This window comes from Paralichthys olivaceus, chromosome 22 (genome assembly GCF_024713975.1).
Source record: "Paralichthys olivaceus isolate ysfri-2021 chromosome 22, ASM2471397v2, whole genome shotgun sequence".
NCBI classification, from domain to species: Eukaryota; Metazoa; Chordata; class Actinopteri; order Pleuronectiformes; family Paralichthyidae; genus Paralichthys; species Paralichthys olivaceus.
Genome location: NC_091114.1, coordinates 2,295,023 through 2,367,111, shown reverse-complemented (window position 1 = coordinate 2,367,111; position 72,089 = coordinate 2,295,023). Strand labels below are relative to the sequence as shown.

The 72,089-nt window shown below is 39.3% G+C and overlaps 3 protein-coding genes, 1 long non-coding RNA gene and 2 other non-coding genes across 9 annotated transcripts in view; 3 read left to right on the top strand and 3 right to left on the bottom strand.

The window, feature by feature from the left end:
• serpine1 (serpin peptidase inhibitor, clade E (nexin, plasminogen activator inhibitor type 1), member 1) overlaps nucleotides 1–3,774 on the bottom strand; it is a 5,282-nt gene extending 1,508 nt beyond the window's left edge. The window contains exons 1-6 of the mRNA XM_020100088.2: nucleotides 3,651–3,774; nucleotides 1,993–2,231; nucleotides 1,524–1,748; nucleotides 1,214–1,408; nucleotides 913–1,111; nucleotides 492–592 (exon numbers count right to left, since the gene is read on the bottom strand). Of these exons, the coding sequence (XP_019955647.2) occupies nucleotides 492–592; nucleotides 913–1,111; nucleotides 1,214–1,408; nucleotides 1,524–1,748; nucleotides 1,993–2,230 (958 nt within the window). The 5' untranslated portion in view covers nucleotide 2,231; nucleotides 3,651–3,774. The remainder of the gene's footprint in view (nucleotides 1–491; nucleotides 593–912; nucleotides 1,112–1,213; nucleotides 1,409–1,523; nucleotides 1,749–1,992; nucleotides 2,232–3,650) is intronic.
• A 9,501-nt stretch (nucleotides 3,775–13,275) lies between these two features.
• Nucleotides 13,276–17,912, top strand: LOC109637634 (uncharacterized). Of its 3 annotated transcripts, none has more exons than XR_011240008.1 (5): nucleotides 13,276–13,412; nucleotides 13,919–14,023; nucleotides 14,136–14,244; nucleotides 14,506–14,562; nucleotides 15,406–17,912. It is a non-coding gene; the product is annotated as an uncharacterized lncRNA (long non-coding RNA). The 3 variants fall into 3 exon arrangements; XR_011240007.1 differs by having other exon boundaries at nucleotides 13,300–13,412; nucleotides 13,888–14,023; XR_002203284.2 differs by lacking the exon at nucleotides 13,276–13,412 and having other exon boundaries at nucleotides 13,428–14,023.
• A 573-nt stretch (nucleotides 17,913–18,485) lies between these two features.
• trnat-agu (transfer RNA threonine (anticodon AGU)) lies at nucleotides 18,486–18,559 on the top strand. Its single transcript has one exon. It is a non-coding gene; the product is annotated as a tRNA-Thr (tRNA).
• Nucleotides 18,560–19,469: 910 nt separating this feature from the next.
• trnas-uga (transfer RNA serine (anticodon UGA)) lies at nucleotides 19,470–19,551 on the bottom strand. Its single transcript has one exon. It is a non-coding gene; the product is annotated as a tRNA-Ser (tRNA).
• An 11,806-nt stretch (nucleotides 19,552–31,357) lies between these two features.
• On the top strand, nucleotides 31,358–52,457 carry ache (acetylcholinesterase (Yt blood group)). 2 transcript variants are annotated; one of them, XM_069518674.1, is made up of 9 exons: nucleotides 31,358–31,608; nucleotides 41,713–42,238; nucleotides 43,137–43,360; nucleotides 43,752–44,012; nucleotides 46,741–46,963; nucleotides 47,226–47,471; nucleotides 49,581–49,773; nucleotides 51,191–51,369; nucleotides 52,171–52,457. In XM_069518674.1, exons 2-9 carry the CDS (start codon nucleotides 41,806–41,808, stop codon nucleotides 52,290–52,292), a joined length of 1,881 nt encoding a protein of 626 aa, XP_069374775.1. In that variant the 5' UTR covers nucleotides 31,358–31,608; nucleotides 41,713–41,805; the 3' UTR covers nucleotides 52,293–52,457. The 2 variants fall into 2 exon arrangements, with proteins under 2 accessions (XP_069374775.1, XP_069374776.1); XM_069518675.1 differs by lacking the exon at nucleotides 31,358–31,608 and adding an exon at nucleotides 34,593–34,617.
• Nucleotides 52,458–58,868: 6,411 nt separating this feature from the next.
• Nucleotides 58,869–70,012, bottom strand: snapc2 (small nuclear RNA activating complex, polypeptide 2). The gene is made up of 6 exons (XM_069518676.1): nucleotides 69,576–70,012; nucleotides 66,027–66,191; nucleotides 65,586–65,724; nucleotides 63,463–64,131; nucleotides 61,486–61,574; nucleotides 58,869–59,725 (listed from the first exon to the last, which is right to left on the bottom strand). Exons 1-6 carry the CDS (start codon nucleotides 69,789–69,791, stop codon nucleotides 59,444–59,446), a joined length of 1,560 nt encoding a protein of 519 aa, XP_069374777.1. The 5' UTR covers nucleotides 69,792–70,012; the 3' UTR covers nucleotides 58,869–59,443.
• Between the last annotated feature and the right edge of the window lie 2,077 nt (nucleotides 70,013–72,089).

The window sequence follows — 72,089 nt, the reverse complement described above, 5'->3', positions numbered from 1 at the left end:
GAAAGCATAAACATGCAGAACTACAGAGATAAGAATAGGAAGCCCCAGATACAACTAATCTGGACGAATACCTTGAGCTTTTACCCCCAGAGAGGTGTAAAGAATAAGCAAGAGGTCACCAAAAGATGGAAGGTTACAGTTTGTTGAGGTATTTCTTGTCTTGTTTTTAAGTTCTTATGTATCCACTTGAAAAGTTTTACTTTTGAGTAACAACATATTAATAGTAAAACTTTTGAATTGAATATGCTTTACTCAGTATAGGACTTCTAACCACAAGAATAGTCATTCTCCCTGAATAACACAACAAAGTGTTGAATACATGCAAATTAGGCTTAATTTAATCTTTCCAACTCAGAATATGGTCTCCATTATAAAGTGTGGTCTTGCTTGCATCTAATCCACTGGGTGTGATTAGGCAACTAGTTCATAGGGAATAAGTGTATCTTAACATGAAATGTTACAATATGAACCAAAAAACAAAGATAACTTACTAGTGATGCGTGTGAAGTCAGCACTAGCCAGGTTGAACATGTCTCCCAGACCCATGTTAAGCAGAGTAGTCTTCAAATTCACATCTGTGTTCAGAGTAAACCTGCAAAAACACACAAGTCGTCAGTGTTCATCTTGGTTTTAAAGGTTTTAAACTGCATAAGAATAAAATGCCCTCATACGCCACACATATACACTTTATACAGAGAATTAAATGTGTTTTGGGGGATTGAATTACAATAGAACTTGAACACATGACTGTACAGGTGTCCTCAATGCACCCTAGATGGTTTGAGGACAGACTGTGGTGCGGTCGGCCTAACCACTTCCAGAGGTGGTCAGGGAGAAACACATTTAAAACAAGTGTGAATGCAATTGTGTTGTCATTCCATGTACAACTGCTACATGGTTGGAGAAACTCACCTGGGCATGGCCAGCTGCCTCCTGACTTTCCTCATTTCTCCCCTCCACTGCTGAATCCTCTGGCTGCTCAGATCTGCGCTGAGCATGTTCAGTTGAACTTCAGGTTCAAAGGGTGACACCAGCAGCATGCTCAGAGAGTCACCCTCATATGGCACTTCAATGACATCATAGTCCACCCCATCAGGAGTTACGAATTCGCCTGTTGGTTAAAGGGAGAAGGAGAATTCTCTAAGTACACAGATGTGTCATCTTTGGAACAATGTGTCCAACCAAGAGGAATGTGTGCAATGTGACAGGCTACCGTAATTGTAGTAGTTTGTGAGCCTCATCATGTGCACGGGGACAGTACTGCCATTTGCGCAGTGGAACATCCTCTCCTGTGTCAGTGTGGGGTCAAAGGGAACTTTCCAGAGGCCCTGGAAGTGGAGAGCATTCAGGAGGACAAGGCGGGTCTCTTCACTCAGAGATCCAGATTCCAAGAACTTAGAGATGGCACCTAGAAAATGAATGCACAGACACAAAATAAATCACAGGAGATGGAGGAAAAGACAGTCACCCCCTAAAGACGAAGTGGTTGCAGATGTTAGCTGTTGGCTGGGTGGTGTGGGTACCTGCTGTGTGGTCTGACACCCATGAGTTGATGATGTTGACCGCCTGGTCCGGCTTAGTAAAGTCCACCTGATGAGGGTGGGTCTGGAAGGCCTTGGTCAGGCCCCGTCTGTATCCCTTCTCCAGACTCATCTTCCTCTCCACCATCACACCGCTGGCTATCTCCACCCCTTCCTCACTAGAAAGATCCCGATGCAAGAGACGCTGCTGCCGGGACATCCCTCGCTCTGCAGGACAGGGGAGACAAGTATTTGTTTTACGCTTACACCAATAATACACCAAAATTATAGATCTATTTGTCCATTTGTTCAGTAGTCCCTCACACATCAGCATATATTGGAGGGAGGAATTCTTAAGTATTCATAAACTTCTGACTTCTTTTCATCTATCTATTAATTCTTTATTAGCAGTTTAGAGTAGGTACAGTACAGTATATTAATTCATTTAAGTTTTATTCTCTAAAACAATTACCTTGCAAAGAAAAACCCATAGCAGTCGTCAGGGCCTTGCGGGTGTTACCGGCAGCACCAAGCTGTGCCATGGACAGGACGGAGGCTGCACCGTAAGGGGAAAAGGCCAGATTCTGGTCCGCAAAGCCCTGGCTAAGCTGGAAGAAGACCTTCAGGCCAAAGTCAGTCTGTTTATCCTGTAGAGAGCCCAGCCCTACTCTGCTCAGGGTCAGCAACAGGAATATGTAAGCACAAAACATCCTGGGAAAGAAAGAAAGAAAAAGGGTAAAGGGTTCGGTTTACAGCAGGTACACTTGATTTTATCACCTAAACGTGAAAGTAAACATCGGCATCTCAAACAACTTGCACACGTCACTAGGCCAGTAACACTCACTCTGACTCCTCTCCACACATATTTGTAAAATGCATCAATCATGTGAGTGTAAATAGTAGCCTTTGACCTAGAGGTAGAGCAGACAATCAGGACAAAATGCTGCCCTATGTATTTATATGAGATGAACAAACTGCCCATTTCAAACAGAAGAGAGTCTGTGGGTGAACACTGGATCCCACAATTTTTACTGCTCCTGTTTCTTATTAGAGAGGGAGAGTCCGTTTGCTGGGTTATGCAACACTGCACTGCAAAGTAGTTGAATCAACTCTCAGATGTTTCCAATAAAAAGGAAGTGTGTGAATGTTTTAGCTTCCAGGAAACTGTCTGGGTTTACTGGTCATAGATGTAGTGATACGGGAAATGATTCCACTGTCTAAGATACTTTTTCATTTTTAAGCGTGGAATTAATCCTTTGAAAAAAATGGCATGAAAATATTCAGTGACGTTATACTGTATTACAGTGTGTGTGGTGTGTGGGACAGCAGACAGAAGAATAATATAAATAACAGCAGTTACATTGGTTTTCCACTGCAAACATCAATAGTATCCAGTAAATGAGAGGGAAGGGCACTAGCATCATGGGACTGGACTAACACTGTGAACCCAGCCTCTATTTGCACAACTACATGCTCTGACCTTTGACCAAACATAGATTCACAGCCAGCGAGTTTGATTTCCCACTAGTGCATTAGTCTAAGATTTTTACAGTTGAAGTATTATGACATAACTTATCTAATCTTTAATTTAATAAGAGGTATAACAGCTAATGCAACACTCCCACATTTAAACTGTGTGTTTTGGTCTTGCCTCCTTCACATCACTGCAACTATAAAAACACTCTTGCCAGGATAAACAAATGCATATGCCACAATTAATTAATTTTGAACACTTACATGTCTTCTGTTGTAAATCATATCAGATTGCATGTTTTGTAAATAAAATCTGAATGATTTTAGTAACTAGGTACCATAATATCTCGAAACTGACTTAATGTACTATAATATACTGTCCACCACTGTTGTCATTCAATCTAGTGTAAAATGAATTCAAATATATAAAAAGGTGTATAATAAACACTACACTCCAGATCTTCTGCTTATGCTGCTTAAAGTTTGCAATTTCAGTCATTTTCATATCATGTAAGCTGTTTTGTCATTATTGCTCCGAATGGAAGTCTGGCATGATTATTTCCTGTGGTTTTGCATGATTCTGTTAATACATCCAATAATGAAAACACTCTGGCAGCTTTTAATTCTCTAGATGTTTAGTCCAGTGATAATTCTTACCTTGCAGTTGAAGTGTGTAAGAGGTAGTGTAGCACGTCTCTGTTGTTTCAGCTTGAGTCTCTCTCTGTGCTGCTGCTGCTGCTGCTGCTCAAGTCTGAAAAACTGAATGAAGTATAGGTCTTTATATAATAGAGAGGGGTAGGAAACCCCGCCCGCACTCACACACAGTATTACACACAGTGATGTCATCCGGCACTGTCTGGAAGAACTTTTTCACACACACACAAAAAACACACTCCCTCTCACTCTCCTCTAAGTCAGTCTGTCTCTTTTGCCCAAAGCATGACAAAGCATACTTAGCTATTTTCCTGTCTCATCCAGACACACACATCACTCTGGCATGTGCGTGTGGACAGCAGAGACGAGGGAACTCTCATGTTTCTTCTTCACTGATCCCTCTGGGTCTGTGATAGATGTAGCATGTTGTCATCAGCTGGCGGTCATCCCGGTCCTGCACTGTCACACTGTGTGTTTCCCCCTGAGTGAACATCCACAGGGCTGTGGGGTAAAAGGGTCTAACATTTTTGCTATGCATCATTTGGTCAGGAATGAAAGTGTTTTGTGATCTTCATCTATAGGGAATACGATTTTGAGAATCTGCCATCACATTTTCTAAGGGAATTTTCAGATGAGGAGTATTTGGGACTGTGATGACCTCTTTGACTTTCCTTTCAATCTCCAAATCAGGCCAAAATCTAATTTGATCTATGTTATAATATGAGATATTTACAGCACCAACTGGAAAAAATGTGACTCTTTTAACGTTAACGTCCATTTTTACACAAATATAATGTTGAAATTTACTGAGCACTATATGTGGTCTCTGCTGGAGCTAATTGCAAGTTTACACTGGCTTACTTCCAAGAGGATAAGCTTGTTTAAATTAAATTGTATTCTCCTGATCATTCGCAAGCCTGTATCTTATTTTAACTATTGGGGCTTTATTATTGGCCATTTTTTTAGACAGTCACCCTAAACTCTCCCTTTGGTCATTGACACATCAAAATACCAAATATGGTTATAGCCTCTAACATTCCTTATCCCAGTACTCACCAATGTTCTGGGAGAAAGTGCAGAGAATGGGATTCAAAACGTTTTTTCCAAGTCTGGAATCTGGAATGAGGCCTCTGACAGTTAAGAAATAAGAACTTCCTGCATTAAAAAGATCTAATATATCCAGACAGCAAATACTAAGCAACTAGGAGAGGAAATAAAGGGGTTCGTGTCTATCCAGAGTGCCACAAACAAAAACAAGAAAAACCCAATACTAGATTTATATAGAAGAATTACAAAAAATTTAACAAAATCACTAATAATAATTACAAAACAGTTGCCTAATATGTAAATAATTCCAATCTCATTAGTTCACACTTTATAAGAAGAATTTACTCATTTTAAATAATACAAAAATAGAAAATCATTATGTGGTGTTCAAAGTTTATATTGTGGATAAATGCCTGTGAAATACTTTGGTTTATAACAAAACTACTGCAGGTCAGAGGACACAAGCTGAATACACGATCTTAGTAAATAACATGAACCATTGTTTTATTGCTTCATGCTGTACAACCCAGGTTACAATTGAGATGTCAGGATAGGTCTGCTCTGATGTCTGTAACAGTTCTGTAAAGCACTTGAGTGGTCATCAAGCCTAGAAAAGCATTATATAAATACAGACCATTTACCATTTACCATTTCATTGTCTTCAGTATTTCAATGGTGTTTATGTCAGTTGGGTCTCTGAGAAACATTTATTGGCTCATTTACAATGTCATATATTGTACTTTCTGTTACTCCAATGGTATTAGTTCTGTTTTACTGGCTATGTTTTAGTGCTGTTGCACTTAAATTGCCTTGTTAAATCACACATACAGTTACTGTCACGCTTAAGAAGCTTCAGATGTGAGAGCATGAAGTAACATATTGAAACGCCAACAGGTTTTTCCTGGGAATTACTCAACTCCTTGTTACGACTGACAACAAGTGTTTGTTGTTACATTTCCAAAAATATCCTTATGTGTGTACCCCACAATCCCTGAAGATTTGGTGTGTTCCATATACAGCTGTGAATGGAAATTTGGTTTGTACCACCCACTGATTTCCCTGTGTGGGTTACAGAAACACATGGGACTCATCTGTTGCCGAGACAGCACAAAACAACACACACAGAGGCTTGACCACTTTTGGCTGCTGCTTTATCAAAAACTTTTAGCAGGTACACTTTCTGTTACATTATTACAGAATATCTATGGTCTTTGGTGGCCTGGTTCGGTTTGGCTAGTTCTTCCTTCCTGCTGAGAACCACGTGACAATGGCAGTGAACAGAAACTGGTGTTATGGCGAGTTAACATGGAATCACAACAGCCCGACAGATGAGAAATAATTTATAATGAAAACCTCATGTTTGCATGAAAAAAGGAACACACTCTTTAATTTCACATGTCCATACACAGTCCAGGCCAGCAATATCTTACCCATGTCTTATATTGCTCAAGTTTAACTGTCTATAGGCTTTCTACATTTCTACTGTGCAACTACTTCAAATTTACCAATGCTTTATCGATCTGTTATAAACCATCACTGAGAATTTTTGTTGACAAGGTTGTGGAACATTTCTCTGGCTCACCTTGCATCTTGGCCAGGTGCTTTTGAATGAGAGTAACAGACACTGATGGCCTCACCACAGTCCAGATGACAAACTATACACAACCTCCTCTGCAAGTGTTTACTCCCTGTCCACATCAGTTCATGAGGACAAAGCAACAAGGAGCCTCACTCCTTCAGTCCTTCAGACATCGGTGTTTGAAGTCTTTGTTGTATTTAGATTGATAGTAGAGGATGGAGCTCTTAAAAGCGGTAAGTAGAATTACTCTTGGGCTGACTTCCCTCTTTGGTTTGTTGCAGTGAGGCAGCCTGTAAAGCTATTCACTGGCCTCAGCCCACTTTAGTTCAGTCTAGGTCTGTTGTATTTTTGTTTTCATCATATTCTAAAGTTGGTTATAACTTTTCTTACTTTAACATTCACTCAGTTCACTTCTAAACACATACTGTTTAGTGATATTGTAAAAAATGGTTATTTGAATTAATTAATCATGTAAAGTGTTTGCCCCCTCATTTAACAAAAATATTATTGGAGGTTTCTTCCTATTTAAAAGTATTTTTTTCTCTCCACTGTGTGTTTGATCATTGTGGGTTGTTTCTCTCAGTTTCTTTTAATTTCTTTTTTTTAGCAAAATCGTTTTTGATTTCATTTTTGTAACTTTCATTTTCTTTATGGGTAAATTATTTATTGGAACTGAAATTAATACAACTGTTGGGAAAATCTTTCCACTCTCCAGGCTGATGAAATGTACTCAACAGAATGAATAATGCTACACGGCATACAAATCAGACTGGGTCATAATATTATTCAGCAGCTTATCAATAGCGAGTGTGTCACTTTGTCGAATTCTTCCTGTGTGAGATAATACATTTACTGGTCAGAGCAGCAACAGCAGACCCCCCACTTCCTATTTTTCTGTAGCAAGACTTTCCATGGTGATGATGCGGCTCAGTTGATGATAGCTGTACTGCAGTAAATATAATGTTGACATCAATCCTTATCTTTAAGCAGCACATCATTTCCTCACCAGTTTTTGAACACTTTGAGATGAGAAATAACCATCATCTACTGTACAGGGCTCAGAAGCTACCAGATTTTTTCTTTTTATTAAAAATATAAGTGTTGAATGTAGTCTTAAAGGTTATGTAGTTCATGATTATACCATTTTAATCAATCTGTTGAATTGTATGTCGAATGTAGTTTGAACACATTACTGATGCAAATGGTAATGAACTTCCAGTTCACGCCAAACATTTTTCATTAAGAAGCTTGGAGGGATTACTGCAAATTTGCAAAATACAAGCAAAATTAGCAGTAACATAACTAGTCTACTCTATCCAGCCACATTTATAGCCAAGCTCGTGTGGCTGCTAACTTGACTCTAAACAGTTTCTCAGTAGAAGAGATGTATTGGAATCCTTAACTCCTCTAATGATGGACTGTAGATCACTTTTTGTACTGGATACTACAGCAAAACTGGATTATGTGATAACCAACCCTTATCAAGATATCAGAGGAAAACTGCACAATGTGGATATGGTGAATTCGGTTGAATCTGACAAATTTTTCCAACACAGTTCAGAATAAATAAGATAACCTCTCTGCGTCTCTGCTGGGGAGACGGGAAGGGTGAACGTTTCTGCCCCTTGATTCATTTCCTGTTTGCGATCCTAAAAGGCATCTGCTGTTGTCTGATAAAACATGATATGACATGTCCCTGTTTTGAACAAATGTTATATGTCTCATAGTGAAGTGTTTTTCCTGTGTTCTCCCTGTGTCCCCTCCTCCCAAGTTTGTTCTGTGATGTGTGTGAGTGTGGTGTTGGGGTGGCGGCGATGAGCTGCAGGGGGAGAATTTGTTGAGTGGAAAATGGCTTCTGAAGCTCCTCTACTCACCTTAGCATGGTGTCCCATCTTTAGTAATTGGCGTTAGATACTCGAGGGCTGAGAAAGTCAGCAACAATCTGACAGATCTGACAGATATGCAAGACTGAAGCATAAAATAATAATAGTAACAAATAAAATTTTATTTGCATAGCCCAAATTGACAAAACACTTTTTGCCTCAGAGGGCTTTACAATCTGTACAGGGAGTGACACCCTCTGTCCTTAGACCCTCGGATCGAGTGAGGAGTTTTGCAGGTTTGGAAGTTTCGCAGGTTTGTAAATGATGTGACTCCTGTGACCCCTCAGATCAATTCGATGCATTCATTTTTCAATGTGCTTAAATGGCTGTGGCTCAGGAGCTAAAGCGACTAACTAGAAGGACGGTGGTTTGATCCCCGGCTACTCCAGTTCGCATGCCAAAGTGTCCTTGAGCAGGATGCTAAACCTCAAATTGCCCTGTCAAATACAGTGTATATTAGCTCTGTACGAATGAGTGTTAATGAATGAATTTGGTTTGTAGTGTTAATTGACTTGAAACTAAATTTCATTTACCATTTACTTTAGGCTGATTATTACGGTTGGTGCACATGTAGTCAAATGCATCCATGAACTTATAATTAATTAGAAAGGATAGTTCATAAAACTGAATAGTCATGCAATGCAGCTTTAGGTGTCAGTATGGTATAAATACCAGAGTTGGTCAACTATGGAAGGATGAGGATGCTGAACAGATGAAGTTTCAGGCTGGAGTCAGATTTGTTTTGAATCTAAAACCTGGAAGAGTGACGGGTAACATCAACCACCGAGTGGTGGCAACAACTTTGCAACTTTTCAAAAATATTCCTTCCCCCAGCGGGAGGTTTCAGCAGCTAGAGCAGAGTTTTCTACAGCATGCTTTTGCAGAGCAGCTTTCTCTGCCACCTGCTCATTCATTGCTGCATTCTCAGCAGCCACCGTCTTTAGTGCAACCTTTTCTGTTGCCTGCTCTTTCAGTGCAGTGTGCTCAGCAACCAGCTGCTCTATCATTGAAGAGATTTCTTTAGCCAAAGCAGCATTTTCTTTAGCCAGAGCATCATACTCAACACCCAGATGCTTTTTCAGACCAATGTTAACTGCAGCCAGTGCAGCATTCCAGCCTGCTTTCTGAGTGCAGAATTTTCAGTCACCTTCTCCCTCTTCCTCTTTGAGTCCAACAAGGCTTGGCGGAGGGCCTGCAGCATTTTGGTGGTACTGCACCCGTTTCCTTGGGCAGCATCATCAAACTGCACTTTGCCAAGTGACTGAAAGACACAAATATACATATAACAGGTAAAAACCTTGTCCCATCCTAACTTCAGATATATTCAAAGACACAGAGTTGAATTATTTTTTGTCATTTACACATGTCTGCTTTTAAAATCTGTAAAACTACTGTAAAGTAAGATGAAGAAATAAAACAAAACTTACTTCGTCTCTCTTCTCATCAGGCAAACAAATCCGATAAGGGGCAGGCAGGTATCCGAAGTCCAAGAAGGCAAAATAGGGTCAGAACAAGAAGGCAAAAGTGTAAATACTGGAGTGCTTGGCAAAATACAACACAAGCCAATCTGGCAGGGAAGTGAAAATGACTCATAACTCACTGTACAGTGTGTATATAGTGTCGTCTTATTATAACGTACAACAGCAACAACAATGGCCCATGGAAAATCCCACAGTAAATTTTGAATGATTATTTTATACTTAGTTATTAATTCTCTAATATTAAGAAATGTTGAATGATAATCCTTAAATGTAGAAATAAACTTAACGGAAGTTTGCTCTGTGATGTGCTGATCTGCTCAGTTGCATTTATAAAACAGGTCAAGCTATTCCTGCCCTCGCTCCTCTCTGTGCAATTCATGACATATTGATTGGTTAGTGACCATCAGTTATACATTATTTTCATGATGCATTATGGGAAACAATGAGAGCACTATATAGAGTATAAAAACATCACTAAATATACTATACTACATAATGTAATATATAATGATGAGTGAGTGATTTGGGATACAGCTGTGCCCAGGACTTCTTTGCCGGTGTCGCCTGCATTACCACCACCTACTGTGCCTGCTCTATCCCCACTACAATCATCTCCATCCCTCCCTCTGCTCATCTGCCTGCCTGCCCCCTGCCTCAACTACCACCATTCCCCATGCTAACCAGTCACCTTTTCGAATCCTGTATCTGCCTCTGGATTCAGTTAAACGAAAACCTTGACATAAAGTCTTCGTTATTTATAAAACACCCATAATCCATAACATCCATAACAACTCAAGCAATGTTCAGCAAACTGTAAAAAACATCATTATTTCCAGAAGGATAGAGAATATTATTCTTATTAATTTATTTGTTTTTATCATTGTAAGATTTCTATAGTTGTGTTCAGACCAACTGTAAGGTTGCTGCACTGTTTTGGTGCCACTGCTTTAGATTATTTAGATATACCTAATGAAATAGACACATTTCAAGCATACAATAGAAACAACTCTGTTACTGACTGTTACATAATCTTTTCATGCCATCGGGCAAATCCATGCTGGAAAAGTTCAGTGTGTTTGAAGTAGGAGTTAAAAGGGACATTGAATGGAAAACTGTTTAGCCTGTGGTTACCTGCATGTGGTTAGGGTGAGTAAGTGGGTGAGGTCTGGTGAGCCAGACTGAATGTACAGACACCATTCATGAATAGACTTGAATTAATCAAAAGCATTGACTTACACGGTTACATAACCTGACCAGTTCTGCTGACCCACCATGAACCAAAACACACAAACAGTCTGGAGTGCGGGAAATACATATCTGCAGATAAGCCCTGCAGTGATTTCACAGATAACGCACGCTAGACTTTTGGCATCAGGGAACCGGTCTGGACTTGGCCAAACCCTAGCCTGGATCCACCCAGTGTGTTTTACGTGGAAGTCCTGGTGAGTTTATTAAACAGAAAAATTTCAGTCGCATATATTACACAGATATTATTGTTTCTTTATCTCTGTTTGAAAGCACAATGATGTCCAGGGACTATTTAAGCTGCTCTGATTATTTAGATGATGAACAATAAAAATGCATTGAAGGAAGTTTTACTTCTGAGTTTCTAAGTTTAGTCCTATCAAGTATTCGAGGAACATGACAGCAACAGTTTAAGAAGTTAAGAACAAACCCTTAAGATCAACCTGCAGAGCCCATGACATTCCCATCAGCCTAAGCTATACTTTTGTCGGCTGATCATTTGTAAAAGCTAACATACCTGGCTAATACAACCATCAAGCATGATGTATTGTTAGCAAGAAAGCATTTTTATTTTGCATTCATCTCAAAATTTGTCCAGTTGCCTTGCTGTAGACTCTTAAGCTTTGATCATACCTCAGTACTGACACAGACAGTTGCAGCAGACATGCAAACACATTTATTCATAGAGATATATCCCAATTGGGGGTCTGCATTTTCAAGACACAGTTTACCCATGTGTATCAAACAACACAATGGGGCTAGTATAAAGTACGAGTAATATAGTTCATAGAATAAAAAAGCATAGAAACCACTTTTAAAATAACCTACACAATTTTTGTTAGGTTTTTGTTAAAACCATTACATATACTTAAGTGGGATATTCATGAAGTATGTATGTCAGTGGAATCTGCAGTGTATAATGTGTGTGTGTGTGTGTGTGTTTGCATGTGTAAATGATCAGAGTGTATGATTACAAATTAAAACAAATTACAAAGACATGAACTTAATGCAAACTAAAACAATTTTCCCCGCATTTATGTATAGTAAAGTTTTTCCATATCATTTGCACTTAGCAGGTCTGACTTATCCCTACACCACCCCTTCTTACTATACCTGCAGCTGAAAGTGACTCACTGTCTCTTTTGAGGGCCTGAGTCAGTGTTTGTTGTTACAGTTGTCCACCCTCATCTCTAAGAACCTTGATAAGAATTATTGATGCTCATCTGTTTCTTGTTAGAGACACAAATCTGTGTTTGAACACGACAAAACAAATAGATTCAAGATGGCAGTGTGGAATCTGGTACCCTTTGACCCAGTGGGTTGAAACCATAGCAACCACACACACTTAGTGAGAACATTTTGAGGCCTGTGTCACATAGGGAGATTAAATGGTTAGCCAGATCATTTGGGGCTTTAAAAGACAGTTTTAACCAGACAGTATTATATGAAACAAACATGTTTCAAGAAAGTAAAAGTCTCTTCCAGTCAGGTCTGTGCAGTTGTACTCGAAAAATGATAGCAACAGAAACAGTGAATGAATATGAAACTCTCCTGTTGTGTAATATCATCATATCTATCTCTTTTGGTGGGACTTGGACATGAAATGCTTTAATTATTAAGAAAATAAGGTTGACCAATGCTCTGTAAAAGTGTATGTGTGTATGTGTGTGTGTGTGTGTGTGTGATGGTGGGGTGGAGGAAGAGACGAAAAGGGAAAACTTCTTCTACTAGACTGACTGGGTCAAACAACATTATAGAATCTGAACTACAGAACTTTAATTTCGAAGAGTTGTGAACCTCGTTCTGAAGATTGTGTCGGACCTCTAAATAGCTGAAAGTTCAGTGAATCGTTCATGCTTATATACAAGCCACACGGTAACACAGTACAGTAAAACAGCAAATTCAGCTCATTTTGTGAAAAACATTGACTATCTTAATGCAGAAAAAACAATTAGGATGAACTCAAGGTTTTCCAATTTCACTTTGCACAATAGACAATATATAAAAAGCTTAAAAATGATAAAATTGTCATATCCAGTGCTGCATGCAGTCAACTTGCAGTCACAAACTATGGAAAACTCAAAAGCTAATAGAGCCAGATGGTGATAGTACTGATACACTCGTACATTTAACTGAACCCACACTGAACTTTACTTACTTGACTATATTCAAAGAATAGGCCTGAACTTTAACACTCATTGACATAATGCATCCCTAGCCCCTCTCTAAAAGGTAATACCTATGCTCACTTAAATTACATTTGTGTACTTTACTTATTTCTCACTATCCTGTTCATTGAACTCATGTCATGTCAGTTCTATACTCGTTTTGCCCACAGACTGTATAGAAAGAGGTTTTGCCTGAAAGGAGTATAAAACTAAGCTCATGTGAGTAAAGTGAACTTGTGTTCCTGAAGTAAACTGGAGTGAACGCAGCGCGTGGCTTTGCACATGCGCAGTAGAGCAGGACTTTCCAGCCACTGCGGGGACTGAAACTTTTGGAAGAAGAAGCAAGCTTTTTGAGTCTCTAGGTAAGTTATCCAATGTCACTGAGTATTTACATTTGTCAGCTTTGATTTCATTATTCACAACTGAACTTTAGCAGGGCATTTTTCTGTGCATTGTGATCGCTAAATCTCCTGGCGGGCTAATGCGAATGTTAGCTAACGTTAGCCAGGTTAGCTAGCTAAAACGGCCATGCTGAGAGCCTGTGACGTTAGCTACATGCACGAATTTAGTGGCAACATCATATTAGCATCTAGCATTACACATTCAAATCACACGTGCGTGTGTGTACGCGCGTTTAGAGCAGAATTAGAAATAGTAACTGCAATCTCAGAGAGCAATGTCATTCTGAAACACACTCAGAAAGATGGTTTGCTATGGACTTCGTCAAGAAGAGCCTCTTACATGGTAAAAGAATTTAAAATTGTGGAACCTGTTGAGTTTGTTACAGATGAACACAAGCAGTCGGTTGTCTACATATCTGTCCTTAAAATGCTCCAGACTTTGTTAAACAAACAAGCATGTGAATCAGCTGATTATCCAGACCTTCTCATTGAAACGAAAAGAAACCGTGGAAGACCAGCCTTCTGTGAAACTGATGTTGGAACGCTGGCCAGCTCTTTTCAGAAAACAACAGGTAAGCAAACAAGTATATTAAATAAATACATAATAAACATCCACCAAGATATTGTGGCAATTTCTTAACCTGGTACGAAATATTCTGTTTGTGTTCTGTTTTGTCTTTGAAGGTTTTTTCAGAATTCACAAGAGTAGCAAGCAAAGATCTTGAGCAAGACTTTTTTGAGTCCTTGGACCGCCATACCCCACGATTCCTTGAGATCTTCAAACCTAAAAAGGGTAATGTTGGCAGGACACTTGCAGAGATTGTTGCACATGTTGATACAAGGGCAAGCATTTCTTCTTATTACTACTGCGTAAAAGCAGGAAAATGTGCACACACACACACACGCACACACACACACACACTCACACACCTCCTCCTTTTCCAACCCCATCTGACTTTTGTCTTTATGATAGGCAAAGCTAACCAGCTAAACAGCCTCATGATTATTGTACAGACGGTATGTAAGTTTCGCTCTTTTTCTCCCCCACTGGTAGACCAATGATGTCATAGCCAAGTGGACTGCTGTCCTGCGATGCCTGAAGGCTGAAATGGTAAATGGTCTGTATTTATTAAGCAGTTTTCTAGTCTTGATGAACACTCAAAGTGCTTTTCAAGCTGTCTAACACACCGTGGTTTTACATTCTAACAGGATCCAGCTTATGTTACAACTGAACCTGAACATTAAAAAAAGACTAAAGTTCCTTACAGTTCCTGTCTTTATATGTGAGGCCACAACACACAATGATTAATTCCTCACAGTACTATGACAAACCGGCCCCTTCAACCTCAATCAGCTTTCCACTGCTGCATTTCCCATCATGCCCTGTAAAATAGAGGAGGTTCTGTCCTCCGGGGCTCTCAGTACTAGTCAAGCCATGACCCTGAGCACATTCTTCCATTAGCTTCACAGTTGGACTCCAAGAAACCTGCAAACTTCTCGTAAAGTGAGTTGAATGTTGAAAGCAACATTAACAGAGAGAGAGAAAGGGGATTATATCTAATAAATGGTGCTGAGTTCCTGTTTAGCCATCATTCTGGTTATAGAGTATGTGTTAACATAGCCCAGCCCATACCACCCTTACTCAACTGCACAGGCAGTTGTGGAAAAAGTGAGTTGACTGATGTTCGAAGGGTCCTTGTATTATAAGTATTAGTCATTTTTCCCATGCAGTACTTTTGTTGAGGAGCACCCCTCTGTGACACATGCTTCTGACTTTTCACCACTTCCTCCCCCTCTGAGCAGCACATTGAAAAGGAAAAGAAAACATGTGAAAAAAGTATGTGCAGCAGCGAAACCCATTTTCATATCTGCAGCATTCACCTGGTCTACCAAAGAAAAATTTCTCAATACTTGAAAATTAAACTTGACAAGACCGAACTACTTTTCATTCCAGGGAAAGTCGCTCCCACCCATGACCAGACCACACTGATCACTCCTGGGTGTGCCACTCGACAGCCAACTCTCCCTTCCCGCCAACATTATTGCAAAAACCCACTCGTGTAGATACATGCTGCACAACATCCGGAGAATACGTCCCCTTCTCACTCAGAAGGCGGCACAGGTTCTGGTCCAGGCTCTGGTCATCTCACGCCTAGACTACTGCAGCTCCCTCCATGCTGGTCTACACACTACTGCTATCCGACCGCAGCAGCTCATCCAGAGTGCAGCAGCTTGGTCTTCAACTTACCCAAATTCCCTCACACTACTCCGTTCCCTTCACAGTTTACCAGTGGCTGGCCGCATCCGTTTCAAAACACTAGTACTTGCGTACCGTGCTGTGAACGGATCGGGTTCAGTCTACATCCAGGAAATGGTCAAGCCATACTCCCCAGCCTGTCCACTCCGCTCTGCATCTGCCAATCGGCTTACTGCTCCCTCACTGCGAGCAAACCACCAAACAAAATCACAACTTTTTGCTGTCCTGGCTCCTAAATGGTGGAACGAGCTCCCCATTGACACCAGGACAGCAGAAAGTCTTAATATCTTACACCGCAGACTAAAGACACATCTCTTCCGACTACACCTCGGTGAAAATGAGGTCTAAATAACCCCCCCAAAATAAGAAAAAAAGAAGGGATATATATATATATTTCGTTGCACTTTGGCACTTACATTCTAGCACTATATGTGTTTTTCCTTCACTCTCTGTATTACTTCATTTTATGTAGCTGCACGATGCATAATTAAGTCACAACAAGCCTGGACTGAAATTAGTGAAGCAATTTTAATGAATGTTTGACAGATTTATAGGTTTGTATCAATCTGAGTCACATTGTTCTTACATAAGGCTGTTTTAAATATCCGTTTTTTTGTTACATCACATGTAAAGAGGAGTGTTGGCGTCAATCTGCTTCGGTGAGAGGCTGTGGACAGGTTTTGTACCAGTCCTGTCAAGTTCTGCTTATATGATGACAGCCCTATGTTCAGCATGCCCAAAATTCAGTAGCCTTGATCAAAATATTTTGGCTACATGTGTATGGTGCTGGTCATGACTGTTTCATTCCGGTGTAGACATTGACAGTATTTATAGAAAATGAATGTAGTGTTCATTCCAAACAGAGAGTGTTCCATTAATAGAGACCGTATGTGGTTGGAATGCAGGAAGCTGTGGCCTGGTGTTTAGGCTGACTCGTAACAGGAAGTAACTCAGGCCATCAGATTGAAAGTTACACACTGGGGAAAATATGTCATTGTGTGTATGCGTGATGTGTGTGTTCTTCTTTGACACATGTTCTACGATAAACATATTCTGACAACTCTTATTGTGGTCACTGAAGGTCCTAATAAATACAACTTCAGTCTGCATGTGTGATGACAGACAGCCACTCTCAGATACAGATTCAAAGGTTCGAAGGTTTTATTTGTCATCTGCACAACAGATACAGCGTACATGTTGGCAATGAAAATCTTAAATCCCAGGCACCTCAAGCAACTCAGATGTGCATTTGTATAATAGCACAGAGAAAATTTGTTTGATTCTTCCAATATTCATTTCTTCGTGGAGGCCTTAGTGCGGACAACATCCACAACTAATGTCTCTAGAATATACAACTGTATTTTATAGTCTTCTTCAGAGTGTGGGGACTAGACTTTTGAATCAACACCTCTGTGACACAAAGCATCATGTGTGACAAAATTAGCTCCTCATCAACAGACTGAACTGGCTTTGACGTGAGAGATTGACGAACTCTTTGCATACTGCAATCCTCACGTGTCCTTCTGTGATGTTCTTTCCTAATATAAATCACAAGAAACATAAAAACATGACATTATCGCAGAGTAACTGGATGTTAATTATAAATATGTGTTCAAGGTCTGCAGGACTTCAACTGTGTATTTGACTGTGGTGTTAAACACAGATTATGCAAATACAGCAGTTCATCCGGATTAATATTCTTGTTGCTACTTAATTTTTTTTTACTGAGGACAATGAGACAATGAGGACGAGCAGACAGTATCTGCGACTGCTCAGGATTTTTGGGGGGTGATCATTTTAAGTAGTATCGACCGATACCAATTACAGGGTCTATAGCCCTGTTCACGCCTGATTAACATGATTAACACATGTCTTGGGTGATCCAAGTGACCAATTATGATATAATTTCTATTCCATGCTCTATATGCAAATAAACACTGAATAAAATTTAAATGTCAGGGCTTACAGACACTTGAAAGACACCACAGGAGTAGTATGGGTATTTTTTTACATTTGAAGAATGAGTCACAATTAACTTTGATTGTATGGATTAGTTGTAGACAGTGTTTCACAAACTTTACACATTTTGTCTTCACCCAGCATATATGCCTGAATTGTTGGAGGGCAGTTCTCTAGTGGGGTGATATGGTACTGTGAGGTCTTTAAGGTATGTTGGTTCTTGCAGGTGAGGAGGAGAATTTTAAATTCTATTTTTTTTTTTTAATTTTATTTATCGGCCGATTCAGAGCACCCTAAATTTATTTTAAGAAAACATACTACAAGCAATGGAATGTGTAGCAATCAGTAGGTCAGTCATATAGGAGTGAGTTTGTGTGGAAGGCCAGAGGGCAGAGCACACCAGGCCCATGTGGTAGACCAGGAAGAACTCAATAGCAATAGCATTCTCTGTCTGCCCTCCTTAATCTCCCCCTGGAATCCACTGGTCAGATCTCTGATGATCCTTCTTGTCATCAGCACTTGCTCTTTCATACTGTCTTTTGAGAATCTTGATTTCCCTTCTCAGCTGAAAGATCTCTCTCTCCCTCGTGTTTGGATGTTTTCCACATGCCCAACCGGTGTCTCCCCTCTCTGTGCCAATCTGTTCTCTGGCCATGCTGAAGATGATTGTTGTCAGTTTTTTTCTCTTGGTTGTTCCTGTAAGCAAAAAAAGTGTCTTTCACCAATTAATATAATACTTCAATGCACATCTACATTCTTCACCGTAGTTTCAGTTCGGTAAGAAATCTATACTCTATAATCTCGATCGAGTGCCACACGGCGCCGTGGCTTAGTTGGTTAAAGCGCCTGTCTAGTAAACAGGAGATCCTGGGTTCGAATCCCAGCGGTGCCTTTTGTACTGTCACCGAGTTCTTCTTCTACTCTCTGACTACGTCACACTATGTAGCTTTTACAATTCAACACTGACACTACTTCTTCTTTTTATTCTTCTTCTTCTATTCTGTCTGACAATATCATATGGATAATGAGAAATGACATACGGTAAGTATAAATAAATGTATAACTAACTGTCGAAATTAATAAATAAATGTCTTAATTTTATTTCCACATCTATTTATTTCTGTATTTCTGTGTCATATGCAAATGAGTAAGGGCGGTCCTAACTTCAGTCTCATGCAGGATTGGTCACAGGAGTGTGATGATCCAGTTCTGCTACTTCTGCCTTCAGTAGTTGCTGTTTGCAGTGTTGTGTCAGTTCACACTTGAAAACAACGAGTTAATTGTTCATCTTTTATTGAGATGATTTAGTAACAAACACACGATCATGTGTTGAGTTATTAATCCATGGGGTCTGATCATGTCTGCGTGAGAGTTAGTTACAGTGAGAGCAGCTCAGAGAGGAGGAGGAAACAGAAACTCCGGCTCGATACAAACCAACTGCAGCTTCAGCTCTGATCATGAAGCAGCTGATCACTGAGCAGCTTTGACCAGAGAAACTCTGTGTGTCACTGTTTCCACAGGTTAGGACCGCCCTTACTCATTTGCATATGATAGAAATAAATAAATGTGGAAATAAATGAATGTGGAAATAAAATTAAGACATTTATTTACCTATTTCCACATTTATTTAACCTTAAGTCATTGCTGGTCCTCTATACTGACCTTTTCTCGCTTTAACTAATAAAGTCATTAGTTATCAGACCTGATCAGTACATGAAGTAACTCAGTGTTTGATTCCAGAATTTACGAGACTCATTTAAACAAAATGAAAAATGTTGATCTCAGAACAACAGGAGTCAAAACGCTGCGAGCAGGGTTCGAACCTGCGCGGGAAGATCCCATTGGATTTCAAGTCCAACGCCTTAACCACTCGGCCATCGCAGCTTGATGCCTATTCAGCTGTGTTTCCGCCGTTTTTAAAAGTGGGGCTGTACATTTTAAAGTGGATGTCTTATAAACATCTTGCAGTGCATCAACATCCCTATGCATCAGTGTTGAATTGTCCCACAGCAACACGAATGAAGCACGGTGATTCACTTCGGCTGCTGCAATATGGTTAGATAGCAAAACAAACGGTGATAACCCCAGCAGGCCACAAGAGGGCAGCAGTCCCCCATTTGACCAGTGGCGGTGCACCAGTGATGGATGCACACGAATTACAGCCACGGGCACGTTCTCCATCCCATGTCTTTAATTCACATCTTCACTTGTGCAAACAATGTGAGAAGAGAAGGAGGGCCCGCACGCCAGGGGAGAGAAGCCACGGAAACATGCAGAGAAATGGGTCGTCGTATTTTAGAGCTATGTGGCAACTTAAGTTGGTTTGGAATTTTGTATTTTGCCATATGTGTACAGTCCAAAGAATAGGCTACTTAACAGCATCAGCACAATATTCTTTATCTAATGGTTGGAACAGTTTTCTTTGATACACAAGCTGCTGGAACCCTATTGCTTTTGTTCTGATTAAAGGTCCAGCCCTGAGATTTTGGCCCAGTAGTGAGCGGGTGTTGTGAAATCCGTCTTTCGCAGTGATAACTCAGGCGGTTTTAATCCACTTAGCATCCGGAGGCCTCTGGCGCCAGTCCACGACGTCCAAGTCCTGACGCCCTCATCTATGATGAGGCTGACGATTGCACAGTCATCAGAGACAGAAGGGTGCGTTGTGACAGTAGTCCGCCACAACCGTTCCCTGCAGGGCCCCCTGCTGCAGACAGCTTTGTCTTGCACACAGTCCCTGGGTCCTCACATACTAAGGTTGGTTGAACAGGTAGTCCAAGATCCTGCCTGTGGGGTGCTCCTCCACTCCAGTACGTCCCTCAGTCTGCACCTGGAGAAAGTTTTCTAGAAAGAGAATTCAATAATGTTGAAAAATATCTCTCTCCTTTTATCTGAGATTGGATCGGAGAATAGACTTGCAGAATCAGTTACCCGTTTTATCTCACTTCTAAAGACACATCATAATGATCATTACTATTATTATTATCATTAACATTATTGTTCTGATTGACGTGATGATAGATTGCAGGAATGAGTTGCAACTCTTACCTCACATGTGCACCTCAGCTGTTGTGGTAAGCAGGTGTGTGTGTTTTCACATTGTGTCTGCTGAGGTGCTGCTCCCACCTCTCTCTTACCGCTACAATATTCACTGTCTGTAAGTTGAAATGAATTCTGCAGGACTGTGTGTGTTCACCATAAGGAGCTGAACTTACCTGCCGGCAGACAAGATGGCACACCTCTGTGCAACAGCTAAATCAGTAGGTGCATGCACAACAGACATCCCTTGACAGGAAATTATTCAATCCAAGCAGCAGAAGTTGTTCTTCTGTGGTTTTCTCCCATGTGAAGTTTTTATTCTTTAAGAGTGCAAACTTTTAATTAATTAAAATTCTTTACAACAAACTTAACTTTAGACTGTCAACATACAAAGTCAACAAAGTGTTAAAAAAGAAGGATAGTCATGTATACTCATTTATATCAATGCCACTGTATATCTTGTTGGATCACCTGAAATACATGTTTAAAAAGTGGTGGGATGTATATTATTGTGCCCGTCTTCCTGTGGCTGAGGGGGTAGAGCGGTTGGCGGTTAGATCCCAGTCTTCCCCACCTGCATGCTAAAGATGCTGAACCTGAAAGAAAAAGTGTTGCCCAGAGATGCACTGTATGGGTGAATGGCAATAACTTGTACTGTAAAGTGCTTTGAGTGGTCATCAAAACTAGAAAAGCACTGTATAAATACAGACTATTTAGAATTTCTGACTATTGGTTGTGGACTCTGTGTATCAGTACAGTTTAGAAAGATTAAATGGTTTGTGAGTACTAGCTTAACAAGCTACCATGCTGCCTAATGATACAGGCATGCTAATGCTACTGATGTGCTGCAAATAATGGTGTATATTAAATATTTGCCACCTTATATCTTATCCCATGACAGGCGTCATTCTCTTTTTCCTTCCTTGCATCGCCTTTGCATGGAGGCAAGAGCTGCGCAGAATTTGCCCTCGGGGAGAATCCTCTTTGTCCATGTTAGGTCTGTGTTCCTTAGGGGTGGCACTGGAAAGGAACAGGTCTGCCTCCGAGAGATTAGCTTGGCGGGCTAGTGTCCTGTGAAGGATGCTTGCTGTGAAGCGAATACAGTGAGGGCTCGCCCAAGACATGCAGAGCAGACCTGTTGTGCGTCCTTACTTGAAATCTTTTTTCCACAGGTGCACAGGCGAGGGGCATCACCTTGCTCCGAGTTGGAAGGAAGCTTGGTTAAGTTAAGTTAATGTGCTAGCTTGCAAAATAAAACCGTACCTATGGTGAGAGCAGTAAGAAGCTTGCCTCTGAAGCAGTGAAGATGTGTTTGAAAGATGAGTGATGCTGCCACAGGCGTATTTAAGGTGCAGGACCCTGATGCAGACGTCACGACTGCCTTCCACTCAGAGCTGGCGTATTGGTACAAGCGCTTCTGTGACTTTGCAATCGTGAACAATTGAAACAAATGTAAAGACAGAAAATTCCTGATACAGAAGGGATTAAACGAGTGCAGTCTACCCTCTGCCAGCAATTGAAGCTGACACTTAACTATGTATGATGTGTGTGTGGTAAGATCAGGTCAAGTTGTGTTTTTTTGATCAGCTTGAATAATTTATGCCAGATAATGTTCCAGAACTGCTGATTGAGTCTCATTCTTTAAAATTCTTTTGCGCAGGTCATTTTACAGAGTAAACATTTATTTCAATAGGGTGATGATTTGTTGTATTACCTTGTCAAGCAGTGGCCTTCAGCCAAAAGTTCAAGCTAATTCAAACTTTTGGCACAGCTCTATATGTAGCATAGATGAATCTCAACACACCACATTGAACAACAATAGAGGATAATGCATGGCTCTTTTAAATTTGAAAAGTTCATAGTTACAACTGTGAGGCATACATTTAGGTAAAATCCACCCAAGAGATATGATATATAGTGTATTTTTATGTAGCGCTTTTCTAGTCTTGATGACCACTCAAAGTGCTTTATATTTCAAGTTTCTTGCCATTCACCTTCACACAGATAGGTTCATATAGTGCATCTATTTGCAGCACTTTCTCTATGACACAATACATATGCAAAAAATAATAATAATTATTATTATTTCGTGATAATTATCATAAGACCTTTTGCAATGAGTATACACCCCATATTGTGTCTACAGAAACATTACCTTATCAACCATAGAGTGATGGAAAGGGGAAAAAGTAATTACGCAACAGAAATGGTGGTGGGGGGGGGGTCATTCCCTGCTGCTAAAGCAATTAGATAATAGGTCTGGATCAGCAGTGTACAGCCAGCTCTGCACCATTAGAGATTAGCTTGAGAAAGCTGTTTTACTGCCTGCTGGATGACTTGTGTATGTATTTCATCTATGCACCAGTCTAACCCTATAGATCCTAAAGAAATACCTCTAAATTTAAGCAGACACATTTACACAAATTTGTGCTGTGTGAAAGGGTGAATGTGAGGTGAAGTCTAGTTGCTAAGACTAAATATGCACTATATGAATGTAATAACATTACCATAGATCCATCTCTATTGTTCATTTACATACAAAAATAGAAATTAACTGCCAGTTTTGAGATACATTCTGTAAACATGCTTATTTTATTGTTATATTTCATTTATTTTGTCACTAAATGCACCTTTCACTGGTAGCTGCTGTAATTTTGCCATGCTTCATTGTGTGATGACATTAAAGGCATTCTATTCTATTCTATATTTTATACCCCTCATCCATGTTACCCAGGTGACTAAGCCATGGTTGATCCCACCTAGACATGTGTGCCAGCAGCATTAGCTCACAAGTTACTCTTCCTTTTCCACAATCATCTCTTCCTGCAGCCTCCCATGTAATCCTTGTAGGCAGTGGTGGATCTAGCTTGTATGGCACCCTGGGGAAACTAATAACAACTACAACAGCAACCATGAATACCAAAAATGATCTATAATCTTAATAACCACAATTGTCAGAAATGAAGTATGAAGAATAGAAACAATTCTAGGGTTGGGCCTTGGGCATCATTATTGGGCACCATAATTAGCAAACTAATTTACTCTAGCATAATTCACTAATTCAGTCTCATGAAAAATGTTAACTATCATTTAAGACTCTGATTAATAATTTGTTTAAGAAAAACAATATCTGCTCCAACAAATGAAACTATATACCTGTCTGAGTGTGTGTACGTATATATAGTTATGAGCCAATTTTTGTTCAATACCATCATTGTGAGGACATTTTGACGTTATAAGGACATTTTGGCTGGTCCTCATATATTAAATTGGCTTTTTCAGGGTTAAGACTTGGTTTTAGGATTAGGGTTAGAATTAGGGTTAGGTTAGGGTTAGTCATTTAGTTTTGATGGTTCGGGTTAGGGTAAGGGGCTAGGGTAGGAATTATGTCAATGAGTGCCACTAAAACTATAGAGAGAAATGCATTTGAGTGTATGTAAGTGTGTGTGTGTGTGCACAAAGATGTCAAGAAAATGTGTGGTGATAATAGCCAACGACGATGTGGATGTGATGTAGGGGGACTAGTGCTGGCGATTCATAGTAAATAAAGAGTTTTGCGGCAGATAATGTGTTATTTAGAGGCTGTATTGTGGATGCCCCAATCACTTACTCTGTATGGATATATGCCAATCACGTGTGGATCTAAAAGCGTCCGAAAGACTCCAGGTTACTCCAAACCTTTATGGGTGAGTAGATCTACATACCATATGCTGGGAATAAGGTCCAGTTTGAAAAAAAACAAACTTCTCCTTTAATCTGTCCATAATTGCCTATGATTAACGATGTCTGCACCGTGGTATATGCTAAACCATCATATAGGATGAATGTGTCTTATCCTGAGTGTGTCAATATCTATAGATGTAGTATAATTATTTCCATGTACTTCATGTGAGTTAGAGCGGAACTGGGACTGTTGGATAGATAAGCTACTGATTGGAGGACTGTCCCACAGTTAGCTCACATGTAGCAACAGGGTGATGCTCATGTACATGTTTCTTTGTTGCAGAAAAATAAAGCCTGAACCCCTGTGATAACTCATGCACGCCTGGAAGTGTACTTTGTCTCCGCCTGTGCAACAAACTTACTCCTGATACAGTTTTCCCTGAACGTGTAACTGCATTCCAACTTTTTTACAGTGTGAGTCTGGTGAGGCGCTGTCTTTAGATTTTTGCTCAATCATTCCTGGCTTCTTAAATGTTCTTTTCAGTTTCTGTGATTGTATGTACACAGAACTGCAGTCTCATGCCCTTTTATGGGCATCGGCTGGGCATTTACCTACGCTAATTAGGAAAAACTGAGATGCGAACAATTCTGCAGTTTAAGAACGCATCATAAATCTGATGTAGAGTTTTTAAGAAAACGTCTTATGAACAAATTTAAGAAGATATTGGTGAATGAGGACCATTGTCCCTATGCAGGTACAAAAAAGGACCCCAGTATACAAATACTCAAATAGAAAAGGGACAAATTACAATATACCTCAGCCAAGTTAAAAGCGATCATTGTTTGAGATATGAGATATGTAGGGCTCTCCCTTGTTGCAAGCAGTAGGCTATTCTGCCATTCCATTTGGCACTACCCACTTGGTTAGGTTGCCTTTTTTCCCAGAAAGCTCTGAGCACAAACTCCTCCCAGTTGCAGATGTCACTCTGCTAGTTCCTACATCGCTAACTTCACAACAGTTGAGGAAATATGTTGAAAAATGGCTATAGATATATAGATAAGCTGTATAGATATGAGATGAGACGATTGTTCTACAGCAGTGTAGATGACGGTGAACAGTGTCTGCACTTTTAGGATAGACTGTATTGATTACGTAATGTGCAACCATGCAGTGCTGCTGCAGTGAGTCCTTAATTCTCTTAAAGCTGTTTGCCATTATGCTGAGACAGACACTGTAATGGAGAGAGAGACAGGGTGGGGGAGAAAGGGGGAGATGGACAGAATAAGATTAATTCAACAGGGGAGGAGCAACTGGCTGTGTGTGAGTGTGTGCGGTTCAGATATTACTCATGCTGTGGGGACCTAAATTTGTTGATGCATTCACATTACTTCCTTATTACTCTTCCTTATGGGGACAAAAAACATCCCCATAACGTATATAATTCGATTTTAGGAAGAAGACATTTTCTAAGGTTAGAGTCAGGTTTGTTTGGAAGTCATGGAGGCACGACAACAGTACGTTAATCACAAAAGACTGAAATTGCTGATCACTTTTGTTGAGTAGGTAAAGCCAAAAAATGATCAGAATTGCGCACTTTGCAATGGGTTGTGAAGCATTTAAATGCCATCTGATGTGTATTTGTTGATGACGACTTGACACTGTGCGGCAGCCACACATTCAGGGAAGAGTATGAGAAGTCATTGGCAGTTTGGTAGGAACAGTAATATATAAAACAAGAGCTACAAAACATACAATAAAACAAACGAGAACAAATTAAGGAAAGGCCAACAGACAACCTCGGGAAAGCCTTGAAAATGAAAGCCTTTTTAACCAACTTCCTCAGATACAAAGGGGACAATAAAGAATGTCTGATCAGGGCTTCTTTGTAAGTAATTTTGTGCATAAGAAACAAGACATTGTTTTAAATAGTGAGGAAAAAATGCATTTGAAAATATATTGAATAATATGTCGTATGTCTGAAGGGAGTGTGTGCGAAAAACCGTGGCAATCGGGGGTTGTCCCTACCTAGTGCTGCAGTGTTATACTGAAGTACCCCCCAAATAAATAAATAAAATAATAACATCAATAGAGTTTATCCGTATAAAAACCTGCTGAATTCATATTAATAAGTTAAGTTAAAACACAGCATTGAATCATAATCTGCGGAAAGAACTTCTCTCCTTTCTGCAGGATTGTGTTTGTGTGTGTGTGTGTGTTTCTGTTTCTGTAGCTATTGACACAAACTGACCATCACATTTATTTCGGTATTAATCGATGATGTTGGATCAAGAATTCAGATGGTTCAAGTCACTTTGATCCTGATGTCCTGGCTGTGCACAACACGTTACATCTTGTGATATGTGTAGCAGTTGAACCGGGTGCATGCAAAACAAAATTTCAATTTGTTTAAATACGTGTTTCACAACAAAGTGGACATATAAGCTTTAAAAAGACATTTATAAGTGACAATTTTTTTTTTTCCAGAGGCCCCCAAAATTTAGTTTTTTGAAAATGTTGAGGTTCAAGGGGGGTCTCAAGTGTCAGTCACCATATTTCACACCTAGTGCACAAAGAAAGATCAACTGAGTATACATCTGCAGAGTCTGTTAAATATAATACTGAGGGGATGAAGAATAATGAGAAAATAATAAAGAAATAAAGAAAAAATAATGCATGAAGCGATAGAGAATAACAACACTTAAAATTACTTTTTTCAAGACATGATCAATCTGTGGTTTAAATGTAAATTCAAAATCCAATTAAATATTTTATGTACTTTTTGAAGCAATCTTCCATCATTACAAGTCAAAACTAAGTAGTTGGATTTGCGGTTGAGATTCTACCTCACAACAAGAAGCATTGAATCACATCTTGTTCTATTGAACAGTAGTTTGCTGAGACTCTAAAAGACCCGCTGACATGGAATTTGCTTTCAGTGGAATCAACCCTTTAGAATTTAGTGACATTGTGGCTCTAATAACTGAATAGTCACAATGTTGTGTGTTGTGTCAAACAAATGAGTGAAAAAGAAGTCCCTGCACATAGTCATCTATTGGAGACCATCAGTGTACTGACTCTAATTTGGGGAGGCTTTATTGGCAGCGACACAAATGACAGGTGCCGTCTGATTTTATGCCTCATGAGGGGGAGACAAAATATTTGTCCTTCCCTACTCTTGTAACAGATCCCCTACAAATGTTTGACAGCTGTGTGTGTGTGTGTGTGTGTGTGTGTGTTTTAATGTACCCTGAGGAGAGGAGGGAGGTGGGACAGGTCAGAGTCAAGGCACTTAGGATGATTAAAATCTCTCTCTACTGCAATACCTCCTCCTTCTCCTTATGTCCCTTTTACTTTCCTCTTTACATTCCCTCTACTCTCCCCTCCCCCTCTACTTGTCATAGACTGCTGCAGTACACCAACCTTGTTAACCAAAGGCACGAGGAGAATAAGAATTCTCCTGTATTGCTCACATGAAAGAAACATATCAAGACTTCTTGTCTTGTAATTTAATGCTAAAGACAATAAGAATTCTTATTTCTTCACTGTGAATCTTGCTTTTTTGTCAAAAATGGATCAATGTACCTGAAGAATACAATTAGTTGTCGAGTTATTAGATACACCCACCTGAAATAAATGCAGTCTACTACAGTCCTGCAATACAGTTGCCTTCTTGTAGATTTATTTAACATTATGTAATGTTTAGTTTTCACAAAAATAGTTCCAGATAGCTATGGATCATTTTTGTGGTGTTCTTGTATTGTAATCGCTTGAGAAACAAAAATCTCTGCACTCTCAAACTTTGCTTTGTCAACTTTGTCGACTGCATTACAGTAAAATACCTTAGATTGTATTGCATTCTGGGTAATTGCTGTCATTTTACAGGAGATTTTAGGCTTGGTGTGGTACAATATGCCATGTCAATGATGCAGGATGGCTGAAAAAAGTGACATCATACAGACCACCACTCTGTAGCAAAGTTACCTAGCTTAAGTTTCTATCTCCTCCCAGACAGATCCATTATGCCTCCATGCCGGAAATAGCCAGTGGTTCGAGGCATATTGTTTTTGGGTTGTCCGTCCGTTCGTCCATCCCATTCTGAACGCAATATCTCAAGAATACCTTTAGGGAATTTCTACAAATTCAGTACAAATATTCACTTTGACTTAATGATGAACTGATTAGATTTGGTGGTAAAAGTACAAGGTTACTGTGATCTCAAAAAGCCTTGTGACTGTACTATCTATATATGGAACAAATCACATTTGCCACAAACATTCACTTGAACTTGGATTTTATTTTGCAGCTTGATGGAATGTCTTCAAATTTGGTACAAGCATTCACTTGGACTCAAAGATGAACTCATTTGATTTTTTGTGCTGGGGGGTCAAAGGTCAAGGTCACAGTGACCTCATGTCCCTGTGAATGTGATGTATTAGGACTGCACGTAGGAAATGTAATAACATCATCTAATTCAATTTACTTGGACTCACTAATTAACTGTGTAGATTTTGGTGGTCAAAGTCATGGTGGCCACTCTTGTATGTGATATCTCAGGACTGCTTGACTGCTTGATCAGCTGCTACTTGGACTAAAACATAAAGTGATAACATTTCAGTGGTCAAAGGTCACAGTAAGGTGGACACGTGATGGACAGAATTCACTGTTGATGTAGTTTACACCGTAGGAGTTCTCTGTAATCAGAAAAAGTTTGTAAATAAACGCACAACGAGAGGTGCAGCAAACGAGAAATGAGAAATTTCCTGACTATTCCATCCCATTGTCTCCTACAGTGGTGACCTTTACTTAGTCCATTTACTCTCACCCTCTGAGATCTACATCTTAAAAAATGTACAATCCAACTTACAATGTACATCAAGGTTAAAATAAGTAAGCTATTTCCAGGCTCAAACATGGGGCTGGGTGGTTTTTAAATGAGATGAAAAGTCTACAAACAAAAGCCTAGCATGTGTGTCAGGACCTTCTGGGTGATTGTGCAAAAAGTTGAGTAATGCAATCGGTACGTCCTGTACAACCATCCCAGCCCTATATGCAAACTGTATCGGGTCCAGATCCTCACCCACCCTTTCCAGCAGTTCCCTCTTGACCAGCCTTTCAAATGACTTAATAACCAATGATGTCAGTGTCATTTAGTTCCTTAGGTTTTTCTGTTTATAGCCACTGGAACAACAATGGACTCCTTCGATAACTTTTGTACCCTAATCAACTCCAGAGACATCCTAAATATATGGTAAATGGTAAGTGGTCTGTATCTATATAGCGTTTTTCTAGTCGTCATGACAACTCAAAGCACTTTACAGTCTAGCTTTACATTCACACAGTGCATCTATGTGCAGCATTTTTCTCTATGAGAACAGGCAATTTGGGGTTAAGTGCCTTGCCCAAGGACACTTCAGCATTCGGAATGGGGAAGACTGGGATGGAACCGCCAACCTTCTGGTTAGAGGATGCCCGGCTCTATCATGAATCAGTAACACACTGCTGGCACAGCCGTCAGGGGAAATTTGGGGTTCAATATCCTGCCCAAGAACAATTCGACATGCGGAATGGGGGACCATTCTGAGCCACAGCCGCAGATAAAAAAAACGAGATCAGTTAAAATTGGCCAACTTTAACCAAAAAACTCACAAAGAGGCTTTGCGAATACTGACTCCTTGAGCATACTTCCAGTCATGAGAAATCACAATACATGACTTCAGGTTGTAGTTGGGGATAGGTCTCTTAAAACAATTTTTTTTTACCTGACCAAAAGGTATTGCCTAAAATACCAAATATGTGACACTCAAAACCTGGTGGACACATTCTTATGAAATTCAGTAAACACGTTTTGGGGTATTTACCTAAATCTGAAGAGTGTTTAGCTTTGTATAATTTAGTATTTATCATGCAAATGTTACAAAAATCAAATATGGTGGACTTGTCCATGTGGTTCTTTTGCAGAGCACATTGAGCTGGACTGGTCAAATTTCAAGCCAATCAACCTCACAATGTTAGGGGTGTGACCTTCCCAAAATTAAATTTTTTATTCATAATTACAACACAACCATCTCACTGAAAGGTCAAATATTTCTTGGGAGCCTAAAGCGGAAAGATAGACATAGAGATAAACAAATGTCCTTATTACAATACACCTGCATAATTCTGCTCCCAAAAAACATGGGGGCCTCCATAGAGAGGGTCCCCTTGATGTAAATGTAAAGTATTTGAATATAAAGGGCCTTTTCTGGGGTAAAGAAAACTACAATTCATACAATTTAGATGAAATGAACTTGTGAAAACATCATGAGGATTATTCTACATTTAATATCTGACAATAGTTCCCTTTCACCTCAATCTTACACACTGGACCTTTAACGTTATAGTTTTAATTTTCAGCTATAAAAACAGTCAAGTTCAGGACGTTGTTGTAAAAATAAGTGGGTTGTATATTTTTATGGAGGAACATGTATGTACATATATGCATGAATCGTTTGGCATATAGGTAAGAGACAATCTTCTAAAACTTAAATCAAAACAGGAAGAAACAAGAAATATAAATTTGATATCTCTTTATTTGCGGACAGTATTTTCAATTCAAAGAAACATAAATAAACAAGCTATTTTTTTTAAAAAACATCTTGATTCTTGTTCTGATTTCTAAAAGTCAGATAAATGCTGCTGGGACAAGAACAGCTGCTCAAACACTGTTTTAATGTTGGTGACAATGTTGAACATTGACAGTAAAGGCTTGTGGTTCTTTTACAGTGTGCCTCTGACATAACGTGTGTGTGTGTTTCCCCCTCACACATCATGGTGTGTTATCAACAGAAAAGAGAAGTGCATTGATTTCACTGAGATGTGAAAACACTTGAGGATATGTGGTTGAAGTAAAAAAGTGACTTGACAGCTGCCTGCTGTAACCCCGCCCCTGCAGCCGCAGTCAGACCAGTCCAACTGGAACGGACCGATTCTGTTTGACAGCACACTCCAACGGGGGTGTTCTCGCGAGACCCCTGCCTGTACTATGTTTACATGCAGTACTTATCAGCAGCAGTCTCCCCCTACCGTCACTGCCTTACGGTCTGGCTGAATGAATGTTGAAGACGGGCGCCGCAGCTCGGAGGAGGCATTTCCGACATTTCGTCTCTGACAGTCGGCCGTCTGACACCTCTGCTTCGGGAAACATTTCAGTCCAGCCACGGACTCCGGTCCCGCGTCGTTGTCTGCGGACCCAACAGACCGAGGTAAGGAAGACACAAAGTCTGCAGGGTCGTCGATGTCGCTTTGCTTTGCAGGGGCAGTCAGGTAAGAAACACTGGTGCCGATCCTGCATTGGCAGCCGGTGACATTTCGCAGCTGCCATGGGATTCATTTGTTATTGCGGAATAAAAGCATGCATTTCAACAGCCAGTGTGCATTTGCCCCCATCCATACTGCATCGCGCGATAGCTTCAAATCTATGTATCGCACAGTAATAAAACATCACACATCTCCACGATGATGGTGATGGTGATGGTGGGATGCCCATGGATCTTTAGCCATGGTTACGAGCTGGTTCTCCGGTCAGCCTGTTGTGGGCTGCGTGCTTTTCTCCAACATGGCAGAGCGTCAGGCCAAACTCCCTTTTATATTCAGGCAATTTCAGGTTCACTTGCTTGTTAGCAAATCTCCCGTGCTCATGGAAACGATCGGGTGGAATTTTTTAATTCGACAAAAGTAGTGTGTATTTTCGGCAGGGATGTAACCGCGTAATAACAGGTTTTATTGAAATTGTATTGGTATAACTGACGCTGCTCTCTGGAAGCAATAAGCATGCTGCAAATAAAGGTGTAAACGTAGTGAAGTGGTAAGAGGTGCTTTCCCTGCCTCTATGTCTCTCTCAGACAAACATACACAAGCAGCAATCGATATCCATAACCCTGTGAAAACCCCCAAGTTTGTCATGGTTAAATACTGAAATCACAGATGTTGGGAATAGTACTTCATAATACATGTGTAGCAATATTGTGTGTTTTGCATCAAGAGCTAAATGGTTAATTGCAATGACTGACTCAGCATTATTAAATGTGCAAATAGATTATAATTGTTATCAAAGGCATATGCATATGTTTACTTGCATGTGTCATGTCAACAATGATCTCATTACAAAAGCAGTATTATCTTGCATGCTGTTAAATCTCTCAGGTAAACAGCCCTGTGTGTGGTTGCAGATAAGATATCTTCTCCATGGTCTCTTGTGTTGCATATTGCATAACAGTCATGCTTTCAAGGATGCTGCATGTTGGCTGAAGTCAAAGGATAGAAAAGCTGAAGCGCAGTTAGTGAGTGATGTATTTGTGTCTTCTGTGATTTAAACAAAGTGATTCTTGCCATTTCCTGCCCTCCCGATCTCACCGTAGACTGAATTTGATACTTCTGTAAGTTACAAGGAAATGCATTTTGGCAGTTGGCAGGGCATGCATTCCTTATCTACATTCTCAATTGAAGGACTGCCAAAGTGTTGTCAGGGTTGCAGGTTTGCTGAGGATGTAAATGTTTGTGAATGGTTCATAAATGTATACTTTAATTAAAAAAAAAAAAAATCAGTATTTTAGTGAAGTCAAACAGCAAGAATCTGTTAAGGGCTGTTTTCAGTTGTGAGTTCATTAAATTTGGTTAGTGAGTATTTCAGGCAGCAATGTGGGACTGAAGATATATTTTTACGAACTGTCCTGGCTTGAGTGCTTAGAGTGTATGGGTTTGATGTGCACAGAGGATCAGTCTGGCTGCACTCAAGCACACCTACAGTAAATTTTGGTAACTGCACTCAACAAAAATATAAATGCAACCGTTTTGTTTTCGTTCCCATTTTTCATAAATTGAAGTAAAAGATTTATTTCTCTCAAATGTATTAAAATCTGTGTAAGTGAATACCTCACCTTAACAAAGATAGTCTGTCCAACCGACAGGTGTGACATTAAAAGATGCTGATTATAAGGCATGATTATTGCACAGATGTGTCACAATAAAAGTCCACTCTAAAATATACAGTTTATGGTAAACTGATTGTATTTATATAGAGCTTTTCTAGTCTTAATGCACTTTACAGTACAGTTTTGCCATTCACCCATTAACACACACATTCATACAGTGCATCTATTAGCAGCACTTTTTGTTCTATGAGTTCTACAGTTTATCTTGAAGAAAGAACTTTATTAGGCAACAAACTGCTGTTTGACATAGGGTATTTTTTGGGAGGGCAGTCAGTATCTGGAATGACCACCATTTCTCACATGCAGTGAGACACATCTCCCTCGCATAGAGTTGATCGGTTTATTAATTGCGGCCTGTGGAGTATTCGATCACTCCTCTTCAATGGCTCCATTGATCCAAAGCTCCCAAACATCATAGGTGACATGTGTGGTGAGTATGCAGGCCATGCAAGAACTTGGATGTGGGGCCAACATGGGGCCATGCATTATCTCTCAGAAATCTCTGTCTGTTTGTATGTGGCTCGCATTTATGGAGAACTGTTCATCTTATTGGTCTCACAGTTTGGCATGTGTATAAAGGGCACAAGGAAGTGTAGTGTCAAATTTGGTGCGATGTGGGCATGTGATATGTTCGATATTAATAGACTTTTAATAAATAGCCGACCAGTGCTCTTCCGCAGTGGTGGCTGGGACTCATTAATGTAAGTGACATGGATCATGTCAGCAGCACATTCCCGACTATGGCAGTGGCAACCTATCCTCCTTTTTGGGGTTCAGTGTGAGGCACTGCAGTAGTAATGGAAAAAATTTATTGTATTTGGATGCAAATTAGTTCAAAAGAGCTTCATCTCCACCACCTACAACAGTCCAATGATCAGGAGGGTGTTGTCGAACACAAAGATGAAAACAGGACCATTGCAGAGGGTGAGGGCTTATACAGGACTGCTGCGGACAGCGTTGGTGAAGGCAAAGATGAAGGTGCAACCTCTCTGAAGGGCAAGCAGGATGCTTACAGGAAAGCTGGATCTCTCTGTGGGGCAAATAGGAGGCTGGTGGCAAATGCTCGATCTCCCCTGAAGCAGAATTGGAGTCTGGTTGTGCAGGCTGAGCAAGAGGCTGAAAGCGAAGACAGAGCCTATTGGAAGGTAGCCAGGAGACCAGACAAGAGGAAGACAAGGTCTCTCAGCCAGAGGGTCATGGTACCGGCACATAAACTCAGGAGGCAGGACTGGAGACCAGCATTGATTAGGACCCCTCAGGAGGCAGAGCAGGAGACCATAGGTGAGAACCCACCAGAGGATGAACTGGAGACTAATGGCATGGGTGAGGACTCTGCAGGTATTCCTTTTGAGGGAGACGGGAGAGGCTGGTATGTCTCAGACAGTAGATATGTTTTTCAGAGTTCACCATATTCGGGGCATACTTACATAATCACAGACTACAGAGAGACAGCTTTCATTGCTTCTCCGCAACTATTAGCTACTAGCTTAACCTCGGCACTATTGTTAACAAAAAATCAAGAGTGTACGTGTTATCAACCCGAATCAACGTCACTCCACCTGGTTCACTGCTTCAGTCACACCACATTGCTCTGATCGCACCATGTGCATGCAAGTATATATATGTATTTTTGCGCATGAATAAAAAGACCCACCCCAGGAGACAGAATCCGAGCAAACACGAGTGGTTCAAAACAATAAAGCAACCTGCGTCTGGCACTGCCTCTTAAGTTCAATGAATCCCTTCTATCCCTGATAGAAAGGTTGATTCGGAATTTTCCAGAAAACAACTTATTTTTAATATCACTTTTAAATATATATATATATCAATTTATTCTGTGCACTATTTTTTGACTTTTTTATTTATTTGTCGATTTTCTGTAGAGTGATTTATCCTGAGAAACACAACTTGCTCCCCCCCCCTTGTGAAACAAATCCTCCTGTGAACTTCATACATCCAAATTCCTCAGTCTAATTTAAGAAGTGACACACTTTCCCCCTCCCAGTCACATCCCCTCTAGTCAGTGTCTTACTCTGCTCTCATCCTCTTCCCACCTTCTCCCTTCTCTCCGTTTTGACCTAATCCTCCTTTTTTTGGGGTCACAGCTTCAGAATTGATTACATTTAGGGCAAGTACTGATACATTTGAAGAAAAAATAATTCTCAAGATTAGGGAAATATATTGATTTGCACTCTTGTAAAGATTAAGTGTGTAGGATTAAGCTGCATCTAGTGGTGAAGTTTACAGTGTAACTAACTGAACTTCGCCCCCCTTCCAAAGTGTATCGGAGAACTACGGTGGCCTTCTTGTGTCAACCACCACATCTAGCAGTCTTCTCTCAAATTTTGCAAGCTAACATTAGCAAAGTAACAAGATATTTGTCTAGTCAGACAACAGTTAGACGGTGCCAGCAGGATACATATGTTTTCTGCATTTACAGACTGAGCTGCGGAGAGGGTAGAGGATGAGGGAGAGGAGGAGGACAGAGGCAGGGTCAGAGGGTGAGGTGAGGGAGAGCTCCCAAAGCAGCAGCTGCAGGGAGGAAGAGGAGAGATTGAAGCACCGCAATCTGAACTGTAACAACACAGGTTTGTATTTTTGAAACAAATATTTATTATAATCCTATGTGGTGTGCATATTATCAACAAGAACGACTTGATGCACGCAAAATGGTGTTTATGGCTGAGTATTGATTTTGTAATGTATGTGTGTGTTGCACGTGAGTCATTGCCTGTAAAACATCAGTGACACAGCTGAATAATTATATGAATACTCTGTAGGGATTATTGTTTTAGATACGTTGAATAAAAAACATTACAGCCTACAAGCCCTATTCACTCCCATCATCATATAACCAACATTATATCATGCAAATAATAAGCTTTATCTGTGTTTTTCCTTTGTTTGTCATCAGAGACTTAGTCAAGAGGGACTGCCCAACTAAGCAGCCAGGGTTACTTTAGATGCCTTGATGATGCATCAGTGGGGGACAGTGTGGGGGACCATGGTGTGCCATGGCAACTGTAGGGACATACTTACAGACCGAGAGAAGAAATGCTGTGGCCAGCATCCTGAAAACAGGACTGAACTTCTCCCAGTGCTATCTTGAGTTTATGTATTCACAGGTAGTAATTAGAGGATGTCATGGTATCAGGCCATATTAGAGAGCCTAGGGGTGACTAGAGGGAGTACTGTTATGCAGAATTTTGTTACATGCAACGTGGCACTCAAGCCAAATAAACCATTTGCTGGGTTTGGAGGGTCTGGGACAAGTTCTGCGATCCAAAAGGACAGTGCACAGGTTTCATACCTGGTCTCTGTTTCCTTTCAGGCCCTCTGGAATCTTCATTAAGTACAAAAAATATTCACATACGTCATCAAGGCATCAAATGTTTGTGGGTAAAATGAAGGCAATTATAATGTATTTGTATTTTTTTAATGTAATTATTTTTCTATTACCATTTTACACATTTGCTTTGGTATTATACATTTTTTCATTGTTTTCATTTGTTCAGTTGAGTTTACACTGGGATGAAAATTGCAATAATAAAAAGAAATTAAACAGATTTACTGTAGTCATTTTGAATATATATATACACATATACACGTTCATTTATACAAGTTGGTGTGCCTGAGAGGCACCATGATTCAGCTGTGCTTTTCTAGGATGCATGGTGACCTCCCATCTGGATCATTCCACATCAACAACTGCATGGTATAGTAGTCCTGTTAGATTACTAATTAATATAATATTTATTTATTTTTTGCAATTTTGTAAAAAGAATTATAGTATAAATTTGATTTACAAAGTTTGCCACATTTGCCGCAAGAAAGGTAAAAAACACATTCACATAGACGTCTTGTAACGTCTGTCTCCACCGATTCTAATGTGGATGGTGCAGATATGGGGGGGTTGCCAATCTGAGCCCTCTGGGTTCATCTGGACAAAGGCTCCTCCTTTGAGGTTTCCCAACTCCCCTTGTGATTCTGCGATTCAGAATTCTTGCTCGCAGCTCTTAGATGTTCTTAGATACGTTTTTATTTCAGTTTTCAGGCCATACATGCTGTTTCTTCTGGCATTCGTTTTGTAAAACCTTCTGAAGCTGAAATCACATTTTAACCGTTCTATACCCTTTAAACAGTGTTTGAGCATGTAAAATATTATTTGCATATTATTTGAGTATTTCAAATGTTAACATTTCTTTGCTTCCTCAGTTTTGATGTTGTTCTGTTTTGGTGGAAGTTGTTATCAGGAGCCGCAAGCAGCACGCCTGCTTCATAAACCGGGGGACTGAAAGCGTATTGCTTGCATGCGTACACCAGAATATGATTGTGGAATGCCTTGTGGCATTGCTCCAGAGGATCACCTGCTGTGTTCTCACTTTGACTCCTCCGGACTTTCTGCTGGTTTTATACTAGGGGGCCAAGCAGAGAAAAAAAAATACTTTTTAAAGAATAGAGAGAATGCTAAATGATATGCTACATTAAGAAATACTACTTACAGGCTGTCATGTCAAGATCATTGAAAACATCCTCCTCCATGTCCTCCTCTACAATGCTCATGTAGTGTAAGCTGTGGAAACAAACATAATATTATAATACCATAGCTTCTCCAACTTTGTGTTAACTTCTTGTGAAATAACATATTTTTATGTACAAAAAGATCATATATTATTGGGGCAAGACTCATCATCTCTGTAAAGTATAGCCAGAGACTGCTTTATAAATCACATCACTCTATAGAGAGACAACAGTATACAAAAAGAAAGAAAGAAACTCTTTGTTGGTAAGAGAACATATTAGAAAACCAACAGCACAATTGTTCAATACAATGACATCCATTGAAATTCCACTGCTCAATAAAGCTGGATTTGAAAAAGGTTTTGGAATTGCTGAGCAGGGCCTGTCTCCTAGCTGGAAAAGAACTATAAGAAAATAAATGCTTCGTGCCAGTTATCTACTGTAATACAGATTCTTCTATATCCTGAAGTTGTGGGATGGTGCCTTGCAGAGACAAACATGCCCAGATAAAACTAGGATTGCTCAACCACAACTATTTATGCCCAACATAATAGGATATGTAGGCTATTCCTGCCCAAGGTCAGGAATAGCCTACCATCCCTAGTAGTAAGCTAAATCACCTGTCCAGCAGAAAACATCTAAGACAATACGAATGCTTATTTTCAGTTTCTTGCTTCATTTTCCTTTTATAGATCAATCATTCAAATTCTATTTGCAGTAAATGTGCTGGACAGAAGGTGTAAACTGAAAACAGGTTTTTTAAAAGCTTGAAAGTGAAAATTTGGCTAAATAAACACTTTATGTTAATCTTGTTCAGTAGCTATAAGCTCAGTAGGTAGAGTGCTATGACCTGTTAGATGCTAGTGTGAAACAAAATTAAAACTAACTGCACATGTTCAGATATCTCCCACCTGTCAGGTTAAAGGTTAGTGTTTATGTTTTGCAATATATTGTTGTCATAGTGACAGAATTAGCTTTGAGGTCCTGTAAGGGATAGGGGGCAGCTGTGTGTGTGTGTTTGTGTGTGTGAGTGTCTGCGTGCTATTTCTGCAGAGCTCAGTTGTATGTAGAGGATCTATTTTTGTGATGTCACCCTTTCTCTCCCTCACATATAGACTTCTTTCACTCAGGCGAACAATGACTTTCAATGACAATGACAACCAGTTCATAATTCGGCCTTCTCTATTTAAATGTCTCACATGATTGGCATTACCACATATCCGCAGCCATTTCCTGCCTATTTTAATGGGCAACATGCTTGGAAAAACAAAATAGTGACATTGAGTAAAATTGGACTAGATGTCTGATGAAAATCCAGTTGCATTTTAAGAACTTTTATCGAGGCATTTTGTTTTTTAAACAATATTATCCCTTGTTCTGCTTATTTGTTGTACAAGTCTTACCACTGTATGGAAATACTATAAGTCAATGGAGACGTTTACAGCTTCTCCAATGTGAGAGTTGCTGCTTTGCTCTGGTTCATTTGATTGTACGCTGGAAGTTTCGGTTTTGACTGTCTAAAATGATGCCAGATCATGAACAGACGAATCAATCAAAGACCAATCAATTGAAAAGCCATTGGTACTTGTATTAACTTGTTCTTAAAAGTAAAAACTTGATAATTGTTCATTTTAACAATGTAGAACATATTGAATATTAAAAACTAGCATCTCAAGTACATTTCTAGTTTTCCAAATCATTTAATCCTCTACTCCTCTATACACTTCTATGCAAAGTATATCTGTTTGCGTGCAACAGAGGGAGGCAACTCAATTGGCATTATTTTAAATCAACAAGTAGCAATGAGCACATTTCAGCCTTGAGAAAACTGAACAATGTCACTTCATTAAGTTCAATTCTGTTATAAACTGCTTAAAACCAAACTAATCATACAATTATTTCATAATGTCAATGAATATAGCTTTTCATTCGTCTATCCTTCATAAGAGAAGGTTACTGATGGTATGTGTACTGGAAGGAGCCATGCCATTAGTGGGTTTAATCAGGACTACCCTAAGAGATCTTCAGTTAATATTTAAATAATATAATTCAGTCCACATACATTAACTTGGCTCATGTCAAGTTTTGTAGTAATTCACAAATAAAGGAGCTTCACCTTCAGATTTCTTTTGGCATTATCATTTACTTTTACAATATATAGTTTGGTATTTAACAGAGATTTTTAAATCACAAAGAAATAACTATTTGTAATTATTTCCCAGTGTGAACACTGCCAAAATCAACACATGAGTATACCAAATGAAATAAGTCCTGACAGGCAACAATTTATGGGGCATGGCATGTCATCGCAGGAGAAGACAATGTTGCATTAAAGGCTGTGTTTGTATTAGATGAATGCTCTCAGAGCTCAATCATGAAATTAGACCTTATATTACACCCACAAGCTCAAGCCATGGCTTAAGCTAGGGTAACTGTGTTTGCTATAACCAATGTCTGGAAATTTTCCACTATCTGACATTCTATATCAAGGCATACTGGATCAACTGGCGTGATCGGGTGTGGACGATTAGAGCCGATTAGTAGGGTTGGGTGGACGAGCTGAAATGGGACATACCACTCTAAAGGGGGGAACGTTGAATCGTCCAAGTGGCGCTGGCCTTTTCAACACATTTCTTTTTCTTCTCTCCATTCCTCTGGCAAGACACTGAACCCCAATTTGCCCTTGACAGCGTGTGCGTGATGTGGGATACTGAAAGTGCTGGACATAGATGCAATGTATGAAAAACTACTATAAAGTGCATTCAATCAACATAAGAGAAGGGTTTTATGAATACAGACCATTTACCATAAGCAGGAGCAGTAAAATGTATGTGTTAGATAATTTTTCGACATGAAATCTTCATCCTTGCTGTAGAGCAGAATGACTATGTCAGACTGCTGTTGTCTTGGTGTAGTGCTGAATATTTAATACGTTTATCATGGGATCTCACAGCCCGTCTGTGCTCTTTGTCTTCATTCTCTGTAGGCTTTCGACTGATGAGCTATGTAGATATCCTGACAAACAATCTTTAAAAAGCTGATAATTCAGTACACCATTTAAATTGAACCAATTTTCCATGTGTTGCCAATTGCCTGATGGGCTTCACTTCAAGCTGAAATAGTATTCGCATGAGACATCCATTTATTATTTATCAGCCATTTGTTCTTTTCAAGTGACATTCAACCTGGTCTAAAACACATTTGTCCTATTATATATATATACATATATATGTCACTAAAATAGATTCCAATTATATTAAGTCATCAATGATTTTTTACATTTAATTTTGAGTTCTTACTTGAAATCTCATATTCAAAAAATTAAAATAATTATAAAATAATAAATTCTGTCACAAAATCAAAAGTTCTTCATCAGCAAATGTAGTTAGCACAATTGACATCACAGGCCTCAGCACTTGTAGGACATTTCTAGGACACTGTTTAAAGACATGTGAACCCCTACCAGGGTCTCCAGTGTTTTAGAGGTTCCCTGGCCCATATACTCCTGAGGATGCTTATTTTGAACATTTTAAGAATGATTCACACATCTTGGATGGAACCTTTTTGAATAACCTCAAAGTTTCAAGATTTGCTTTGGAATATGAATGTTTTTCAATGGGTTTTAGGATATATGTAACAAGTATTACACATATTACAACAAAAAAATTATTTTGGTTGGATTTGTCTGTCTGAACACATTGAATCTACACTGATGACACTTCCAGACTTCCTCTGTGCCCTCATACTGTTACTCATCTGATTTATCCCTACCTCTTTCAGTCTGTTCTCTATCACTCTCTTATCTATAATCACATTATCTCTTCTCTCCCCCCCTCTCTATCTTTCTGTCTGTAGATCTAAGGGGAAGCAGAGCAGACCCTGCCCTCCTTGACTGGAGAGGAAAACATTACTACTGCTCCAGCCACAGAAACCGTGTTTTCCTCCATCATGCAGGCCTTTGCTCTTCTCCTCATAGCCCCAATCTTCCTCCTGTCTCTCCTCATCCCAGCCTGCTCCACCCAAAGCGAGGCTGACCTCATCGTCCAGACACGTATCGGTCGAGTCCGTGGAATCCGCATGCCGGTGCCGGACCGAAGCTTTGTCACTGCTTTCCTGGGCATTCCCTTTGCAGAGCCACCAGTAGGAAAGCGCCGTTTCCGTCGTGCCGAGCCAAAACGTCCATGGACAGGGGTGCACGAGGCCAATGCTTACCCCAATGCGTGCTACCAGTTTGTGGATACATCATTCCCTGGCTTCCAGGGCACTGAAATGTGGAACCCCAACAGAGAGATGAGCGAGGACTGTCTGTATCTTAATATCTGGGTGCCTTCCTCACCCAGACCACACAATCTTACAGTAATGGTCTGGATCTACGGAGGAGGTATGTGATCATAACTTTCAGATTCAGGGTCTTTTTACTCAGACTCATTCTTCCAGTGTGGCTATTTGAAATTCAAATAAGCCATTGGCCCATTACCTGTTTAAATTGTTCAATCTCTTCGGATTTTAACCCAGAATCATATCACCATATATATTATATAATATAAAATGAAGAACACGGCGGTCTTCTCTCACCACTGTCCCAGCACTGCAGTGGTCATATGAAGGTATTATTTGTGCAAGAAAACTGATGAACCTGTGACAATTGGAATTGTAGGTAAAATTAATTTGTAGTTTTTGAATAGTCAAATATGAAAGTACCACTTAAGTCCCTTTTGTGTTGAAAATGGTTTACATTTATTGTGTAGGTTTTTGCTACTCATTATTCATAGTACACTATAACATCTTTTTTATTCCTAAAGGAACATTTAATCTACAATGTACAAATCCTTATTTTAAAATAGTCCCAATATATTTATGATGGACAGAACAGGCAAGTTTTTCTGTTCTTCTTGATGGTTGGGCAACATTTACTATGTATTTTTCAACTCTGTTTCTGACAACCTTCTGGGTCGAATTTAACCAATAGCACCACAGAAGTAACTTTCTGATCATCTGCTTCATTATATTCATTTGCCCTTGATGAGTATGTAATTTCATCAGACCAAAATCAATGATATGCTTCGCACACATCTAGATTTCAAAAGCAAGTCAAATTTCACTGCTCAGAACAGGAGAGTTAATCTTATAACAGGACGTTCCTGATGCTCTGAAGCTCTTAAAAACAGTTTTATTCGATTATTAAAACCCTAGTGACCTTTTTTTAAGACCAAAGGTTCTGTGCATTGTTGAGCATATGGTAAAATGAACCACTTTACTCTGATATTTAACATTTCCAGGGTTCTACAGTGGCTCTTCTTCACTGGACGTGTATGATGGTCGTTACCTAGCTCACAGTGAGACAGTCATTGTGGTCTCCATGAACTACCGAATTGGAGCCTTTGGCTTCCTAGCCCTGCATGGTTCATCTGAGGCTCCTGGCAATGTGGGTCTGCTGGACCAAAGAATGGCACTGCAGTGGGTACAAGACAACATCCATTTTTTTGGTGGAAACCCAAAACAGGTGAGTTTTAGACTCTTATATAATGCCTTGGAGCCAGCAACAGCTGTAGCCAGAGGCTTTATGCTTTCCGGTTTTCCGTCCATATGACCATCTGTCAGTCCCATTCTTTCAAATCTACTAGCTCTCAAACATAGTGAAGGAATTTCTTCAACTTTTGCAACTTTGCAACTTTTTCAAGCCGACTTATGAAGTGATTCATGAACTGATTACATTTGGGATGGTCACAGTTCACTTTGATCTCAAAACACATTTGTAGCCTTGTCTTATCGTGTCAGAGTTGTACAAATGGAAGGCCACTCTCAACTGTATCTATCCTAGCTCTTTTTGTTTCTAATGAAGCAGGTAACTGATCCTGTTCTCTCTATTTGCACTCTTCTTTCCTGTTGAACAGGTTACTATATTTGGAGAAAGTGCTGGTGGTGCTTCAGTAGGATTCCACCTCCTGTCTCCAGACAGCCGGTCTACCTTCACCCGCGCCATCCTTCAGAGCGGGGTCCCCAACTGCCCCTGGGCCTCAGTCACTCCTGCTGAAGCCCGCAGACGGGCCACACTGCTGGCGAAATTGGTTGGCTGTAACGGAGGCAATGACACGGAGTTGGTGGACTGCATGCGGGGTAAATCTCCACAGGAACTCATCGACCAGGAGTGGCAGGTAATGGTGATGTCAGTAACATGTCAGCTACATTTGCTTAGACTATTTTAGGAAATTCATTTATAATAAATAAATAAATAATGGGAACACGTTGTTGGGTCTTTTCAAGAGAATGGTCGACAGTTAAAACAGAATAAAACCAAGTTTAAGGTCTTTTTACACAGGGAGTGTCTGTTTTTTTTAATTTAAATAATTTCAAACAATATATTTTTAATGCCCCCGCTGTGGCAAGAGCCAGTGACAATAGGCATTACATTTTCAAATTGTCTGTCAGTTCGTACGTCCCATTGTAGCAAATGCGATATTTTAAGAATGCCCTGAGACAATTTCTTCAAATTTGGTACAAACATTTATTTGGACTCAAGGAAGAACTTATTTCTTTGGTCAAAGGTCAAGGTCACTGTGACCCCACGAAGCAAATTATTTGCCTTGCGAACACGATAGCTTGAGAACACCATGAAGGACTCCTTTCACATTTCAGGAAGGAATTTAATTACATCTGGAACAGTCATTCACTTGGATTGATGGATGACCTATAAAGTCAAAGGTAAAGGTCAGTGTGACCTCACAAAGCACATTCTTTGCCTTGTGAACGTAATATCTCTGAAATGCCTGAAGTGAATTCTTTCACATTTGACACAAACATTCACTTAGACTTGGATTTGGGTAAATAAATGTCAAAGGTCAAGGTGACCTCCCACCCCACATTTCTTGAATGTGATGTCTTAAGATCAGCTTGAAAGGATATATTAAAATTTGGTTGACAACATTCACTTGAACTCAAACATGAACTTATTAGATTTCATTGCCTGACGGTCAAACATCAAGATGACTAAATGTTTTTGTTAATAAGATCAGGACTGCCTGATATAAGTGTACAGTAGGGGGCCCCTGCTGGATTCACTGTGAGCGAGTGAGGGGGGTTGATGAAGCCTGAACACGCGACAGAAAAAAGTAGATATAAATATATATAGATGAAATAGTGGTGTCATACACATAGAAGACAGTGACGAAGATGCCTAGAGAGTTTATAGTGATCTGATGCCTTGTCGATATGCCGCAAATGAAATCTTAATAATTACTTCCTGCCTCTGCCTGCTGCACCACCCCTCATGAAAGTGTCTGTGCAGAGAACCCCCTGCTGCATTGTGTGTAAAGTCAATCAGCAAGAAAAGTCAGAACCCAATGTAACGTTTGATGGTGTCAAACTCTGTACTAAGATAACAAGACACGACAAACAAAGCAATAAGAGGGTATTTTGTGACTGTGTACTCTACTTTGATGAGCTGAAAATCTTCATATTCACTATTGATCTGGAGAAAGTCACACAGCACACGACAACAAAAGAAAAGAAGGTTAGATATAGCTCTGTAGTTGGCGAAACCATCCAGGTCAAGAGAGTTTCTTTCAAGAAGTGGAAGAGAATTATGACTAGCTTAAAAGATTGTGGTACATAGTCTTATAATAATGATCAAATTACTGTTTTCTGAAAAGTACTGTTTATTGAGGGCAGAATTTCTTCTAAAAGACAAGCTGCTAATTTAGAAGAGGAGATAATTGATGTTAGCTGATGCTGTCTAGATGTATGTCAGGATTTTCAGCTGCCTCTGAGATTTCTGTGCTTGATTCGTTAATATCAATGAAGGGCAGTTGAGGATTTCAAGTAAGAAAGTATTTGTTTTATATCATTGTTCAGAGTAGATCAATAGTTGGATTTCTGTATGTGACATACTTGTTTGAGAATTTGACCTACAACTCATGTGCCTCCTTAAAGGTGCATGCCTAATAGACAATAGCACCAAACTATTTTTGTTTTCCTTGCAGATTTATAAATAAGCAGCCATAGATCTGAGCACATGGGTGTTGTAAATGCCTATTACAGCTAGTTCATATTATGGCTGAAGTTGCCACTTTATAGGAAACTTTGCTCCCTATGAACAAAACCAAATAGCAGATACTGTACTTTTTGGGACCACAAGAAGCAGGTTGACATTAATTGAAATCAATAATAATCATAGTCAGTAGTCATGTTGACACACACACATGCATGTCTCTCTGTAGTTCATTGACATAATGCATTCCCAACTACTTACCCTAACGTTAACCATCAGAACTAAATGCCTAACCTCAATTCTAACTCTAAGCCTTAAACCAAGTCTTAACCTTCAAACAGCCTATTGAATTTATGAGGACCAGCCAAAATGTGCTCACAATGATGTAATAAGCCGAAATTGTCCCTCATACCAGCGGGTATCTCATAGTGCAGGATCGGGTCATTCTTGCCTCCTCTGGGTAGGCCCATATCCTCAAACGATCATGCTTTTCCTCACTAACTTTGCTGCTGTCAGCGTTAGCTACAAGCAGGTGTAGCTTAAGATGGTTATACTACTTAGTTTAGTCAAGCATCTGAATTGCACTGCCGTGGAATTACAGTTACACATGACAACTGTGACTCGTCAACTTCTTGTCAACAACAGCGCCTCCAGTTGCAAATCTGCTGTAGATGCTTTGCTTCATTGTCCTAAAACCACAAATGAACGACTTGTCTACAACGATGCACAGGGTCGACAAGTGGTCTTGATTGTCAACTAGTGGAATAATCAAGTGAAGCCCCTAGAAACTACCTTTTAGGTCATAACATTTGGTCTGCTGTGTGGTTGCACATCATGTCACAGTCACCCTGATCAACTCAATGATACATTTGGGTTTGTCCTTCTCTTCTAAACAGGTTTTGCCATGGTCAGCCCTCTTCCGGTTTTCATTTGTACCCGTTGTGGATGGGGAGGTTCTGCCTGACACTCCTGAGGCCATGCTCAGCTCAGGCAACTTTAAAGACACTCAAATCCTCCTTGGGGTCAACCAGGACGAGGGCTCCTACTTCCTGCTGTACGGAGCACCGGGCTTCAGCAAGGACAATGAGAGCCTCATCTCAAGAGAGGACTTCCTGGAAGGTGAGGCTCAAGTCAATCAGCTAGATATAACGGATATGAATTTTAAAAATATGTAATTACATAAGTAATTCATAACTCATTTAAAAAGGGGAATAGATATGGTCCTGCTTTTAATTGCTCATATGATTGCATAAACATTTCTCCATGATCATTGTGCTGATGTGACTAATCAGAGATAATTAAATAAATCACAACCACAGATATGTCTAATAAAAAAAAAAGAAAAAAATGCACATATCACCTTTAAACTTCATTCTGCCAGGTGTCAAGCTCAGCGTACCACATGCTAATGATATTGGCCTGGAGGCAGTAGTGCTACAGTATACCGACTGGATGGATGAGAATAATGGGTTCAAGAATCGTGAAGCCATGGACGACATCGTGGGCGACCACAACGTCATCTGCCCACTGGCCCACTTTGCCCGCTCCTATGCCCAGCACAATGCCCTTAAGGCTAACATGGGAGCAACTGGATCCGGGGTGGTGAACAGTGGAGCAAACCTACAAGGTAAGATACAGTATATGATTATTATGAGCTGTCACCAGTAGAGAAATTGTGAATCCTGCAAGCAACTTCTAGTATAGTTCCCTTGGCGCTGTGCTCACAATCAGCTGATCCACCGGTATTAATTTTAACATTTAAATCAAAACCTATGGCTGGTGGGCTTACTGGGGGACCAAAAATTTACCTCATCAACTGAATTTGCATCAACTCTCCTCCAGAAGGTATTCAAATAGAGGAGAAGCTTTGTGACATCTGAGGAGCCCACTTTGATTTCCATTTCTCTGCAAAACAAAGTTGCTCATTCTCCAACCCACAGCTGGCTTGTAGATAGTCCAGAGACCTGGTTACACCATGATCAGGGTGGTGTATGGGAGGGAGGGAGCTGTTTTTCTGTGTGATAATTTCGGTTATTGCATGTTGGCTTTCTTTGCAGTACGACTCTATCTTGCACTGATGGTGTCATGGTTAATTTCACTCTCAAACTCAAATTTGTGACATTTTTCAGCTTGAATTTCAGGGGTGTAGAAGACAAACTTAACACAACGATACCATTTGAATAGTATAGGAGCACAGATTTGTGTTGCTGCAGGGATCTGAATGTTTAAAGACCATACAGGAATCCATAGACACTGGGTCTCTCAATCCTACCACTCACTATTTAACTGCAAAGCACCATGTGTTGCTATTTTAATCCTTCTCTTCATTCCGTTTGTTTCCTCTACCATAACAGCAAACCGCAATGGATGCTAAATCGTGACAGGGGCTTAGTACAACACCCCCCTAATTCTGACAACGAGCAGTTATTTGTTACCTTTTTCTCCTGTTTACCTTATTTTGACTCACACCGCCTAACTGCTGCCTCCAAAACATATACGCATCTTCTAATGAAACAACAGAAATTGTAGGTGCACAGCTCCTACAATTTCCACACTTTTGTTACCCTTGGGTCCCCCATCCAGAGAGTCGCCCCCCTCAAAATCATCAACACAAGCTAACACATAACTTAAAATAGTAATACAATATGTACTGAATGCACGTTTGCTAATTATAAATATGTATCTATATATATTTATACACTAATATCAGATGTTTATTCATGATACAGAATGCTTGATTACGTAAAAACGTTTTTTATAATATGTAATATTTACTTAACAGTTAGGTTCTAAGTGCATCGTATTATTTCTTACTGCATGTAAAATGGCTGCCGTGGTACATTTTCTGTTTAATTTTGGAGATAAATTAAGTCTCGAATGCAAGTTTGAGAAAGTAATGAAGTGCTTATGTAAATGTCATTAGGCAAAGGCAGCTCAGAGAGGAGTTATGATGTGATCCATATGATCCATATTTAGACTCGTAGAAAGTAAAGACATTAGCCTTGTTGTGTTGAACTGTGAAACCTTATTACTATTCTAGGAGACAGACTGTCCAGGGTCATATAGAGTGGTGGTAGGGTCAGTTCCAGGGAGAGAGACAGTTGTCGGGGGCCCAACACAACAATGCGGACCCCCACAGTGGATAGCAAAGATCACGAGGACTCTTCACCTATGTGTGTGCGTGTGTGTTCTGTTGGGTTACATGCCATGCTTATTTACCACTGGACAGAGAACATTTATTTCAGTTCCTTGTATTTCACAATCTTGCTCATGTGATCACTACCCTGAGCGTAGATTGACTGGTATATCAAAAGCTTTGCCTTGCGTCTCAGCTCCCTCTTCACCACGTTAGTGCTGACGCCGCATTGACCTGCCTGTCCATATTGTGCCCCATCTTCCCCTCACTTCTGAACAAGACTCAGAGATACTTAAACTATTTCACGTGGGGCCCCAAAACCACCCCGGTGTGCGCTGGAGTCCATGGTCTGAAGAAGCCAACAACCTTGGCAGAGTCCAACACCCACTGGGAACATATTTGACACAATTACAATTTTTCAGTTTTTAAGTTCATAAAATAAAAGTGCATTACCATTTTTAATGTGCTTTTGCTGCTGGTAATTGTATTTTCTTAATTTATACATTTATGGCATGAACAGAGGCACTTTTATTATTTCTACAGTGATTTCACATTACTGTAAACTTAAACACTAATCTTTTTCTCTACCTGCTCCTCAAGGAGGGGTGTACCTCTATCTTTTCGACCACAGAGCATCCAACCTTGTCTGGCCTGAGTGGATGGGTGTGATCCATGGCTATGAAATTGAATTTGTCTTTGGCCTACCACTAGAGAAGAGGCTCAACTATACTCTAGAGGAGGAGAAACTGAGCCGACGCATGATGAGATACTGGGCCAACTTTGCACGCACTGGGTGAGACAGATTTGTTCTTCTGAGTTGTCACAGCAGCAACCCAAGTCAGACAATTGTATTTTTTTCTCAAAGTTTCCTGGGCTAAAGGAATATGTACCTCTACCTTTACCTAACTTTAACAGGACAGACAGATAGATGTTACAGAGGTAAAAGGCCAGTCAGATATATGCGGATACCATATCATCCTTTGTGTTCATTTGGTTTAAATGAGCAAATAGGGAACACATAATAGGACTTTTTAGGTTCAAGGTTCAGAGGCGTTTTTGTCATATGCAGAAATATACAACTTATCAATGCAGTGAAATTCATAGTGCTCTCTGCCTGGTGCCGTCAGTTAGTAAAATAAAAATATAAATAAAAAAGTTAGAAACATCCAAAGAAAACTAGAAATATATATATATATATATATACGCACACATACATACTGGATACTTAAGTTTAATCATAAATAAAAGGGATAAGAGATTAAAACAGCTGACGTAGATAAGGTGATTTAAAAAAGGTGAAAATAAAAGAAATAGTAAAAGACAGTGGATGATATATCACCTATCTACAGAATCTTGAATGAAGAGAAAATGAGCCTGAAAATAAAGTGGAAAATGAATTAAAATGCCAGGGAGCCTGGACCATTAACACAATATAAATGAAATACTATACTACTACTATAAGATAAATTATTTGATACAGATCGGGCAAGACAAGATACAAATAAATGGTCAGCTGTTATATCTGACTTTTTGAATCGAGGTAGTGAAAATGAAATTGCTGCCAAGGTTCTCTAATTGCTATCAGGGAGAATTCCAGAATCTCAGTTTACAGCATGCTTAACAGATTTAGACACGACAGATTGACAAGGAGCATTGAGGACCATTGATTCACCCAGCCCCTCGTGACTCCTCTCTCTATATCTGCCTCTCTACCCTCTCTCTCTCACTCACTCATGCCAACATACACAGAAACACATACACACCGACACAAACGCATTGACAACAGACACATCTGTACACTCAGTCTGGGTAAAATCTAAACAATTTGAATGGCGTGAACATTAAAGACACATTTGTTTATTTGCATATAGAGTGAGGAAGTGAGATCTGGCTCTACCAAATCTCAGAGAATACTGATGCCCACATGATTTACATCTGGACTTGGTGTATTAGACAGTTCTCAGTATTTAATTACAAACAATTTACTAAACTCTATTTGAAATCAGAACATGGAATAAGCTAATATATGTTTGTTACATATTAAACTATAACTTTCAATTAATATTAATAACAATAGTAATGCAAGTATATGGAATATACAAAAAAATACCATTTGAATTTATTATAAATAAATTTAAAAAAAAAAGTTTGATTGATTGTAATATTTCTACTGCATCTCTTATCCCCCCCCTCGTTCTCCTCTGTGTCAGAAATCCAAATGTGAACCACGATGGGCTGTTAGACACCAGGAAGCGCTGGCCTCTGTTCACTGTCAGCGAGCAGAAACATGTGGGACTCAACACTGAACCACTGAAGATCCACAAAGGTCTGAGGAACCAGATGTGTGCTTTCTGGAACCGCTTCCTGCCACGCCTCCTGAACATCACTGGTAAAAACTACTTCAAAACACTACTTGCAGTCAACATGTAGAATTTGTACTCAATATAATTGTCCAATAGTCATTTTCTTACCAATAACACTAAAAGTACAGTCACACAACCTTTTTGGTGCCTCTGAAAGGTTCTTTTGATGATATGTGCTAATAATACATAAATGGTTGACACAAATATCTATCTGTAATGTAGAATAATCCTCATGTTTTCACTAGTTCGTTTCATCTAAATTCTACAAATTGTAATTTTCTTTACCCCAAAAAAGGCCCTTTATATTTAAATACTTTATATTTACATCGAGGGGACACTCTCTATGGAGGCCGCCATGTTTTTTACATCAGTCCAGACTGGACAAACTAAACACCTTTTGAGTTTTTATGACAACTGAAGCTACCACAGTTTCTCTTTCATGTTTGGAAGGAGAGGGTGAGGTGAGGGGTGTTCAGCTGCAACATGCAACTTCAACACCAGATATCACAAAATTCTACACACTGTACTTTTAACTGTCACATCTAGGGCCAATTAAGAGTATTAAATTAACCTAACCCCAACCTGTTAGTCTTTGGACTGTGGGAGGAAGCTGGAGTCCATCCCGGTCTGGATCAAAAGTAGCCATTTCCCATTCTCATGCAAACACACCCTTGCACTAGTCTCCTCCCTAGAACATCTAAGTAACACCCACCATCTTGAGGTTGGAGCCAATCCAAATCCAAATAATCTGTGCCTTAGGAAGCTTAGCATAAAACAGTATTATGCTCAACTAATAACCTCTGTTTTAACTGTGTTTCTTTTCCTAGACAACATCGATGAGGCAGAGCGTCAGTGGAAAGTGGAGTTTCACCGCTGGTCCTCCTATATGATGCACTGGAAGAGCCAGTTTGACCACTACAGCAAGCAGGAGCGCTGCACTGACCTCTGAGAGCTTCAGCAGAGAGAGGAGAGAATGATAGGAAGGGGGGAAGCTGTAAACCAGGTCATGGCCAATTTGTCCCATAGCCCCTCAGTGAAATCTAATTTCATTCATTTTCATTTTTTATTTTATTGTATTCTGTTGCGTTGAAGACCTAATATATTATTTATTCTATTTATATACGTGTTTTTTCTGAGTTTGCGTGCTTAAATGGAAATTATGATTATGAGGGCACTTGTCATCTGCATGGCGGTACAAATGTAAATGTCAAATATATGTCATTACCTCGTATGTGTGTGTACTGTATGTGTGTGTGGTTGGTGAGGCTGTCTGCAATGAATGGAAGTCGATGCACTGTCCTAATAAGGATGGCTTTTCAAATAGCTGTGTGCGTGTGTGTGCGTGTGTGTGCGTGTGTGTGTGTCTGTGCGTGCTTGGAAGCCTCCCAGTATTAAGCGGACATCAACATCTCAAAAGGCCCATTACATTACTTAACTAATAGTTCAATTTCACTTGTCTTCATGGTAATTTCATGAACTGTTTAACTTAGTCCTGTTCTTGTTCTTGTACGACAACTGTGCATCTGGGTCTTTTGGGGTAGTAATCCTTAATAGAAACATCAACCTCTCTAAATTTTGCCTAGTATTGGAAAACCACTTTAATTGATGTGACATGTAAGATGCTATCTGCTGTAGATGCAGTCCAAACTAAAGCTGCCTACTCCACATGACATTAGAAAAGGGAACTTTAAATTGTATGGAAAATGTATAGCACTCCTTTGCCTTGTTTCTATCAGTAGTGCCATATCTACCACCTCAGTCACTGTCTTATCAGCATATCAGCAAAGATTGACAGAAATAGGACAATAAGGGGTGAGCAGAGGAACTGAAAATGCCTCACGATTTAATACAATCTCAAAATAATAAGTGGCTATATGCTACACAAATCCAAAGGGGGGAGTGACGGCATGAGTTTAAAAGGTTGTAAAAGTTTGGAGAATGCATAAAATAACTGAGAGTCAAGAAAAAAGTCGTTTTTCTCTAAACTCACCAATTGATGTAATTTATATAATAACAAACTTCTTAACTCGGGCTAGATATTTTTTTATGATTGATTCTCAATTAACCAGGTCGTTATTTTGTCTACAACATCAGAAAACAATGGAACATTTCTATCATATGTCCATGGTTGTGCTTCAAAGCTATTATATGGAGGATTCGAAAAACCTTTTTCATCTGTGCCATTTGGTGTTGTCGTGTCTAAAGAATACATTGCATCCCACAAATAATTCCAATATACCTATATAATGTATGTCCACCTGTAATAATATTTCCTTGTATCACAATATCAAAAATTTTAACTATTCCAGGTTTACTCTGTATTTGTGTTAAAATATGTGATATTTTGACAAATCAATCCTTTTAGCCTCAGTATATTTAAATGTCACTACGTTTTCGACTGCAAACCAACACATCGACAATGAATTCAGTATTTCCCCACCCAAATTTATATTAGTATTTAGTTTGGAGTAATCAGTAGATCTCATTTAGACGTCTATGTTTAGCAATACAACTAAACGCAATCTAATTATCTATGAACAATCAAAACATTTGGAGTTATTAAATCTAATTGCATGACATCAGTCTTAAAAATGTTTCTACGGTCCAATGAGAGCTATTAAATAGATGCAATATCTTTTCTTTTTCCTCTATTTTCCTCCATATTCCGTTAATTCCCCCTTAAATCTCACAAAGGGGAATTAACCTTTCTAATTCTTTCCTCTCTTTCCTTTTATTTTTCCACCCGCTAACATCACACTCCTCTTCTCTTCCTGCAGTTGTTCCTCTCTCTCTATCACCACCCTGTTGTTAGGCCCTGGTTTCTGCCTCTCCTTCCTCCACCTCTTTAATGTTCCTCTCCACTTTGGCTGTCCTTTTCATCTTCATCACTAATAAACCTCCACCCACCCTCCTGTCTTTCCTACTTTCATTCTTTCATCCCTTCTCCTACTCTCGTGTCATATGCCCTTCCCTTCTTTACACCCCCTCTCCCATATATTTCTTATTCCAGTATCAAACTTTTCTTTAACCCTCTTATTTCTTTACTCCTCTATTTCTCAGTTGCATCACTATCCCCTCCCCCCTATGCAATGTCCCTTCTCCCATCTCACTCCATACTCCTGCTTTCTCGTTCGTCTAATGGAGACGCAGTAATTCACTCAGCACCACGATAATGTGACAGAGTGCTGGCTCAGCCTCTGGCCTGCCGGCTAACAGGACACAATGGATGGATGGAAAATAGAAGGGAAAGGGTACAGAGTCAAAGCAAGGAGAAAGAAACTGAAAAGGAGGGGAGAGAGGGAAGATGGATGGGGCAGAGGGAGTGGTTGTGATGTGATGGAAAGATGAAAGGACAGTCAGAGAAATACATTGCATAACTTTTCCATACAAAACTGTATGTGAGTCGCAGCTTACGCTATGGCACTGATATGTTAAAAAGAATCATAATTGAACAAAAATGTAATTTGACCATTGATCAGAATGACACAAATTAACAATAATTATCATTTGATTTACTAATAAAGTGTAATAACCTGCTTTGGTTTGGGTTTGATTGGAGGTTTTATATGTTTTACCTCAAAGAAGGGGCTAAAGGTTTTCTTTATTTTAGGACTTAAACCACAGGCTATTTATCTCTGCTTCGGTTATTGCATTGGTTTGACAGTGACAGCTTTTATTTAACAATCATACACAGTTGTATTTACAAAAATGCTGAAGAACATGCCAAATGCTGTACAAAAAAAAAACATGACATTCAGAAATTCTTCCTTCCTTGGCCGCCAGAGGGCCGTAGATTACGATGATAAATTACTACAGAGCATGAAAGTCCTAAAACTGGTTCCAAAAAGATATGGATATTTTGCACAAGACATTAAATCCATATGTTGTACACATAAGTTATAGCCTTGTAAGAACACAATAATCAACTTCACACGTTTCTGTGACGTTAAATGTTAAATGGTCTAATGGTTATATAGTGCTGCTTTACAGTACAGTTTTTTTTTTTTTGCCAATCACACATTCACACATGCATTCATACAGTGCATCTATGTGCAGCTCTATCTCTATCATACATCTCTCGCACACTGAGGGTTCAGTATCGTGCCCAAGGACACTTCGACAAGCGGAGTCGGGGAGACTGGGATCAAACCGTTGACATTCTGGTTAGAGGACGACCCGCTCTACCTTCTGAGATGAATAAAAATATCATCTTTGAGGAATGCGGTAGCTCTCTAGCAAACTTGGAAATTAGCATTATCATTTGCTGAATGTGAAATACATATACATATGTAGTCGTGTATAATTCATCTAATCTATGTCTACCACTTACTATAACTGTGTGTGTGTGCGTGTGCGCGTGTGTGTAATATGACTAATGTACCTGTCTGTCAAACTCTGCTATTTTTATTTGAACACTGGAGGGTACTGAATCAGTGCTGATTGGCTGGTGGCGGATTCAGCAAATTGTATCTGTTGGCATGTAAAGCTCCTATTTATGGATCGGAGTATTGTAGTCTAGCTTTAATAAGAACTAAATATGAATAATGGATTGCACCTGATGTCTAAAATATCCGTGAAGAATGCATGTGTGACAGGCCGTATGAGGTGTGAGTGACAGCTCCTCCAGCATCTCTCATCCTTTGGAAGACCCTGCTTAAGCCCCACCCCCCCCTGCCGACCCTCTTATCAAATCCTTGTGCATGTCCTGAAGCTGACTCTGTCCCTAGTATATCCTGCCAAACGTGGACTGTTATTTCCTGTGAAATTTGTACTTTTGAACAAAGCTATTATCAAAGTAATATATCTTTAATGTTAGGTATGTGCAATGTTAGCAATAACGTAAATACATCAGTAAAGGAATATATTTGATATTTAAATGCAGTGAACATAGAATATGTTATAACAACAATGACAGATGGAGTTTTAAAAGCAATATTATTAAGAGTGTAAATTCAAAATGAGTGCCATAAACCATTTCTTTCCTGATATTTTTCAGTTTTTCTGACTTTGTTTCAGTCCTCTGCCTCATTGTTGTTTGTTCCAGTACTAAGTGTTGAAGCTTCCCAGTATGTCTCTGTATCATGAATGCTGACTTGGTTAAGCTATAGCAACAGAAATAAAGACAACATGCTGCTTCTCTCTGCCTTGAGCTTTTATTGATGAACACACACTGTCAACTGGCTTTCTCTTGAACAAGATACAAACGCTAAAACGAGGTTCGTGATTCAAGTTTTGATTTCTGAGTAAAATTCAGACATTATTCTCTGGACATGGGATCTTTTGGATGTGTCGAGTCACACAAAATGTTTGCCCCTCCAGCGGGACAAAGAATAACCACTACATAAATAATACATGGATTCATTTTAATGGAATTATTTCTTTAGATTAAGCTACAGCAGCTTCAGATCTAGAAAAGGAGTTATGTTGGCATGTAGTCCAACAATAGGTTATTAAAGGTTATTAAATGATGGTCCAATAGATCAGGATTGTGTGGAAGGGCTATTAAATGTTCAATATTGATGCCATTTGTGGTTTAGACTGAGTGGGAAGATGTACACATTAACTGAAACCAACTGGGTCTAATATTGAAATAAACACAGCGGGCTGTCATTATCAATGTGACTTTTAGAATCACCTACAATAATAACTGTCTGTTTTAAGAACTAGGCTCGGTAAAAACCCAGAGAACTAAAAATTCAGAGTGAGCCCCAGGAGCATAGTCAATATTTAATTATCTTGTTTGTTCGTCATTTTTGCAGAGGTCGTGTTAAAACGTTATAACACTGATAAAGATTCCAGGGTGTGGGCGGGAGCAGGGCCTCCAAACCTCTAAACCTCACCTCTATCGCTGCCAATACAATACATGTATTACACAAACCATGACTGTAAATGGAGGCTAAACATCAGACATATAGAGCAAGACAGAGCAGCAGAACAAAAGAGAGGGGGAGAAATCATCTCTTATGGATTAGCTCACTAACCCGGGAGTAGAGAGTGTTTGAGCAATACAAGTGGGTGTTTAACCACGATGACCAGGCACAATGATGTAACTGTCATATTCAAGCTCTGTTTATAACAAAAATAACATCAGTGATATTTATAGATGTAAAATAATAATTATAGCCATCGAGCTCCTCTCCTGTGGACTCATGTCCCAGTTGCAGTTTGGGAGGCAGACACCCTCTTTGGAGACGACTTAAAACCTTCCTTTTGAAAAAAGCTCATTAGGGCTGTAGGCCTAAATTATCAGGGGACATATGACGCATGGAAGTTCTCTTTCCTTCTTTTCATCATACTAACGTCTCGTCAATACATGTGACTGATCTGACCTCTTCCCCGGAGTCCACCGTGGATCGTGGTAGAAGCTGCTCGTGTATTATGATTACAACTATCCTTTAACTATATGCCTGCCTACACATACAGCTATTTCTCATGGTTGTTGGGATTATTGTTATTTTTTTTTTTACACGCTAATTCAGAGAGAGGGATCCCTCACTGTGAGGTTTCTACATTACTTTCATTGTTAAAAGTTTTTTTGGGGGGGGATTTCACACAATGTTAATCCCTATGAGCAAATTGTGATTAGTGAGTATGGGCTTGACAAATAAAATATGATCGTTTGATTAACTGACTGTTGCAATGTGGCACGATGTCAATTAAACTTAAATTAAACTTAACTTCCAATTAAATTCCCAAAGCTTACTGCAATATAGCCACCTCTTCAGTCAATGCATACAAAATAAAGTGAACATGCAAAATTAATGAAAATGTCTTTAACTCTGCAGCTACAGGATACAGTTCTACCACCAATAGTCAACAATTGTTAATATTCTTATTATTTTTATGATCCTTTTATTTATTATATTAATTATGTTTACTGGTGCAACATTATTACATCAATAAATATTACGATTAATCCTGTTCTCTCCTGAGTCTGGTTCTGTGAGTTTTTGCTCTCCATTGTCACTCATTGAGGAAAATGTTGGCTTTCTTACTATAATATCGTAAGGTGTAAAGTGCATTGAGATAATTCATGTTGTGATTCGGCATTTATTTATACAAATGACATGGAATTCAATTCATATTTTCAAAACTCAATGAATAATAATTTTTAATCTGGTTTAAACTGAGCTTTTTCCAAAAACCAATTTAAATATTTTTGACATGAAAAGATCCTGGTTAATTTTGGAAAATTGGGGAATTATAAAATAAATTGCAACCCAAATTCTTGATTCAATATAGCAATGCCTCTGGGCACCAAGTCAGTTAAGAAGAGCCAAGAAGTTTTTCTCAGTTCTGTGGAAAGAACTTCATTGTCTTTCAGACAACCCCATTTAACACCTTTGGGGTTAACTAGAATACTAGATGCTGTTTAGCATATTTTTAAGTTAATATTTAATAAAAGGTTTAGAAACAATATTCACATTTTAAGATGCTGTAGGTTAATTTCAGGAGTTGAAAAACTAATTCTTAACTCTGCATAACCAATGACGATAAGTCCTTTAAAAAAGCATATACATTTCAGTTTATTTTGTTATTCAGATTAAATACTTTATTTCGTGTTATAACACAGGTTTATAACAATTTAGTATTTATAATACCATGAAAAACACATTCTAAAACAAAATATGTTAGTATTACGTATTCATGGTAAAATCTAATAATATTTAGAGAGTATTATGAAAAACGAGAAATCATGTTATGATGAGATGCAATCATGGTTGTAGCAATACGCTGAGGTTTTGGTATCAGTACATATTCAATTAAATAACAGTCTGTGCTTATTATTATTATAGTGGAAGCAATGGAACAAAAACTAAATAAAACAGTCTGACATAGACAAAGATCTGAATTCAACAAGCAACAGTCAGTTCGAAGAATAAGTAAGCAAGGTGATGAATCTGACATTCTAAGCAAACTTTCCCATTTCACAGATTTTAGTTTCAAGCTCAAAAGCCTGTCCAGTAACTTCTTCAGCAATTGACAACCGGCTCATCACTGTGTGAGATGAGTAAGTCAAAGAGAATTATAGAACCGAAAACACGACTAATGCCTCCTAAAAAAACATTGCACATTTGTTCTATACATTTGGAATGGAACTTATCTACGCATCAGAAGGTGCAGTGGCACCGAAAAAGGATTGAGGGGGGTGAATCCCATCCCATTCTCCTGCCCTGGTTGGATAGATGGGTTATTGGTTCCTGATGACTGGCTGTCAGCTACATCGGTCCCTTCACTGTCTTTGCTTCCGCTGCTGTCAAACGTCTTAGCAGTGTTCTGCTGACAGTCTGGCACGTCTTGACCACCTGCCTGAGCAGAGAGGCCTTTAAACGTTTCTCTGCCATTCTCGGAGCTGGCAGGGGATGATAGAGTTTGGTACATCTGAAACAGGAGGACGTTCAGGTTAATGCATATACATTTATAAAAAAAAATATACATGCAAATCAGTTGTACCAACATTTTTGCATGTTCAGTACAAACTAGGTGTGGACTGGTACTGCTTCTGGGACATGCTGGACTATACTGAAACACTCAGTAATTACTACACTATACTGTAACCAGTACTTAAGGGTATCTGTTCACCTTTGGGTTATATTCGAGTTAAGAGGTCTTCAAAGGTTGCCACAGGCCTATTTCAAATTCTATTCAGTCTAATCATGTCTGGTTCTGGGTCCTTTTGATTTGTCACAGGGTTCTGGTTGGTGTTCTTTAACTCAACTTTAAAGAATCTGTGAGGTCTTGGTTCTGTTTCCATTGCTTTTTTTTGTGTCATTTAAAGATGATTAAGCTTCAGACAGCTTAAGAGGATCCACTCTGTTCACACCATTAAAATCTCAGGCGATCCAATAGTGTGAACATACCCCAGACACAGAAAGGACATATTTTAGACCCAGTGTTTAACAATAATTATCTTGGTGTATCGTAGTTCACCAATAATTACATTTTTAAACTTCTCATTATAACATAAGATCTGTAACTTGGCGTGTGCACAGTGCTATTTGCTGAGTGCTTGCTTGTGCTACTGCATACAGACAGTCACAACTCTAAACACCAGCTGCATTTGTGGCAGCAACTTGGTGTTAATGAAGCGATTTCGTGTGGAATATGAATGTCAGGGCTTGCGGACACTTGGATGACACCACACAAGCAGTATGGAGGCATGTTGTGGTTTTCTTCCATTTTATTACGGCGGAATAAGAGGCTGAACCCCTGCTAAGCCCTGAGACTCCTGAAGTGTTTTCTGGACACTTCGCCCACCCCTCCATCCGCATAGTGGGGAATAGATAATGAGTGAATTGAAATTTTTCAGTGAACTATCCCTTTAACAAGCACATCACAAAGAAAGCAGAAGCTGAAACTCAATAAGGAAGCCAAACTTACAGCCCGTTTTTTTTTTGCTAAGTATGTTTTACTCATTGCTTTTCTGCAGCCGTTCATGTTGTGCTTCCAGTTCCACTTACACAGATGTTGAAAAACCAGCTAAAATCAGGTACTAGTGTTATAAAACTGAATGCTCATCTCATGACAGCCTGCAGATAGAGGTTGCAGGCTTTGATTAGGCAGCCTTTTGTACATTTGCTTTTTATTTTGTTATTATTAGTTTTGCATGTTGATAAAAATCATTCAATCATGTCTTCAAAATAGTAACAGTAGAATTGCAAGTAGAAATAACTAATTTAAGAGAAAAACAATCTTTAAGTCCCTGTGTTTTCAGCTAAATTTGCAAACACCTTCATATTATGGAAGTGTAATGGTTGCATAACATGATGTGCTTTATTTTCACTCAATAACAATACCGTCAGTTAGGGTGCCCTGACCCCTAGAGGCCGGTCAGTATGAATGTAAAAGGTAAAATGTAAAAAGTACTCTGAATGAAACTCAGTTTATGATCTATCCAATCCCAACAGAATTTAGTTTTGTGTTTGTCCAGGCGCCTTTCAAATTCTTTTGGGTCAACAACCTCTGACTTAAACAAATTGATCTGAAACCAAATTTCACTGAGCAACTTAACTTTCCAACAGACACTTCTTAACATAAATTGGCTGACCAGAGATCAGTAGTCAGCAGACTAAACTGAATCTTTTATCTGTTCACTCTTACATAAGTCAGCATCCATCTGACTATTGTGTCAGAAGTTGTACCTGGATCAGATGTTTTTGTAGTTTGGTGCAGTGCAGCAGGGAAAGCTCCTCTGGAAGAGACATCAACAGGTTCAACATGATAGCACTCTCTGGAGGGACAAGGAAAATTTTATAAATTGATTAGAAACAATTAATTAGTTGAATACGAACATTTTTTTTTAGACTATACATTCCTACCAAGTTTACAATAAATGTATGTGATGTCTTGGGATGGTCGAGGATTTCTTAACATTAGTATTGTGTTAGAAAAATATATTTGCCTGCTTGTCAAATGAATAAACAACATGACGGCTCCACCAACCCCACTTCCTTCAAAATACACTTAATACAATAAATCTTTTCTCTAGGATGGTACATACTAGTTTAGGTAGTTTTTTTATGTATGTTCAAGTGCTCAGTTTTCCAGTAATTTGGATTTTAACTGCTTATTTTTATTTAACTTGAATTACAACCCTGTGGTTGTATGCCTCCACCAACCATTGCAGTTTCACTCCCTCCAGACATATTACATTCACAATAATATGAGGTAACCTTGACCTTTACCTTTGACCATTGAAATTTAATTTGTTAGTCTTCAAATTTGGTAAACCCATTCACTTGGACGAAAGAAAAGATGACAGCTCTCTATACATATGTTACAAATTCTGTCAGCCGAGTCTGTCAGTGAGAGAGTGTGTGAGAGAGAAGCAGAGTCAGTGTGTGGGTGTCTGTAACTTAAGGTTACTTAAGGTTCTGGGACTATCGTACAGGAGCTACGCAATTCTTTAACTCTTTTCACTATAAGCTGAGCAGAGCCGCCTCTTTACAAGCCGCAGTACTATGTTGCTTTATAACCACGGTTTGAAAAGATCAATACAGTCACAGCCCTAATATCAGGACTGCCCATAGGTAATTTCATCAAATGTGGCACATACATTTCTTTAGACTCATGAATGACCTGATTAAAGATCAATGGTCATGGTCACTTTTCAATTCTCAAAATACTCAAAGATTAACCAATTAGATTTAAGTTGTCAAAAGTAAAAGGTCAAAGTGACCTTATATGAATCTGGAAATCATATGTATATAGATAGTACGATAATTCTAGTTTATACCAAATTTAAAGAAATTCCCTTAAAGGTGCAAGACCAAGCTTTTACGTCGTATTTATAGGAAATGCTTCCATTCCAAGTGATGAGGACAAAATCCACACTCGAGTGCGATTCCAGGATTTATCATTTGTTATTATGAGGCTTCATCAGTTTCAGTTAGTCAAATCAACTGCCACTTTTAGCATTACTTTACTTGCTGTAAAGGTACAGTGTGTAGAATTTTGTGATATCTAGTGTTGAAATTGCATGTTGCAGCTGAACACCCCTCACCTCACCCTCTCCTTCCAAAATTGAAAAAGAAACTGTAGTAGCCTTTAATTGTCTTAAAACTCAAAAGGTGTTAATTTGACCAGTCTGGACTAATGTAAAAAACATGGTGGCCTCCGTAGAGAGGGTCCCCTCGATGTAAATATAAAGTATTTAAATATAAAGGGTCTTTTCTGGGTTAAAGAAAACTGCAATTCATACAATTTAAATGAAACAAACTAGTGAAAACATCATGAGAATTATTCTACATTAAATTTCTGACAATAGATCCCTTTCACCTAAATCTTACACACTGGACCTTTAAGGTGTTCCAGAGATCTTGCATTCACAAGAATGGGACAGATGAACATACCATCATACAAACGTACAGACAATCTGGCCACTGGTTATCACCGGTGCTAAAACTAAATGGAAACATCACGATTGAAAGCTGAGACTGACTCTCTAGTAGTCAAACGTGTATTGGTGGAACCTCGATAAAGTGGATCTGGCTCCACATTGGTGCAAGATGACAGCATTTGTGTCTGGGATATTTTGTGTTCATTTCTAAAAAAGTGAGAGGAAGTGGAATCTATGCTGCTAACATTAAAATATCCAAAACAATGAATCTCCAACTCACCCATGGGGGTGAGAGGGCGCTCATCATCCGACTCGTGCATGGCGCTCATGTAGTGATAGAGCCTCTCAAAGTCCACACTTGAGTTGACACTGATGGTTCTGGGATTGAGCTTAGTGGCATATTTCCTGGTGCAACCAAACCCGGAAGGAGATGCAGCAGTAGGAGTGGAGAGTGGGGCCACTGGGTGGTTGGTGGCTGTAATGGCAGACTTAACGGACGATGGAGCAGTACTGGGGAATGGGACGAGACCGGTGGCAGACAAAGCGAGGGGCATGCCAGGACTGGAAGAAGTGGACTTTAAAGGAAAGATGGTGGACGGTTGCTGCTTTACAATGCTGTCCACATTCACAGTCTTCACCCCCGCAGTAGCATTCGAACAGGTTTTGACTGGGATCACAGTCTGTGACACAAGCTGTGGATTTGTTGGAGGCACGGCCAACTCTGCTATACCTGGGGGGTAGGAGGTGACAGCAGTTGGAGCGGAGCAGGTGGCAGCAGGTAAGGTTGCAGCTGTGTTTGAAGGCGGTTGCTGAGGTGGAGGGATTTTGCTAATTGGCAATCTAACCACATTGGATAATACTGGGCCTCTCTTGGCCCGGCCGCCTTTGGTTGGTGCTGGCGTCTTGAACACCAGAAAAGGAGGGGCTGGGTTGGTGCCAGGGCGCTTACCTAAGGGGGCAACATTTTACACAAGATGTCAATTTATCACTGTAAAATGGAGGAAGGTACAGCGTACATACACTTGCACAACGTTTGAAGAAGTATTGCATTTACTTTTTCCATTCCCTTCTGACTTTACAGATCGACTTGACCTAAACATTTTTTGAATGATCTGGCGGCGATTTTGACCACCACTGATAATATTGAATGAATTGCATGTCCAAATCACACCGTGTTTGACACTGCACTTCCAGGGGCTGTTAGGCAAACACATACCAAGCTGTGAAGCTTATAAGGGTTTGTGAGATTCAGACAGACAGACATTTCTGGAATTAGTAGGTCGGACAACCTTCCTCTCATCATATGTCTCAGTTGCTCTGTGATGTGACGCTGCAGACACTTTCAGTTGCAGACTATAACTGCAGCGTCAGACTACGTTTTGCTGATTAATATTTGACATTCAAATTTTTTTTAATAATAATGAAGCAAACTTTTAAGTTCATAAAAAATTAAACAGTTGGAGGGGCCATTGGCCAGATTATATATAATCGTGTGCCGGAAAACAGCGTTCAACAAGGTTAACACCAGTAACACTGCAACCCTACATAGAGGTGACTCAGGTGTTTATTCTGATGCAAGACCAAGCTTTTACATCATATTTATAGGAAATGCTTCCATTCCAAGTGATGAGGACCACATCCGCACTCGAGTGCAATTCCAGGATTTATCATTTGTTATAATGAGGCTTCATCAGTTTCAGTTAGTCAAATCAACTGCCACTTTACTTGCTTTAAAGATACAGTGTGTAGAATTTTGTGATATCTAGTGTTGAAATTGCATGTTGCAGCTGAACAACCCTCACCCCCTCCTTCCAAACTGGTTTTTGGAAACTGGTGTTTAGTTTGTCCAGTCTGGACTAATGTAAAAAACATGGAGGCCTCCGTAGAGAGGGTCCCCACGATGTAAATATAAAGTAATTAAATATAAAGGGCCTTTTCTATGGTAAAGAAAACTACAATTCATCGGATTTAGATGAAACAAACTAGTGAAAACAACATGAGGATTATTCTACTTCTAATTTCTGCCAATAGATCCCTTTCACCTAAATCTTACATACTGGACCTTTAACAGCAACAACCAACAAATACAGGCCTCAAATATGACACGTGTTGACTAGGTTTCAGACTTTAGAGTCACCTGTTGAGTAGAAAAGAGCCATTAACAGCTCAGTGCATTTGTTCTGCCAGCATTATTGAAAAAGACCTTTTAATCAGTCAAACTGTCCATTTCAGATTGAGGATGTAATGACCTGTAGGTGTTTACTGGCTGAATATGTAGAATGCATATAAGAATATGTAAAACAGGCAACTCATTTTAGGGATTGTTTATGTGTAGCCGTAATCAGGCTGGAGTCTCTATTATATCTGTTGGAAATGACAGAGAATCAAATTGGAGGGCAATACCTTGGACCGGCAAAGAAAGCACTGGTCTCTGAGAGATGCTGCGTCCCACATGCCTGTCTGCGACTTTGGACAGTCTGTGGACCTGAGAAGGGGCCCCGTTCCTCAGAGTACGAGGTTCAGTGGATGACACTTTCAGCATCTTAAAAACACACAGAGAGCAAGAAAGTGGAATGAAGGAAATGGTGCCAGCGATTCTAAAAAAAAAACTGTTTATTTCATCACATGCTCTTATCCAACTGAAGCTTATTTCTCAAAGCACGTTAAACAGAATTGTCAAAAACAAATAAAATAGTACAAACAGCTGTCATCCTTGGCACAACAAAAATTAAGACAAATATGCATCGTTAAGATTTTAACTTTTTGACCTGAGCATTCCAAATATAATCACTGTTCTTCCATACTGAAATGGAAATGCAAAACAACTTGGGTATCTTGCCATACCTGAGAGAAAGAACGCCAAATGGGTTCTTTAAGGGTTCCAGTCACAGCCGAAGCCAGATGTGTCCACATCTCGATGGGCTTTCTGACCATCTGGTCTTTATTTTTCAGGTAGAAGCTGGCATAGGAGATCACTTTGTCCTTAAGCCCATCTACAAAATATTGGATCTAAAGAAGAGAGAATCCGACAACACCTTATATAGTGATTATACTGTGTACGGCACACATAGCTATGTTTACAAAGCTCCTTACAGAGCACTTGTACTGTAGAAGGACGTTCACTGTTTCTACCATGTTTCATTTTAGGATTTAATACCTTTATTTACATAGTTGTAAACTAAATACCTCCGGGATTCGGACTAAGGCTCCTGTAAACAAAAAGTCATGGAGATTTATGTACTGAAAAGGTTGACAAGGAAACTCACCACCTACCATCACTAGAGATATTACAATGACTACATTTCACAATAACAGTTTTGAGTCATAACAACATTTTGTGAAAACCTCTGTACATATTTATACATTTTAAATCAGAAGCACCTTCAGGACTACATCTAACTTCTAATATTTACCTCTGTCAAAGGAGGTTATCTACCTCTGCCAAGGAGGCGTTCGTTTGTCTGTTTATCAGGACTATGCAAAAACCACTGGATGGATTTCCACAAAACTTGGTGGAAGGATTCGTCACAGGTTAAGAGAGAACACATTAAATCTTGGTGCAGATCTGGATCAAAGGGCAGATCCAGGAATTGTGTGTCGTATTCTCTGCAGCATTTCTCACAGAATTTATTCAATCTATGGCGACAGCACGCGCATGCGCACAGAGTTTGCTCTCACATGCAACAGATTCTGTGAGAGCCAGATACACAGACAAAACTAATTCAATTCAAACAACTTCATAATTCCCTCTGGGCAATTAATTTGGAACTGCTCGCATAGACAGGTACAAGATACGAGGAAACTATATATATTTGTGTGTGTGTGTGTGTGTGTGTGTGTGTGTGTGTGTGTGTATATACATATATATATACACACACACACATATATATATATATATATATATACACACACAAACAAACACACTACTCAGAAAAATGTCACATTTTAACCTGCTTGGTGAAAGTGACAACAGGTGAAATGAGAGGGACAAAAGCAAGTTGTCAGGGAAGACCAGAAAAAAACCAACTAATTTCTTTATTAACAAAAATGCAATAATAATCTTTACAATGAATTGGGGCTCATAACAGGTAAACCTAAAAGATCTAAACTCAGGCACCAACTGAAGAGAACTCAACAGCACAAACTGAGACACTTACATTTTAAACAAACCACAACAACCACAAAACTGGCCAGTATAATGCTGTCTAATATTATCTAAGGAAAAAGTATTCAATAACAATCAAGACAGTAGTAGAAGATTTAGAACTAAAAATCTAAATAACAGTTTCTGTCCCTATGATTATGAGGAACATGGTGCAGTCCAACTGATAATCTACCATTTAAGCCTGTCTGCTGAACCTCCTTTTGATGACTAGCTAAACAATTCCAGGAATCAGTAACTCAAAGATGACTTAATGAATTCTCACAAAATATAAGCGGATGAAACAAATACAGCAAATTTGACAATTCAAAAGCTCCCTAAATGTCTGCACTCAAAATAACCTATTCAACTAACTTATGTTATATGAAACCAAAATCTGTGTCCAGTTATTAATATGTTACATGTGTTTATGTGCATTTTAAGTGTGTGTGCTAAAAGAAACCTAAACTAAAGCAAATTAAAGAGATGGAAGAAAGGTTACGGCCATGTTGCAGAGGTTCAGTGTAAATGGTAAATGGTTTGTATTTATATAGCACTTTTCTAGTCTTGATGACCACTCAAAGCACTTTACAGTACAGTGAATCTATTAGCAGCACTTTTTGTTCTATGAGGGACAATATGGGGTTAAGCATCATGTTATGTAATTTTGTTCTCAACAAGTTATACAATGTACATCAGTAAAGATTTTCACCTTGAATAATTTGTTCATCAAGATCTAATGTATGACATGTGTTCTCTAAAATGTATACATATTTATATATATAGAGAGAGAGATAAGATATTTCTTATCTTTTACCTTTTTAGAATGTTTAATGTGAAGATATCTGTGGCACCTATTTGCAAAGGTCTTATGAATAAACTTGATTATTAGTGATGCTCTGAGGTTGTGATGTGTCACTCTTATGTGAGTTTGTTCTGTGGAAACAGATAGTTTTTCTATGACAGTCTCTTATTTTGTTGCTTAAATTGCATATGCATATTTTTTTATGAAATACATTTTCTCTGAAACAGTTTCATCGGCAGTCAGAACTTTTTATAATTTATTTTATTTAGTATTTGTCATTACTCAATTGAGTTCAAGTAATTGTGTGTCTTCATTATTTAATGAATGAAATACCTCATAAATTCAATCATGCATTCACATATTGAACAAATGTGATGACCCACACTGCTACAGGGCGCTGGTCACTTATTTATCTAATTCGATTATTATTGAATGTATTCTGTATCTAAATTACTCCAAATTCGAACACTGTAATTCCCTGAGCTAGTAAGAATACGCAGTGTGAACAGAGCGTGAAGTCGATGAGATGAATGGTTCGAGTTCCACAGACAGACAATGGAATTAGCAGATAGATTATCCTAAAAAGTAATCTCAGTATTATTATCAATAGCAGTAATAATAACAGGAAGGCAGTACGCTCGTTCACCTAGCCCAGAGGTGTGATGGGCAGTAACTCCCCTGCACATTTTCAATGAACTGCGCATATCCAGAAGTAACCTGGATGGCACAAATATCGGTCCAGTATCCAAGTCTTGTAACAAATTTATGGTAGAACAGAAAAACACTGCTGCCTTATGATTTCTCCATGTAAAGATACCACCATAGGTGAGTTTAGCCTCTTTAGGGGTGTGCGAGCACAAAATTATATTAACTAATGTTGCCAGATATTAAAAATGATATATGTATGTATATTTTGTCCTACATTTCAGACGTTTGGGGTTCACGTAAGTCCATCTTTGGGTTTCTTGTTTTCTTGTCACTGTGTCGGTCAGTCTGCATTTAACATGGACAGCTTACAACTTAAGTGATGCACCTCTCTGTCTCGTAATGACAGAGTTTGGCTCCATGATTTATCGTAAGTACCTCAATGGAGAGTGAACTGAAGCATTAGTCCTCATTACACATCTTTCTGTTTTGTTCAAAATGCAACATTGACTTTCTATGGCAGGAAAGATATTAGTCTGAGGACGAGTAGCCTTTACAAAGTTTGTAGAGTCAGTTACTGTGCATTGTTGATAAGTGTGATGTGATGGATGTGTAGCAGTGACAGTCCCTTTCACCCTCAAGGCGATAATAGTACACGTGGTTGGTTTGACAAAGCAAAACACAATGCCGAATAATTGTGATTTGATTTGAAGAAACCCGGAGTCAATAAATGATACACGTCAATAGAGAGAAATGGCATTTGACAGTAATATTCCTGGAAAGAGTAGAATATCGCACGCACCTCTGGGATGGACCGAGTGGACACCTGTTTCCTCAGGACGGCGTAATCGATGTCTCCGCGGCCTCCGGGCGTCTCGCTGAGGGTCGTCAGGGCCTTCAGGAGTTTCCTCCGCTCCGATCGCTTCCAGTTGTGGGACACTTTACCCGAGCTCGGCGGTAAAACGTCAGGTGTCAGGATGCGCCCTGGTTTATTTCGAATACGAGGAGGCGGCTTCATCTCGCCGATGCAAACCAAGCTGAGTCACCGGAGGACGAACAGAAAGATGATCACCGAGCTCCGGCTGGTTCGATCGCTGTGCCTCTCAAGTCCCTCATTCAATCGACATGAAGTTACGAGTGCGTGATTCACTTACAGAACTGTAAAACCACAAACCACTCACGTTGAAACAAGTGTTTCCGGACAAACAATACTACTTCCTGTGCGATCTTCTTCTTCTTGTTTGATGCCGGGGGGCATCTGGCCTCAATGCGCATTACCGCCACCTACACCAGAGGAGTGCGGTTTACTTCTTTTTCTTCTTCTTGATCTTCTTTTCTTTTCTTTCTTCTTCTTCTTTTCAGTTTTTCTTCTTGATCTTCTTGTTTTTGTTCTTCCTCTGGGTTTTATTGGCGGTTGGCAAACAACGATTTGGTGCATGTATGGAGTGTGGATTTTGTCGTCTTTTAATTATATTATCTATTCTACTGAGTAAAAAATAACATATATATATATATATACCATATATTCTCTCAATTGCATCAGTTTTTTCTAAGATAATCAAGTAGTATTCAATAACACGCTCTTTACAAAATTGACTTTAATCTTGCCAATGTTTACAATCAGCTGAATTCTTTCTTGCTCATATTTCGGACAGTGTAATATGACACGATGAACTGTATCATGTTTTCCTATTTTTTGCAAAGTACTGTTTGGTCCTGTGTGTCCAAATCTGAGTCTTGATATTACTGTTCCTCTCTCATGTTTATTCATGCCCATATCATTTCTCCCACTTTCTTTTGAAATTGTTGAAGCCATTGCCTTTCCTGTCTTCCTCCCATTGCTTCTGCCTCAACCTCTGTTCAATGATGCTCTTCTGCTTTACTAAAGCTGACTGCCACTGCGCCACATCAGTGCAGCTACTGTCCACAGCCTCCTTTGCAAGTTCATTTCCTTTAACACCAATATGTGCCGGTTTCCATAAAAAACTATTGACAGGCCCATCATTGGAATTATGTACAAGGTTTGTGGTATTTCAATGAAAAATATCTGGTCTACTGTCTGAATGACTGTTCTGTATGCTGGCTAATGAAAAACTTGAATCTGAACAAATAATTCCTCTCTATGGTCATGTGTCCTCTATCCACTGTAGTGCTAACATTATTGCAACCATTTCTCCTGTATAGTGATAGCCCCTCACTGATCTTTTTCTCTATTTGATACATCTGTTTGAACTGGATACAACTGTAGTAACTGTCAATATGTGCCTGCATTGCTTGAGAATATGAAAATAATATTAATATTAATATTGTGAAAACTACATTAACATAAGGTAGTATCCACGGTGGATTTTCTGGTAATTGTACTGTTGGACTCTACACTGTTTAATTCTGTTGCTCTTTGTGCTGATGTCCATCCAAAGCTTTTTGTCTCTCTCCTATCCTTCTCCCAACAAGGTTTTAAAGTGTCCTGTGTTGGATGTTCTTCACTGTTTCCCTGTGAATTAGCCCAGTAATTTAATACAAGCTGACTCTGTCTCATATCTAGAGGCAATTCTTTCATTTCTACCTGCAATGCTGCTATTGGGGTTGTTTTAAAAGCACTTGTTATAATAATAACAATTATTATTATAATACTAATACATTTATTTATACAGCACCTTTCATTCATAAAATGCAGCTCAATGTGCTTTACAATACAATCAATAAAATCAAAGTCATGAAATAAGAGATCAATAAGAACATTTTAGCAATAAAACAAAGATTTAAGAACATTTTTTAAAAAATATGTACAAAATCTCATTGCATTGAATTTGTGTTGAATTCTACTCTACTGTATTAATCTAAAAAAATTTAAATATTTTATAAAAAAAATATTTTATCCATCTATACATTTGACCATTTATACCTAGTTTGCGTAGCCTCTCCACATCATATTGCATGCCTTCTCTATATAAACCTTTTTCTTTGTTTATTAGTGCCTTCCTAATTTTATGCTCCGAACATACAGTTGAATCTATTGTGTATTTTCTACCTTTCCTGAAGCCACTCTGGTAGTTGGATATATATCCTTTACTTTCTTTCTTTACATAATATGTTATGTGAGCTGAGTGCGGGTCAGAGGAGAAGAAAAATACATTTATTCTCTTTATTTATCCAGTTTCTTTTAAACCCCCAAACAATTATCATACTTCCCCAATGATGAACAATATCCTAAGATTCAGAACTCCCACCCCACATTTTCTACAGTTCCTACTTTTCTCTCTGTTCTACAGATTCTTCTTCCCCACATTCACACGGCCCTGTTGTTTGTTTTCCA

Bases quoted from the DNA above. Each gene is read 5' to 3' on its own strand.
- ache (XM_069518674.1), top strand. From the start codon at position 41,806: ATGCAGGCCTTTGCTCTTCTCCTCATAGCCCCAATCTTCCTCCTGTCT. The intron at 43,361-43,751 runs GTGAGTTTTAGA...CCTGTTGAACAG, and splicing joins TTGGTGGAAACCCAAAACAG to GTTACTATATTTGGAGAAAG. The intron at 51,370-52,170 runs GTAAAAACTACT...TTCTTTTCCTAG, and splicing joins ACGCCTCCTGAACATCACTG to ACAACATCGATGAGGCAGAG.
- snapc2 (XM_069518676.1), bottom strand. From the start codon at position 69,791: ATGAAGCCGCCTCCTCGTATTCGAAATAAACCAGGGCGCATCCTGACA. The intron at 64,132-65,585 runs GTATTGCCCTCC...TTGCCCCCTTAG, and splicing joins GCTTTCTTTGCCGGTCCAAG to GTAAGCGCCCTGGCACCAAC. The intron at 61,575-63,462 runs GTGAGTTGGAGA...TTGTCCCTCCAG, and splicing joins GCGCCCTCTCACCCCCATGG to AGAGTGCTATCATGTTGAAC.